The 72,089-nt window shown below is 36.1% G+C and overlaps 3 protein-coding genes and 2 long non-coding RNA genes across 6 annotated transcripts in view; 2 read left to right on the plus strand and 3 right to left on the minus strand.

The window, feature by feature from the left end:
- Window positions 1-2,476: 2,476 nt before the first annotated feature.
- LOC127869338 (uncharacterized) lies at window positions 2,477-21,756 on the minus strand. 2 transcript variants are annotated; one of them, XM_052411833.1, is made up of 13 exons: window positions 21,608-21,756; window positions 18,699-18,924; window positions 18,225-18,332; window positions 17,854-17,943; window positions 15,951-16,078; window positions 13,218-13,350; window positions 12,343-12,525; window positions 10,591-10,787; window positions 9,141-9,267; window positions 6,290-6,583; window positions 4,883-5,014; window positions 3,424-3,581; window positions 2,477-2,662 (listed from the first exon to the last, which is right to left on the minus strand). In XM_052411833.1, the coding sequence occupies exons 1-13, from the start codon at window positions 21,718-21,720 to the stop codon at window positions 2,524-2,526; spliced, it is 2,028 nt and encodes a 675-aa protein (XP_052267793.1). In that variant the 5' UTR covers window positions 21,721-21,756; the 3' UTR covers window positions 2,477-2,523. The 2 variants fall into 2 exon arrangements, with proteins under 2 accessions (XP_052267793.1, XP_052267792.1); XM_052411832.1 differs by lacking the exon at window positions 4,883-5,014 and adding an exon at window positions 5,078-5,209.
- A 1,813-nt stretch (window positions 21,757-23,569) lies between these two features.
- LOC127870469 (tubulin-folding cofactor B-like) lies at window positions 23,570-37,046 on the plus strand. Its single transcript, XM_052413056.1, has 7 exons — window positions 23,570-23,790; window positions 26,630-26,773; window positions 27,178-27,271; window positions 29,341-29,485; window positions 33,583-33,638; window positions 34,233-34,305; window positions 36,346-37,046. Exons 1-7 carry the CDS (start codon window positions 23,671-23,673, stop codon window positions 36,461-36,463), a joined length of 750 nt encoding a protein of 249 aa, XP_052269016.1. The 5' UTR covers window positions 23,570-23,670; the 3' UTR covers window positions 36,464-37,046.
- Window positions 37,047-42,007: 4,961 nt separating this feature from the next.
- Window positions 42,008-44,259, minus strand: LOC127865489 (uncharacterized). The gene is made up of 3 exons (XR_008042640.1): window positions 44,161-44,259; window positions 42,482-42,646; window positions 42,008-42,217 (listed from the first exon to the last, which is right to left on the minus strand). It is a non-coding gene; the product is annotated as an uncharacterized LOC127865489 (long non-coding RNA).
- A 12,623-nt stretch (window positions 44,260-56,882) lies between these two features.
- On the plus strand, window positions 56,883-58,659 carry LOC127870217 (uncharacterized). Its single transcript, XR_008044699.1, has 3 exons — window positions 56,883-57,016; window positions 58,150-58,223; window positions 58,601-58,659. It is a non-coding gene; the product is annotated as an uncharacterized LOC127870217 (long non-coding RNA).
- A 4,910-nt stretch (window positions 58,660-63,569) lies between these two features.
- Window positions 63,570-72,089, minus strand: part of LOC127870163 (organic solute transporter subunit alpha-like) — a 13,201-nt gene continuing 4,681 nt past the window's right edge. The window contains exons 6-8 of the mRNA XM_052412820.1: window positions 66,940-67,051; window positions 64,435-64,687; window positions 63,570-63,772 (exon numbers count right to left, since the gene is read on the minus strand). Coding sequence (XP_052268780.1) covers window positions 63,570-63,772; window positions 64,435-64,687; window positions 66,940-67,051 — 568 coding nt within the window. The remainder of the gene's footprint in view (window positions 63,773-64,434; window positions 64,688-66,939; window positions 67,052-72,089) is intronic.

A 72,089-nucleotide genomic window follows, 5' to 3' on the forward strand; every position in this document is an offset into this window, starting at 1 on the left:
AAACACACGTGATGAGTGGTACCAGTCTACATATAAACTAGATGGCAATGATTACAATTCTGATTTCATAATACATGTATACATTATAAAAAACGTAAACATAATATCTATAAGTGTACAGGTATGCACAATGCAAACCCCTTCCAATGAAAATACAAACTTTAAAAATGTATAGCCCTTCAAAAGATAATATCAATATTAAAAGCTGAAAAGGCTGCACTGGACACTGTTTTCAAACATGGAATGCAAACTTTCATATGTCATTTATTTATATTTATTGGTATGCATGGACTCATTAATAGTATAAACCAAGACAATCTCCACAGCTTTGCCATGACTGTATTGGGGATTGCTCATTGCAAAAACACCTGCCATTAAATCCCTTCACATAAACCATACACTTCTCAAAAGTAACTATATGTATAAGTTAATATATTTTTCAAAATGTACACCTTAAGTCAAGTTTCTATTAACAGTCACTCACAAAGTGTGACTTAATTATAACATTTAGATCATAAGGTCTTTATCATATAACAATTCTAAGGGATTAAAGGCATTCTTCAGTAAAAACAAGGCAATATTTCTACTTATGATCACCTACAATTGCATTTTTGACACTAAGCTTAGAGCAAAAGGTCAATAACCTAACAATCATTCCAAAAAGTACTGAACAAGTATGACAAAAACACAGTTTTTATTTAAATAATAACCAATGCAATAAAATTATTCAGAATTGACAGGTGGAGTTTTAAATTCAAAGAATGAAAGGTACATATGTACTTCGTGTTCCACAATTAGTAATTAATATTTATACACTGAACAATAAGTTTTAACAAACACAATGAAACATGATAAGAATTATTGTTTTAGGGACGAAATGGAACTAAACATCCTTTAAACAATAAAAAATTCAGCTGGTTTGTTGTGTTTATTGCAATACATTAATTAGTATTTGAAAGACAAGCCACAATACTCTTTCCATATAATCTGTTAAAAGCTCAATTGCCTTAAACTACTGAAATCTGTTACCTCAATTATCAAGAACAGAAATGAAAATCTTGATAGCTAAAGAGCAAATATTAACTACATGAAGATAAAGGCCATCATGGTCCTAGGTTGCTCACCTGAGTAAAATTATTAAAGTGCTCTTAGTGTGAGTGTTAACTTGGTGACTTTTCAACTGCTGATATTGCACCGCAGACATAGGGCTGATATTGCACCGCAGACATAGGGCTGATATTGCACCGCAGACATAGGGCTGATATTGCACTGCAGACATAGGGCAATCCCAAAACAGCTCACCATAAGCTGAGCATGTTATGCTCAGGTGAGCTGAAACAGAAAGCCATGTTATTTTTGAAGGTTTGACCTTGACAATTCATATGACCTTAACCTCAAAGGTAGCCATATGATTCTTGCACACAATATCAACATTTATACCAATATCATTTTTTTCATAACAACAGCTGTACATAATAATAATAATTGCTAAGCAATATTATTCTTGCACACCATTTCATATTGGTGTACTTTTATGAACCTTAAACATTGACTTCCAGATATGACCATGACCCTTAAGGTAGCCGCAGGTTTATCCACTCAATATAATACAAGTAAACATTTAAGCTTTTTTTTTTGGCGTTAGCTGTATACGCCAGCTTTTCACCTTACCTGACCTTTGTAACTGTCCAATAAAATTCAATTAAGATTTCCCGCGGCTAGTTCAGAACGAATACACTTCAGTTATCCCATAGGCTGATATGAGCATACCATCAGAACATTGGAAACATGTGAGTTATCAGGGTTTATTTACAGGTCATCGCTGCGTCCGAAGACGCTTATGTGCTGACCTGAGTTCGTGGCCAGTTTTTTATATAATATAGACCCTATCCGTGAACTAGGTGAACTGAGATTTTCTTTAGACCACAAAAGATGTTAAATGAAGATATTCAGCGATATAATTATGGTATGTCAATAATAGATTCTTTATGTGTTTTCAACAATACCATGATAAATATTATTTCTAATTAATTTAACAAGAATTATTCCACCATATTGCCTAATGTATTAAGCATGAGCGCGATGATTCTCGATACTGTTAATAATCAAATCAAAAAGCAATGCCCGACAAACCACTAAAACAGGTTTGTTCAAACGCGCGTATAAATATTTAAAATATGTACGGATACTTCGCGTGTGGCCGGTTGACTCATATGTTTAAATTTCACTTCCATTCTTCATATGGTTTTCTGTTTTGTATCTATAGGTTTATGACCAGCAATATGTAATTATGTAAAATAAGCCGCGAAAACTCCGCGTAATATCCCGTATTGCGTGTGATCCAGCTAAGAACTGCACAGAAAAAGACATTCCCTATTCTTGGTCTTATTTTTTGAACTCTTTACCTTTCACAAACTCAAACCACAATCAACGCCTTATATCTTTTTTATAGATATTTCTTGTTAAGTTTGAAAAGAACTGTACATACCGGTAATATTAATAATTTTTTAAGCACAAAAGCTGTTATCTGTCTTTGCTCTGCAGTGTAATGGGTATCAAATCTTTGGCGGGAAAACCATGATTTACCAGGAGGATGATTACCATGGCTACAAAGGGCGCCATTAGCAACCACTGAAGATCTTCTAGAATTATCTGATTGAACCTGAAATTGAAAATATTTTTTTTATAAAACAATTTACTTGCAAATCTGACAAACATATCATAATATATTTAATTACAGTTATGTTTCTGCAATTTGAATATACTGATAATACTCCTAAAGGAAGTGCTGGGTTGCCAAGACAGATACAGTGGCTTATGGATAAAGGGAATCTCAACATGAATTTGACATCCAAAGGAAAAGGAATTAGAATAAGAGACAAAGCAGTAACCATTAACTCGATATGGAATGCACGATAAAAATTCACATTTATTTCAAACACTCAAGCCAATAGCACATGTGTTCAGGTCATTTAACTACATGTGTATATTGTTGTGATATATATTTTTAAGCTAGTATAAAAATGTGCAGTTTATATAATAACAATGTGAATTTATTTTAAAACAATTTAGATTTTTTTTCCACAGCAATATTAAGATTATTTCACAACAAGGTGGAGTTTATTTTAAAATTTAAAATAATGATGAGCCAGTTTCACAACAAAGTAGAGTTGTGAGCATCAGGAAATAAACACTTATTGGTGTCAGAACAAGTTGTAACCATGAATCAGATAACAAAACAGTTGTTAATTGGACAACAATGAAGATGTTAACATTGTTTTGACTCAACCAGACTTGACAAATACTTTTGAAACTAAAAAGAGACTTATACTTTGTTATGTTTAGGATTTGGACACTGCTTACAGAAAAGATATTATAGACAAACTAAGCTTGTCTCCCTTGCATTGGCAATAAAACACGTACCTTATAGGAAACATGTCTTGTGCTATCTGCCCATTTTTATTGGTAAGCACAAGAGTTATGTGCCCATGGCTAGGCCGTGGATAGGAGCTGACGAACACGGTGTATGGACCTGGGTTTGAGTAGACTGCCTTGTGAAGCATCATGCTACCAAAATAGATCTGGAATACAAACAGGCCACATGGAAACATGGCTTTCTTCATATGTGCTTAGTTATTTAACAATTAAAGTGTTATTCCTACATATATAATACACAGTAGTGCACTACACAATTTTCTATTGTAAGAGAAAATCAGATGTTTAGCTCCAACAAGAAATGTGTCTGTCAGAAACACTATGTCCCCTTCTGCACCGCTTTGATTTAGTTTTTTTTTACCTTTGACCTTGAAGGATGACCTTGACCTTTTACCACTCAAAATGTGCAGCTCCATGAGATACACATGCATGCCAAATATGAAGTTGCTATCTTTAATATAGCAAAAGTTATTGCAAAATGCTAAAGTTGGCGCAAACAGACCAACAGACAGACCAACAGACAGGGCAAAAACACTATAGTGGTGGGGGACATAAAAATCAACAATATCCTGATAGTCCATGTTTACGGGTATATGTTAGGGTAACTTATAGCTGTGTTACTTATGCTCTTAGAAAATTGCAGAGAGCTACTTTGTGTATATTTATAATTTACTGATGTTATTTATAAGTTGTTAAAGAACCAAGAATCAAGATAATCTCAAGAAAAAACACTTGTTATAAGTAAGAAACTGTGTTCAGTACAAGCATAAGCCCCAACTGGGATCATGTCAGTATTGATTCATTTGCTCATTTGATTAAGTCTGAGTAAAAAAGAAGGTCAATGTAAAAGGTCCAAATAAGGTGAGGGGATGTACATGTGTTGAAACTGTTTATAGAAAACATCAGTGCAAGTATGAACACTTTGACAAAGAGAGTCACTTTGGGTCCACGAAAAGTTGTGAACTTCTGAATCAGTCAAGTCCAAAAGTAGATAATTGTCCATGAAAATATGAGGTCAGGTTATGCGGGTGTGTTGAAAGTATTCAATGACATCATCCATTCAAATATCAAAGCTTTGTATGAATCATAATTGATGTTAAACAAAACTTGCCAATTTGGGTTAATGTCATAGGGACAGATAAACGAAGGGACTAACAAACGGACAGGCTAATCACTCTATGCTTCCTGCTTTATAAGCCTTATGTTCCATTTAGTAGCTTATGAAAGTATCTTAATAAATTAGGTTTATAACCATAAATACACAATAAGCAATACTAATATTCGTATAGAATGTAATTTATAGCAAGATGAAAACATAAACATTTGGATAAAAGTTTATACAAGTTTCTACATTTTGAGATATAGTCTTATACTTCCGAATAACATAAATATACAAATAAATTATGAAAGCATATTTCAAAGTTGCAAGATTAACAAATGCATATACCCATAGAGTATATAAGGGTGCCACAGAATCTGGCTTAATAAAGGCTGGATCAGTGATGTTGAAGTCAACATGAAAATGGCTGGCCGTGATTTCAGAGTGATGCCTACTTTCCCCAAGTACTTGTACACTTAGCTGAAAAACAATGGGAAAACTGGCGTTTACAATCCGCAGTCTCAAAGATCAAACCTGTCTTACCCTTACTGTATAGGCGGAGACCTTAACATCGGTTCTTTTGAATGCTGGATCGAAGAGCGTGAAATGAATGTAAAACTGGCCGCCGGTGACTTCTTTTTGGTTTCGGCTCTCATCTTTTATGTAAATACCCAGCTGGAACGTGCATAGTAAGAATCAAGTCTGGAAATCTCCATGTTTGATTTGTCAATTGATGGGCTATAACTCAAGAAATGCTGACAATCGAACTCCAACATCATTTTACTCCTTCAAACACTTCTATTATTATTTAAAGATCATGATTATAGTTTTTCTCATGGAATTCTCCAGACGGCATGTGGGAACAAAAATATATATATTTCATGTTTCAAATTCCTTCGACATTGACATTTGAACTCAAAATCAATAAGAATCTTCATTTCGTCCAAGTAACCATCATTATGATGACTGTAGGCCAAACGAGTTTCATGTTAGTATCTACAGTGAGACTTTAACCTCAAAATCAATTGGCATCTGCCTTATTTCTCAAGTAACCATCATACCAACATGTATGATGATGGGTCAACCGGTTCACTAAATATTGTGGAGAAATAAAAAGGTTTACAGACTTAAAGACCAACTTTTTAACTGACCAACCAAATATCTGACTGATACATTTACAGGTTCCAAAAAAAATATTTAATGTACTTCTTCTGTATGATAAACACCAATACATTAATGTCTGCACAAACAAACAGGGTGCCACAATTAAAACTGCACAGTAACATAGTAGAATACATGTTTTCTGGAGTTCAACATTTATCAAATGTTTGTCACCTTGTTCCCATGACAAATGATTGGACAAAAACACAGCTGTAATTTTTTTAAATAATACCTTTTACCCTAGAGTGTGACCTTGTCCATGGGGACGTTTCCTCATGGTGAACATTTGAATCATCTTATTTAATGCCACATAAATAAAGTAACATCCCAGACATTCTCAGACAGATGCATTGAATAGCTACGCATCATGATGCTCCCAATATTCATGTTAGTGTTCAATACTAGTATCAAAAATACAATAATTAATACTTATAGATAAATCATTAATGTCTAGTTGTTTTAAAGTAAAACTTTGCTTGGTAATGAGTCCTCAATTCCATATTTTTAAATAACTAAATCAGATGTCCACCATGTAATCAATGTTTTCCAATTTTAAAGCAAACAATCGTTAAACAGAACAAACATTTAAATCACCTTCAGTTCTGCAAACAGGAAATCATTTGCCGATCTCGTTTCAGCAGGCAACGACAGTGCATGCGTCTTTGAAAACATGTTGTCTGAAAGCATCTTCTCATTGGTCTCCTCCCCACTTCCCATGCAGATCAGAGTGCCATCACTGGTGGCTATTAATAGCTCCATTCCTTCTGATTGGGCCACCAGGTCATGTGACAGGATCTGGACCAATGAGGTTTCTCCGATGGGGAAATGGGTTCTGCAGGACTGGTCAGTGGATATCACATGCAGAGCCCCATCATTAGCAAGGAACACCTGCAGACAGAAAATATATATGAGCTGTGCTCTGGATAAACTGGGTTTAATGCAGGTGCGTAAAGAGCCATCCCAGATTTGCCTGTGCAGTCAGCACAGGCTAACAGGGATGACACTTTTCGCTTAGAATGGATTTTTCACTTAGAAGAGACTTTCTATAAACAAAATTCCGTGAAAGCAGAAAGAGGTTTACCTGTTTACTCTGTGCGGACTGCACAGGTAATTTGTAGACACTTTACCTTCATGCATTAAGCCCCATTTTCCTGGAGAGCGGCTCACATGTGCAATTATTTGGACGCAATTCTTATATTATATGATAAATTTTAGTTATTTCATGATATTATACAAGTGTTGAATTACAATATCATTTATTATTAACTGGCATAAAGGCACATTGAAGGACATGACATGGTTTTTTGTGTGTTACTTCATTATATTATAAAAGTATTGAATATTATATTCACTGTCAGAAAGACACATTAATTGTTGTTAAGTTTACTTGACTTCTTAAATACCATTATTGATAATCTTTTACTGATGCTAAAATTTGGGACAAAATCCGAAAATAGATAGATGTTCATGAATATGAAATGAATTGTTGTTTGCGGACAACAATTGAAATTCTGTTTATTTATAGTTCAAAAGCATGATTGAGCATATTTCCCAAAATCTAGTTTCGTGTACTTCATGCATCTATCGTCTTATATTACATCTTACATGAACAGTTTACAGTTGTGAAGGTTGCTTATTACATTATTGTCATGAAACCTCATATAATCACTTTTAACCAATCTTTTGTTGTCATAAATTAAGTATACAAGTGAAGTATGTAATAGTAAAAAAGAAAACAGAAACAATCCAGCAAATTAAGTCTTTTTCAATTATAAAAGAAGCTTTTCGCATGCAACATATATGCTACAGCGATATCAGGCAATATCAGGCTGGTAACTGGTAAGGAGCTATCCTGTCTGCTTATGAAACCACAAAACTTTGCATGACTTTATAATAGGTATGCAAGAGGGTACAAATAACATTAACTAGTTAACCTTTAGCTGTAACCGATTATTTCTAAGTCTCTATAACGCTCAAAATCAACGAACATTTCGTAAAGTATTTCGTAAAATAAAGTTAACACCTAAACAATCAGTGTTCCTTATAGCTAGAGCCACAATTTCAACGCTGGATGTAATATGATTACATAGATTTGTGTAGATACAAAATGCTCGTTTTTATTTCTTTGTGACACAATTAATTCCCCGTTAAGATATCTATTCATACGACACACGAACACCATGTTAGTGTTCATGTGTCGTATGAATAGATATCGTTGTGGGAAATAAAAATAGAAAAACAACGAGCATTTTGTATCAACAAACATCTATTTTACCAGAACACATCTGGCGTTGAAATTTCGGCAATTGCCATAAGAAATACTGTTTTTAAATTGGTTAAGTTTATTTTACGAAATATTGTATGAAATTCGTTGATTTTGAGAAGTAATGTTTCTTTAAGTATACATTAAAAATGTCATACCGCTTGTACAAGTAATCTCTATAGAAACGAAATTAATTTTAGATCGCTTGTCGTGATAACATATCCGTTTCTTAATAAAAATTTATTATACCATTTTTACAAATTTTTTAAAAGTAAGCTACATTTTGTATTTATATTCCTGCGTTAAGTCATATAGGTAAAAAGATATAAGAACTAAACAAAGTTCGCTGTCATGTGTCATTCATTTATTTTTGGCAAGACCGCTTATATTGTGTTCCCTTCATATTGATCACAAACATGTTGTGTTCCTTTGTTCATTCTATTTTAATTTGTTAAACTCAAATTAACTTATTATAAAAATGTTTTTTAATCATATTAATTTCTGATAAAACAAATACAACGTCAACTCAACAAGATTTTAACTTTGAATGCAATTCTTGATAAAATTATGTACTTATAAACACTTTATTTTGCAAAAAAAACACAACAGTAATGGGTAGTTGAAAACAAAACATTAAAATAAGCCCTCTAATGTATCAACTGATTTTTATCGCAAGTTCCATAAATGTGTCAATTACATCTTTGCTAAAGCCCGCACTCCACGCAGTTTGCTAGTTAAATGTTTGCGAGTTAAAAAAAACAATAGTGCCTATTATCAAAATGCACCTCCTGTTTGTAACAGAAAAGGGACTGACTTATTACTTTGTTTGTGGACACGTTATTTATTACCCTTGGTGGTGCGGCATGTTGTTCTTACTAATCTCCAGCCCGAGTTGGCAATATGTCGCCCGCAAAACATAATATTGTATGAATTATTCAATGATAAAAGACTATTTTTTTTTTCAGATTAACCTTTTCCCAAAAATGTAATGGTTAACTTGTTTTTTCTGTAGGCTAACTGATTAACCTCATGCATCCCTACTTTATAGCAAACAGCCTACCTCCTGACCAGACTACATGATTATGCAGGCTGGTCTGCAGCTACACTGGCCCCCTATTGCATGAGACATATATTTGAACGGCGCTGCCCATTAGTAGACGCTTAAACATCAGTGCTACTCACCAGATCCAGGGTCTGTCTGGTCCTGGACACCCTTGTAGCAATCACATTGGACAGTATCGGGTGACCTACATGGATTGGCCAACCATCCAGTACCTTGCCAGTGACCCCCGATATAGCATAGACATCCCTGTAACATAAAATAGTGTACAAAACTATTGTAATTTGCCATGAAATTTGAACTTAATTAACCCATTAGGCCTTCACTTTCAATATTTCCTATGATGTTTGGCCCATGAAAACAAATTTTCAGAGATCGTTTAAATGAGAATAAAGATAAAATAAAATGAACACTTCCAAAAATACTTAAAGTAACATTACTACTCAAAATCAACGAAAATTTCGTACAATATTTCGTAAAATAAAGCTAAACAATTAAAAATCATTGTTCCTTATGGCCAAAATTTCAACACCAGACGTGGTCTGGTAAAATAGATGTTTGTGGATACAAAATGCTTGTTTTTATTATGGTTTTAACATGGTACCATTTTAGTGTTCGTGTGTCTTATCAATAGATATATTTGCAGGAAATTAACGTGGAATTTATTGTGGTCACAAATAAATAAGAACGAGCATTTTGTATCTACAAAAATCTATGTAATCATAGCACATCTAGCGTTGAAATTGTGGCTATTGCTATAAGGAACACTGATTGTTTAGGTGTCAACTTTATTTTACAAAATACGTTACGAAATTTTCCTTGATTTTGAGCGTTATAGAGACTTTAATCTGCCTGTATGACTGAATTGTTGTTGTTGAAATGTGTTAGTTTGTTACAATAATATCAAAAGCATGCTCACATGTGTAGATAGTGATGTTAACCCTTGCTTATCCTCACAATATTTACCCCTTCACTTGCCATGATATGTATACAGTATACTACACACTACAAATTATCTGACATTTTCTTACTTAATTCTGAAAAAATCCATAAGGAAATGAAAACCAGAATTTAACAAATGTGTTTTCCCACAACATCCAAAAGTCAAAGTTCCACATACACAGAGGTGGGGAACATTTATAAGACACCACTCTTCTATGTTCATAGAACATGCAGACAGCTTTAACAACATTTTGACCTGAAATATGGGTTATTAAGTTGAATTGAAATACTGATCCAACAAATATTTTAATGCTAACTGAATCATGACAACATTTGACTCGATAGCGATACATAATGAGTATTGTCTGTTTTTAATCTATTTGAAAGAGTATTTTATTTTCTTTAAAGTGTTAACTGTTCACCTTATCGGTAATGAATTGCAAGGCTATACTTCAATTTATTAAACATTTATAGCAAATTCTCTTGATATTTCTGCACTCTCATAAGTCAAATTTCACCCATCTCAAAGTCACCTGTTGATTATCTTTAATATCATGGTAACAAAGTTCAGCACTTTGGAAAAGTCCAATACTGATTTTATTGCGCAATTACAAAAACAACGAAACTCACCCTTCATTAGTTGGTATGAGAACCTCCACATATCCATCCCCATCAATATCAATGAGTCGACTGCCCGGAGAGTTCTCCCCAGAGATCTTGGCTTCCCAGAACAGTGTCCCATCTTGGTTGACACACACCACATTCCCACTGGTGTCAATTGCTATCAGCTCGAGGGTTCCGTCCTTCGTTATGTCTGCCACCGTTACCTGATATAAGGTTTTACATTGTGGGATCTATCTTTCTGTCTTAAGGAGTGTTGCGGCAGTTTATTTCAACGAGGATACATTTATAGCAACACTGATGATGCTATTATTACAACTCAATATTTTTGTTATCAGTATCATCAGAAATGACCGAGTTGGTTCATAATACAGTTGTCAGTGGTTCGATCCCAGGTGGGGTTAATTTTTTTTTCTTTCTTTAATTTCATTCTTGTTTAGTATTGTAACCCTTTAGTCCTGTTGTTTACATTTATCAATTTAAAGCGTTTAATTACAAACTACAAAACATGCCGAAATCTGTGAACAAGTACATGTAAGTTATTAATGATTACCGGGTAAGGGCGAGTTTGATACTGTATGGTATTATGTTTGTGATTAAATATTGTTTTTTATTAATGGCTTTTGGTAAGCTGTTGTGATCCCAGTTAAGATTGTAAACAATTTCTAATGGTTATGAATATTTCTAACAATCTATGTACCGGTACTTGGGTTTTGCCTAATTGCTGTATTTTATTAAATTTGACGTAGATGGTATGGATAGTTAAAACAAAAAATCTCTGTTAAAAGTGCGGTGACCCCCTTTTTTTATTTGTGTTTTATGATGACAATACGTAGATGAACATATTTTAGCAGTTTCGCAGAATTCAATTTGACAGAACAAATTTAAATTATATTTATGTGGTTACAATAGTAAAAAAATGACATTTTTTAGGGTGACATAAAAAACAAAACAAAGAAAATCTTAAAATTTAACGTGTGTACTCCATTTTATTGGTAGTATGTGGTTTTATTAAATGGTGTATGATTTATCTTAGCTAATATAATATCTACATGTTGCCAATTTCAAATGTTATTAATCAATTTTACACAATTAGAGATTTTTCAGTTTTATTGAAAAAGTACATGTTATATAATGGTGAATAAAATCAAAACAAGGCCGGTGACCCTGTTTTTATTTCATTTTTCATATAGTATTTGTATATATATCTTAAATATAAATTTTGGACAAAATCTATTTGGTGAAAAAAATCAGCAAAACTGCAGCAACACCCCTTAATGAAACTTCACTTTATTGACTTTGAATAAACATTTTAGGAACTTTCATGATATTTATAAAGAATTAGACTCATACAAAAACGGCTTCTCCTTATTATTATAAGACCATATTTGTAGTCACTAATTGATGAGAAAAATGTTAAAATGACAATTCAATTGGTCTTTATCGAAGCAAATTGATCTCACAGCATCAAAACTGAAAATAATATCAGCCTCGCTTGGGGAAAACTGGGCCATGATTGCCGTTAAGTGTTGTCCCAAATAAGCCTGTGCGGCATGCACAGGCTTTTCAGGGGTGACACTTTCCACCTTTATGTATTCTTTGTTTAAAGGAAGTCTTCTTGAACCAAAAATAAATTTTACGTGGAAAGTGTCGTCCCTGATAAGCCTATGTGGACTGCACAGGCTAAACTGGGACAACACTTTGCCTATGCATAAGGCCAGGTTTTCCCAGTACAAGGCTCCTATGATTCCCCAGTGCTACCTGTCCATGTATTGTACCCATGCTGTAGGGGAAGCCACTCCTGTCCCTCACTCCGTTCTCAAGGTTGATTACGTGGATGCCGCCTGCCGATGTTCCAATGACGATCTCCAGGTGACTCCCATTCCTGTCCATGTCAATCACAGTAGGAGAGAACAGGACGTAGCCGGGGAAACCGGAGGTTTTCTGTTTAAATTAGTCAGCAAAGTTACCAATGTTTGATGACTGCTTTTTGGAGTTTTCAGGTGACAAATTATTTACTATATGTAATTGATAACCAAGCTGAATTTAAGTAGTTTAAATTTGTTTAATTAGTGTGCTTCATGTTTTTTAAGTTAAATTGTTGCTCAGGTCCAATCAACAATCAGTCATCAACTACATGAATGATTCATCATGAGCCAATATTGTCAGATCATGGCTGAAAATAAAAGCTTTTGGATTAATTGAAAACTGTTGAAAACTGTTGCTGTAGTTTTTTCTCTTTATTTGCAAGTAATAGCATACATCTACCAAATGTGATCACAATTTTTAGTATAATAAAAACAACTGTTTTCAAAATAGAAGCTTAACAATCAGTAGTTATCGGCAATTACTGTTGAATACTTATTCCCCCAAATTGTGTACAATACATAGTAATTCATTTAAGTGAGCTGCACTTTGGGAAAATGGGGCTTCAAGCATGTGGGTTGTGTCGTTTCAATTTTTCATTTTAAGAAAGTCTCTATTAAATGAAATTCCAGTCTATGCATAAAGTGTCGTCCCTGATAAGCCTGTCTTATCAGAGATGACACTTTGTGCACATGCATTAAGCCCTGTTTACCCAGAGCCCAGCTCAAATATATCCCAATTTCCGAATCCAATAGATATTGGGGGCGTACCATGGTGAGATCAAGGTAGATCGAATGCTGTACACTAAGGTCAGACAGGTCGATCACTGTGACTCCAGACACCACGTACTTCCCAAGGTCTCCCTCTCCTATGTTGTTGATGTGATCAAAATTCTCAGGCAGCCTGCAGAACACATCCCCACAGTTATAAAACATTAAGTAGCAATTGGTTAAAACTAACCATGGTTTTTGTATGCACATATATTTCATAAACTCTAGCTTGTAAATTTATCTCCTTCAAAAATTACAAATATAAAGCAAAAATCATGCCAATTCAGCAGGGAATTTTGTGTCTGAAATCTACTCAAGATCTAACTATCAGTTAAAATTTAATACAACTGGGTCTGGCTGAGAAAGCATTCTATTCGAAACATGTGCCTTTCTGGACAATGGGTACCCATGTATAAGCAGTTTTCTGTGATGCTCCATTAAGTCTCGTTCTGAGCTAATGGGCTATATGCATGCAAATAAACTGTTGTCCCAAATTAGCCTTAGAAGTCTGCACGGCCTATAAGAGAAGACACTTTCATCCTTAACTGGATTTTAACTAAGAAGAGACTTTCAGCCTTCACACAAAGATACAATAAAAGCGCAAAATGTTGTCCCTGGTTAGCCTTAGTGGACTGCTTTTATGGAATTTTTTGTTAACAATAAGTATCTTCTTAAACAAAAACCAGTCTAGACAAAAAGTGTTGTCCCTGGTTTACAGCCTGTGTTAACTTTACAAACATGCACTAAACCCTGTTTTCCCAAAGTGAGGCGCAGTAAAGGCTCATTTGAGCCTTGTTTTGAGAAAACTGGGCTTAAGGTAGTGCACACATTATGACTTCCCGCAAATTCTTCGAAGATTGAAGAGTCTGTGTAAAGTTGCTGTGGCCGAGTTGTAAAGGCGATAGACTTGAAATCTTTTGGGATCTTCCCGCACAGGTTCGAATCCTGCCCACAACACATACTTTTGCGACGCGTTTTATTTCTTTTCTCTTGTGATTTGATTTAATATAGCATATAAGCGAAGTTTATTGTTAAATATGTTGCAATTTTTATGCACATTCTTCAATTTGTAAAATTAAAACAACTTTATGGCTAAATTGGGTGATTTACTGCTGAAAATACGAATGCATGCATGTTGCATTTTTATTTTTATTTCAAAAAGTAAATGGTAAATCCTCTATAAATACTAAGTTCAAAATATTACTTAAATAATATTATGTTGAATTTTATGACACTTTCTTTTTAACCAACCCAATTTCTACTTGGCTGAAACCACTTACATTTCATGGCGCTCTTCCATATATAACATGTTATAAAAAATAAATGTCTGTAAAAGAATACTTATTTCAGCTTGTTTAAACTTTAAACACCTTTACTGCATCTGTACACACCAACTGCATGCCCATATTCGGAAATCTTGATGAATTATTGAACTTAAATATACCCCAGGGGTGCAAATAAACTGGACAAAAGCCGAGCGTGGGGGTGGTTTTGAAAAAATCTGTATTTTTTTTTAAAAAGCACGGTAAGCCTACCTAAAAATGTAGTTCAGTGAAATGATGCTGATTAAGAAAATAATACATTAGATTATATTTGGAAAGGTGCCGCACCATTATGAGTGCGCTACCTTAATGCATGTGTGTAAAGTGTCATCCCAAATTAGCCTGTGCAGTCTACACAGGCTAATCAGGGACGACACTTTCCGCCTAAACTGGATTTTCGTGTAGAAGATACTTCCTTTAAACAAAAAATACTATAACAAGATGTGTTTGTGAAACACAATGTCCCCCTATATGACGTTTGACCTTGAAGGTTGACCTTGACCCTTCACCACTCAAAATGTGCAGCTCCTTGAGATACAGATGCATTTCAAATATAAAATTGCTAACTTCAATATTGCAGAAGTGACATTACATGAGCAATTTGACCCATATATTTGACCTTGAAGGATGACCTTGACCTTTACCTTTCACCACTCAAAATGTGCAGCTCCATGAGATAGACATGCATGCCAAATATCAAGTTGCTATCTTCAATATTGCAAAAGTATTCATAAAATAAGCGATTTGGGCTACATATATTTGACCTCTGACCTTGAAGGATGACCTTGACCTTGACCGTTCACCACTCAAAATGTGCAGCTCCATGAGATACACATGCATGCCAAATATCAAGTTGCTATCTTCAATATTGCAAAAGTATTCATAAAATAAGCGATTTGGGCTACATATATTTGACCTCTGACCTTGAAGGATGACCTTGACCTTTCACCACTCAAAACATGCAGCTCCGTGAGATACACATGCATGCCAAATATCAAGTTGCTATCTTCAATATTGCAAAAGTATTCATAAAATGAGCGATTTTGGCCACATATATTTGACCTCTGACCTTGAAGGATGACCTTGACCTTTCACCACTCAAAATGTGCAGCTCCATGAGATACACATGCATGCCAAATATCAAGTTGCTATATTCAATATAGCAAAAGTTATTGCAAAATGTTAAAGTTGGCGCAAACAGACCAACCAACCAACAGACCAACCAACCAACAGACCAACCAACCAACCAACCAACAGACAGGGCAAAAACAATATGTCCCCCACTACTATAGTGGGGGACATAAAAAGCAGAAAGTGTCGTCCCTGATTAGCCTGTGCAGACTGCACATGCATTAAGCCCCGTTTTCTCAGAATGCGACTCATATCTTGTATCAGTCCAGTATTGTGGTACCTGTAGTCCTCTTCATCAAAGAAGTATGAGACGGGTATAACCAGCTCCTGCATGCGGTCATCATTGTTCAGATCTGCTATCACGGGGGTGGCCATAATGTGGGCGTCAACAGGAATGTAACCGGCCCTCTGTGGTCAAGATTTCCATCAATTATTTATATTTTTACATCAAGGGCTCACAGTGGAACTTTTGACAATGCATATTATAATCTCTTATTAAGATAAAATTCTTTCATGCTTATCATTCAGTATGACTCAAGCTGAGGAAAAAAAATTAATGTGGTGCAGTTTTAATGATGCAAGTAAGTCAACTAGAAACATAGTGATATAAATTTAAATTTGCATTTTAAATATGTAGCAACTCAGTTATATCACACCATAAGTGCTATAGATATGACGTTGATATGAAAATGCATAAATATTATTGTACAGATTGTAAAAATCAATAACTTTGGAACAATGTTGGTTTGAATGTACGAATATTATAATTACATGTCTATTGTCAGACATCACAAAAAGGTGATATACGACTGAAAACTTCACAAATAAGCACTCCAAAATGTGCAATAACATAATCAATAAATATACATGTAGACTATTAATCCATGTTGTTTTTGTTTTTTTATCGAGTGCACCGGGATTGTCTCCCATATGGCCATCGCCCCCAGAAAGACGCGTTAGTTGGTTACGGGGGATAGTGCAAGATACAGGAGACACCCCGTTCCAGAGGTGACCCTGGGTCTTTTAGTGCCCGGTGTATAGCACTTAGTACACTGCACCTCGGTTTAACGTCTCATGCGAAAGACGAGTAAGTAGGTAAGGTGCAGCGGGGGATCGAACCAGCGATCTCTGGATTGTGAAGCCAGTGTGTTACCACTAGACCACGGATCCCCTACCAATTAATCCATGTAACCCAGCACTGATTTTGAAGGCCAGAAAACAATGGAAGTGTGAAAACAAAAAGCTAAAATTGGCCTAAAACACCAATCTGAGTTGAATGAAAACAACTGTAAAAGACTTGACCTAGTAAAATAAGATTTTTACAGAACTTGACTAAGAATTACTTAGATTTGACAGACTTACCTAATTTTTGGACACACATGACCCAGATTCACACTTTCCTAAGATATTGTCAAGATAAACATTGTTACCAAGTTTATCTAGGTTAAGTAATACATGTGTATTCAAGAGTGGTTACATGTGTTGTTTTAAAGATTTGGCCTGGTGACCTAGTTTTTTACATGCATGACCCAGATTTAAAATCAGCTTAGACAAACATTTTGACTAAATTTTATCAAAACTGGATGAAAATGTTGCCTCTAGAGGGATAACAAGGCCTCTAGAGTGATAACAATGTAAAATAAGACTGTGCACAAGTTGCAGTGTTTTTTTCACAATTTTGGGAATGGGACCTTGTCCTTGTTGGGAAAATCATATTATTTTTACTAAAATTGAGAAATTAGTGTAGCTGATTTTTTTTTAAAACAATACTTAAAAATGAAAATGTGATTGAAATTGATAAATTTTAAAAGTGATTTTAATATTATATTTACTCAGGTTCAGTTTATAGAGATGGATTTGAGATTAATTAAATTTTGCGACTTATTTTTTTTTTTTAACCTTAAGTTGGGAATATTTAGGTCCCATTCAGGAAATAATATACTTCTTCATAGGGAATAGGTCCCGCTACCCATATTTGAATGAAAAAAACCCCAAAAAACTCTTACACTATATGAGACACAACGCCGGACATAGTGTGACCTCAATAGCTCATCATGAGCACAAAAAAACCCACATACAATTGCCAAAATGATTATGAGTTTGATGAAGGAAGTTAAATTTGTACTAAGAATACCATTTTGGTATCAGGATGATGGTAATTTCACAATTAGTATTAATTTTACCCGAGTGCTGGAGATGTACTGCTGCATATTCTCTGCCGACACTGCTACAACCTGCGTGTACCAGTCTTGCTTCACGTAGACTGGAGGAACCTGTATAGAGTAACAATCTATTTTAGAAAATATTGACATCCAAATGCATCACTTATAAACCAATTTTTTTAATTATAGGTAATGAACTATAGAAGATCTGGTTAAATGTATTGTTTTGGCACTCATAAAGTAACGAAAAATAAGTTGTAGATCTTTACAAAGAACAAGTTAGAGTAAAATAAATGAAAAAAATCAAGGGCAAATTGCAAACTTGTCATGAGTAGTCATCAAAATACTGATCAAAATGAAGGTGATGTAAGTTCATGTGGACATCTTCAAACCTGCATGAATTTTCCCTGCACAGCTGTTCCATTGCCAGTGTAGAATAGAAGCTCACCAGAGGAGGTGGAGAACATGATATCAAGCATTCCATCACCATCTATATCATACTGAAGAGGAACAAATGGCTGTTATATTCACCTCTAAACAGGCAAAATGCAATAATCACTTCTAAAAAAACATGCTTATACCTTTTTATTTTGACAACAAGGGAACTGTAAATCTTTTTTATTGTAAATCGTCTCATTGACAATTAAAAAAATATGGTAACCATACATGATATAGCATAGATAAGAAAAATAAAGATCAACTAAATTAATATTCATCAAATTATGTTAGAATCACAATAAGTTTTTCTATTAGTGTTATTACATTGGCAATAAACAACTCATCATCATCATCATCATCATCATAATCATCATCATCATCATCATCATCATCAAAGTTGTTCTAGATAAATCTCCACTGACACTCACCTGTAAAGGAGATGCAAAAATGGAACTATCCAACATCTGTGTTGGCCATTTGGTATTTTTCAAGGTTGTCCCAGTTTCGGCTTCAAGGACTGTCTGTGTCTCACTAAGAGGGGCGGCAATGATATCCAGCATCCCATTGGCATTCACGTCTGTGATCAGAGGGGTGGCTGCAAATGGGGAGTGGGCCACTTCTGCAGTCCACAACTTCATCAGGTTGTACCCACATCTAGAAACACCAACTATCAGCTCAATTCTGATACAAGGGTATTTTTATAGAGTTTGCAGGTCTTTTTTCTACTGTTTTCATTGGTCTGAATACGTGACACTTGTCCAAAGTGAAATATGATAAGAAAATGATTATGTTAATGTTCTCACCATCAGGAAAGAGGCTTTTTAATATAAATACACAATATATTGATGTTTGAAATGGTTTACGCTGTAGATGCGTACAAAGGGACTTGTACGTACGTAGCAGCTAATATTATCACATGGCTGTAGAAAAATGGTGTAATTCAGTTCTATAAATGGACATGATGAAATATACTTGTACTGAGATTAAATTGTTACCACATACGTGTTTTAACGGGTATTGTTTACACAACTTATCCGACATAAGTAATTAATTGCTAACCATTTGCATTTAACTGTTCAAAGTGATTTTTTTTGCTTTTATTTGTAACAGCCTGTGCCATTTGAATTGGAAAAATTAGCGCGATAAACCATGAAATTGGGAAAAATAGTGTGATAAACCATGAAATTGGGAAAAATTAAGTATTATAAATATGATTATAAGTAACAGAATTAAAATTGTTCTTAAGTTTTTCTAAGACATGTTCAGGGGTTTTTCTAGCCATTTTGGGAAAAGGAGTCTGGTCAAATTGGGATTTTTTTTAACTGATAAAAGTGGCAAATTTGGGAATTATGTATAGACAAAAATGAAAAAGGTCACTAAATTTAAGTTATATATTTTGTAGGATTTAAAAAAAAGAGTTGAGATCTGGAGTTAAGAAATCGTAAGTCATAAGAGACTGCTTTCTTTTTTGGAAATTGGGCTTTTTTTGGAGAAATTTTGGTCAGCTTTTTGGGAAAAAACGTTGATCTTTGCGATTGTGAAGCAGCTGAAAATCGGCGGTAATTTTTAGCAAAAAAAATCACTGGTTCACAAGTAACAATTGATTAAAGTAATTGTTTACAGTAAAAAGATGTGATGATTATGCCCGACATTGTCATTATGCATTGTTTATTTACCATTTTATATTATGTTAATAATATAACTGTGATTCCTTGTTAAACAATCTGCGATAAACGCTTACTTCATGACCAATGTCAATCAAAAATAATGGTCTCGAGTTAATCCTGCCCTCTTATGCATTCTGGTTACCCATTGGATGCTGAGCATCACAGTTTGGCGACTGCAAAGTTACCTGACACAGGGGTTGTTCAGCACTGTCTGCGCCTCCGGAAAACGGAGGCACTCCCAAAGCAAACGGACCCCATCCCAAACCGAAATTATAAAAAACAAGGGACAAAATTGTCACAAAACCAGGTTTTCATTGTGAAAAAAAATCTGATTAAGGGAGACAACTCAAACTGAACTTTTGAAATGAACAAACAAAATTAACCCCCTTTGTAAGTTTGTTTCAAAATAAATCTATTTTAAGTTGTGGTGACCTTGACATTGGAGATATTGACGTGATTCTTTCGTGCGACACACCGTCCCATAATGGTGAACAAATGTGCCAAATAATTGTAAAATCTCACAATGAATGACATAGTTATGGCCCAGACAAGCTCATTTATTGCCAATTTTGACCTTTGAACTCAAAGTGTGACCTTGACCTTGGAGATATCGACGTAATTATTTCGCGCGACACACCGTCCAATGATGGTGAACAAATGTGCCAAATGACTTTAAAATATGACAATGAACGACATAGTTATGGCCCGGACAAGCTTGTTCCGCCCGCCCGCCAGCATTTGCCAATCTAATAACCAGTTTTTTCCTTCGGAAAACCTGGTTAAAAACCTGGTTAAAAATCCCAATTTCCCAAAAAAAACAACAAAAAAAACATTGTTTTTTTAAGAATGAAGTGTCTTATAACATTTGTGACTAACCAGTGTTTGTTTTGGTAAAAAATATCTGCTATAAGGAGAGTAACTGTAACTGAAAAACAAAATTGCAGTACTTGAATAAACGTTGAACATGCCCAATACTGCATCTGTTTATATAAAGAAGACAAAATAAAAGCAAATTTATTTGTTAAACCACTGAACTATTTAAGCATGATAAATTTACATTTTTTTCCCAAAAGAGCCGTTTCATCGAAGCAAAAATTCCCAAAATGGCCAATTTTGTCGATAAAAAATTCCCAATATGGTCAGACTCCTTTTCCCAAAATAGGCGAAAAAAAACCTGTGACAATTTTTGGTGTCAGAATACATGACTGTGTAATTTGACTAAATTATTTTATACACATATCATGCTATCTCATAATCAGTATCTATTACCCCATGTGGCGTTTCTGGCGATTACACGGGGAGTAAACAGAATGAATGATCAGATTTCCTTTTGTGATTAGTACGTCGGGTGTATTAGAAAAAAGTGAACATGGGGATTATCAAAATTGCACTTTTTGTAAAATGGACATACATGATCGACGTTTTTGGGCGTTATTTACACCCGGTCATCCATTAACGGAAGCACTGCTGGGATAGTTTTTATTATAATTTAATGAAAATATGTACATTGAAATAATGTGTTTAATATGTATTCTTATTTGAACAAGAATAAGTCCATGATTGTTAAAATAAAACGTTAATTCTGTAAATTAATCTATAAACATATTTCATATGTATCCGGAACGTTCTATCCGAAAGATAATCAAATACATTATTAGAAAATATGACACCTCAGACGTTCTATCTGATCTGCCTTTGCTTTTGAAGCAAGGTGGACATCATCTTCTGTGCGAACTGTAAACAGACAAATGCAGAAAACATGAACAAATGCGTTATATATCATCTTGTACTAATTAAATAAAGCATTGTTGTTGTTGTTTTATTGTTATTGTTGAACATGTCTAAAACACGTCGCCTGCTGTCTAGCGCGATGCATGTATTCTATAGGTCTTTGAGTAAACGTATACTTTATTTGGATGCTAAATTAGATATTTCGAATATGTTTAATAGCCATCCATAGACTGTAGCATGCAGCTGTGAATGAATGAAAAATTATACATTTGAGTGACGATCTCAGATTTCTGCTTTTGTATTTTATTTTTGCTTTTGTACTTTATGTTGCCTGTGCCTGCTCATAGTTGTGTTGCTCATAGTTGTGCTGCTTTTCGCTATGTTACTAGTTTTATTGTGAGAAAGCTGCTGATCAGTTCACCCCAAATCTGATTTGAGATGATATTCGTTCTTAGATAAGTTTTATCCGGTCGCACTTTTGTGTTTCTTTTTGTGTTCAGTTTTTTATTTCCTTTTCTCTTATTGCAGTTTTTAGTCCTATCCACAGGAATAGATCAGCAGCTTCCTACACAGCTTTTAAACTCTCATATTGTTTTATTTGTGGTTGCAAATGTACGATTAATTTTGCTTTATATTGCTTCTGGTTTCCATCGATGCTTTATTACTACCTGGTCATTTTAAATAACTTCTTGCACTGACTCTGCTGCTGGTCCAGCTAATCTACATCCTTACATTGATTTGTTTGTTTTAAACATATTTTACCCCGTGCGTGCCACGATGATTATAATATCATGACTTAAATTGCCCCTCCTAGTGCAACACCAGCAGGAAAGTAAGGAATATGTCTACTGTAGATTAATTTGTGTTGTATGCCTTAAATTGTATCGACTGTTTGTGTATTTGTATTTCTTATGATTATGTATTTGTATTTTAATACCCAAGTAATTGTCTTTCTTTTAACTAGCTTCTTTACTCTTGTTTTACTGTTTACATTTGTTGTATAGTCGGTTCAAAAGCTTCACAGCTTATGTTATTTGTTATTGTCTTGCCGACTCAAAATAAAATTTATTTGATTTGATTCGATTTGAAAACATGTCATGAAAACCTAACCTAATGTAACCAGTCATCCGGAAGACAAAACACAATCCGCTTCCTGAGACGCAACTTGTCCAGATGCCCACCTAGTCTATAAGCACGCACAAAAACAATTAGAGTATGCTGCACGTGCATGTGACCCTTACAAACAGACGTGCATCGCCCAGCTTGAAGCCGTTCAGAGACGCACTGCTCGCTACATGAAGGCGGACTATATAACCCCAACAGGCCCAAGCAGCAGTTCACATATGATAGCTGACATTGGATGGCGGCAACTCCAAGAGAGAAGACAACCCGCTCAAGTCACATTTCAGTGATGAACAGAAATATAAACAACCTAAGTGACATTTCATCTGATCCTTTCCTCCACCATATTATATTATGCACAAGAAGCTCCAGTATCATGTACATGTACATCATTCCATATACTGCAGGACACTCGATCTTCCTCCCGTCAGCAGCAAGAGTTAGACTGTGAAATCAACTGCCAAACCTCCTTGGAAGCTTTCAAGGAAGGGATGGTACTAAAATAATCCATCAATTACTTTTGTACATATCAAAAATCTTTCTTTTCATGTGCCACACAATGACTTTTAAAGTGTTTTCTTGTACGACAATATACCCCAGATATGGATTTTGTACAAAACACGAATAAGATTAACCGAGCTAGCTTTGAATTTGTTCCATTAAAATTGATGTTGGATTCTTTATTAGATGGCACCGCATTTTTTTTTATTTTTTTTTGTGAGAAAATAAATAATATAAGTATGCATATCATCGTTACGGCAACGCAGCGAGTAGTGTTCAATGAGCCCTTTGTCATTTGGTAGGAAAGAGATGGCATTTATACTCGTTTAATCGATTTGTCATATTGGAGACCGGCGAATATTCTAGCATTTTTTACAAAATGGCTCAAGAATACGCAGTCGTAACACAGAGTTTGGTAACAGTAACTATATCCAGCTCTTCAAATTCATTCGGTAGTGAAAGAAGATTTCAGAAAGATGTCACTATTGGGGATTTGAAGGTATTTAATTGTATCATGATATTCGGATGGTGACTCTTTTTGGATGAAGAGCAACTGGTTTTTTATGACACCATTATCATTTAATAATTTGTCGTACCAAAGGGGATAAGCATTAGTCCATTTAAACGGACTCCATATGCAGTCCTTCATAAACACAATGGCAGTTCTCCGCAGCTGATCAGTGCGCATCACTAAACAGACGTATTCTGTGACCAATTAAGGATATATTGCAATGGTTTGGTATTTTCTTGAGCCTCAGCAATTCAAAGCTGGCAAAAGCTATTGATATAGCTTAAACTGATTCAACATAAATAAAACAACAAGAATTATCAGAGCGCTTTTTATTGCTAAGGTTATCAATATTTACTTTAATATGGAAAAGTACAACAGACTTGTTTGCAATTGAAAAATTTAGCTGAGGGTAAATTTTGTTTTTCCACCTATTGTTTCCAGATCAAAAAATTATGTCACTACTCGAAACAACCACGACTCTGTTTATTTTTCTGTTGCTTAGCTCTCTGTTCCTGTAAATGACCAGTTATAAGTCCAGTGTTTTTTTCCTTCTTTGGGCGGGTCCGGTAAATGGACCCGTTCCCAATGACCTACAGACCCGTTTCCAAAATGAACCGGACCCGTCCCAATTTCCGAAAAAATACAAAAAAATCCCAATCAAAAGCGAGTTAACAATCCCTGAAAACACCAACTTGACGTATTTCCATACCGTTGTAACTTGCGGCCTATTTGACTTCTCAATCAATGACTGGTTTAAACATTTCATGTTACATTTGTACATTAAATACGTGTATGTTATTGCGAACTATAAACCAGTCTGAATTTTCTAACGCTTCCAGCAATATTCACCTTGAGTCACAATAGTCATACATGCCATACGTCCCGGATTGTCCGGGACAGTCCCGGAAATGAAGAACTTGTCCCGCTGTCCCGGAAATCTGTCAAATGTCCCGGAATTTACAAAATCCATATATACATGTACCTTATCTAAGGCTTAACTGCATCTCGAATCTGTGTATATCTGCAGCGTCTCCATGAAAATGCCTACCCGAATAGGCAGACTACGCTACGTGTCAAAATCAATCAATTAACAGGGGTCCTGTTATCATATCGATTGTCTCACGTTCGCGGTCAAACCGAAAAGGCGGCATTGTTTAATGTGGTTGTTAATTGACTTTAATCTACTACGTCATTATTTCCCGCTGCGTAAGGGCAAATGATAGTTGTTCACACATCTGAAGTCCAACATCGCTGATTAAAAAATTAAAAGCAGTATATGTTCGCACGTTTAACCGACAAAGAAGTTGAGTAAAAAAGTAAGCATATAAAAACGTCATCCTGTCCGGATTTTAAGTTGACGATCTACCGGTACTGTTTTGTTGTATTTGTTTTATTGTGATTGGTTGTATGTATTGTGAATTGATTTGAGTTGACGATCTAACGGTACTGTATTGATGTATTTTTTATTATATATATGTTATAAATGAATAAAGGCGCATCAACAACTACGCGTTACACACCGGTCTTAATAACAATAACGCAGTGACGTAACCATCTATGTTTAAAACGCTTACACTGAAAACACGTGGCTTGTATCTAGTAACGGAAGTAGTAATGTTTAATTTGACGTTAATAGATCAAGTGTATTTCGGATAGGCTTTCGAACTTTTGCAATTAACGACGCGAAACAAAAAAAAACGTACCAAAAATGCATATGTCTATAAATATCGCTACAGTTTATACATGTCCCGGAAAATCGGCAAAAGTCCCGGACAATTTAACTCAACGTCCCGGAATTGGTCTGAAAAATTATGGCATGTATGCAATAGTAAGTATTGCTGAAAGAAATTAAAGCCTAGTTAAGTCAAAAGCAAATCGTTAAATGATTTTAGCTTTGTTAAATAAAGTTCAGCATCTGTTTTGTCCACCCATTCCCCTCAGTACACTGCAACAAAAATAAGCACTTAGTGCTTTGATAAGGCTATGCAGCTTGGGGTGTCTGGACTCTCATCAGCCCAGAAAGATGCCATTCTTGATATATTTAAAGCAGATAAAAACAGAGAACTCTGTTTGTAACAATCTGTGTTTCGATAGCATGTTGTTGTTTGTGCAAGACTGTGAATCAAAGTTTATGTTGCTTTCCTGTGTCATTTAAAGCTGACAAAATTAAAACAAAGTCATTAAAATACCATTCTTCAATTGGTACAATTCACAACTTGATTTTTCCCAATTGGAAGATTTTGTGACTCGTTTTTTCCCAATTTGGTGATTTCACAACGCGAAAAATTCCCAATGGCATGGGTACTGAACCTGTTCCCAATTGGGTGAAAAAATTCACTGTAAGTCACTTCTTTAATTTCATAATTATGTCAAGATAAATTTATACCAGAGGAAAGTTAGGTAGATTAATTGTATATGAACAATTCAGTTGGTTTAATTTAGTTTAAACTTATTTATGTTAGCTTGATTGCATTAGAAGTACTTACTACTTTACTTATTTGAAATACTGTTTCTTGGGCCTAGAACCAGCACTTTGGGTGTCTTTGGGGGAGATTTAAAGAACGCTTCCATAGGGTGGATCAAACCTGTTACCTCCCGGTAGCTGGGCGGACACCATATCTTTACACCACTGCGACCTATCAATTCCGTTGATATCAACTTGAGATTGGATGATGGTATAGTGCTGAAATTATGTTTGTAGGTTGCTTCCATGCAGACCAATATTGGGAATGGATCGCACAATTATTTAATATTTTAAACATTAAAAACCTGGTTTTGGGGTGTTTTCATGTTTCTTCTTTATTTTGAAATGGTATGTTTTTTTCAGGGCAAGCTGGTATTGCTGACTGGTGCAAATGTGGGCAGCATGAGGTTAGAGCTCTACACCAATGAGAACAGACTTGTCTGCCAGCTCGACAATGACTTGGCCATGCTAGGCTCCTATCCCATTGAAGATGGCATGAGAATACATGTATGTGTGTGAACCCTTTCCTACTCAGAAGCAAAGTTAAAATGACTATGCGCAAACAGCATAAAACCAGAACAGCCTGTGAGCAACTCGCATTCTGTTCAGGTTTTATGCTGTTTGCTGCTCATCAGTATCTTATGGTCAGAAATGTTGTCTTTAAAACTATAATCTAGTAAGAAAGGTCTTTAAGTAAATTTAACTCTTTAATGGACTACAAATGCGTAAAAATACATGTCTAAGTGGTAAACAGTTAAAATGAAACAAGATGGAATGTTCTGTGTCAGATGTGTCATAAAACATTTCTTAAATATGTCTGATGTTTCGGAGTAAATGCTACTTTTATGAATTATACATTATGTTTTTTTTCACATTGTTTCAAATTATTTAATACTTTATTACGTCTTCAGGTAATTGACCCTCAAGCAAAAGTAGGAGAGTTTGAGGATGTTTCTAAAGTTGAGAAGTTTGAACTCAGTCCAGAAGAATATGAAAAGCGACAAGGTACCAGTCATCACCATTTGCTTTACACACATTTATTTGTTGATTTGCTCCAAAATGAAAAGAATCATTGGAATACATGTGGCATGGGCTTGGCAGGCTAATACCATGAGATTGTTCCCTAATTATTGTCCCCTACTGGTTAAACTGGAGGGGACTTGATGGTTTGCGCTCTGTGCGTCTGTGAGCCTGTCTGTCTGTCTGTGACACTTTTCTGGATCCTGCAATAACTTTTAAAGTTCTTCATATTTTTTCATGAAAATTGAATCATGGATAGATGGCAATACGGGAATTATGCACATCATTTCATTTTGTTCCTACGTCAAAAATTCTGGTTGCTATGGCAGCCCAAAAACAACAACAAATTCTGACAATGGTAGAGCCAGTAGGGGACTTATATTGCTTGGCAATAGTCTTGTTTATTTGTATCATACAATTTTAGAATAAATTAATGTTTGTGAGCACAATATTTTGACCAAGTTTTATAACAAGCCAGATCAGCTGAAGCACTTCATAATTATGGCTCTTGGTTTGTAAAAAATTGACCAAATTTTCCTTGCAACTTCCAAATTTTTCCTTGTCAAATGAAATGTTTTTGGACATATTCTCTCAACCGAGGTCAATAATCAGCTTAATCTATTGAAGCACTTGTGAATGATTGACTTGTATTATAAAATAACCTTGTCCATTCAGTTCTTAAACATAACTAGTATTAGTATTATCATCATCAAATTTGATAAATTAAAGCCAATCCTTTAAACAATAAGCTCTCTTTATTCAGCTTTCTAATGCAATTCTGAATTCATGTATATCTATTGTGATAAATAGAGAATGGTTAATGTAATGGGTAATAATTTGAAAGATAGAGGATTGATTGACATGTTCATGCTGAGCATATACAATGTATGATTAAACACATTATAATATTATTCTGTTTGTTAAATTATTGTTTGCTTTTTTTTAAATATATAAATAAAAAACAATATATATATATATATATATATATATATATATATATATATATATATATATATATATATATATATATATATATATATATATATATATATATATACACAATAAGTTAAGTCATGGAAAGCAAGTAAATCTACGGCAGGTGATATATTCCACTCTGTCACAACAATGGCCATACACAATTGATCTATTTGATATTACATGGCCATACACAATTGATCTATTTGATATTACATGGCCATACACAATTGATCTATTTGATATTACATGGCCATACACAATTGATCTATTTGATATTACATGGTCATACACAATTGATCTATTTGATATTACATGGCCATACACAATTGATCTATTTGATATTACATGGCCATACACAATTGATCTATTTGATATTACATGGCCATACACAATTGATCTATTTGATATTACATGGCCATACACAATTGATCTATTTGATATTACATCCATAATACAATGAAGATGAAATATACACAAACATTGTTTTGAATAACAATACTACATTGGAAAATTCAAAGAAAAAATAAGGGCAATAAAGAATGTATTTAAGATATAACTATTCAGGACATTCAAACAGTAAGACAAAGGTCTTATTATGCATTATTTCTATTACTCTTTAAGACACTGTATTGCCACTAAAAATGTGGCCAATTCAAATATATGATCCACCGTAAGACAATAAAGTTGCTAAGCAAAATTTCTGTTGCTGTTTTAGATACAGTGTAACCACTTAAATGTGAGCAAAACAATTGACATTATTCCAGCATTTTAGGCCATTCAAACATTACTTAATAAGATAATAATTAGAATTTGGTTAAACCCTTTTCAGCTTAGAATTGAAAATGGCTTTTGCATCCAACATAAACCTAAACAGCCTGCAAGTAACTCTAGTAACTGGCATGCTGTTAAGGGTTTATGCTGTTTTCTGCTCATCAGCATCTTGGGTTTAGAAATGAAGCCTTTACAACTTGAATCTACTGTTAGAAAGATCTTTTATAAATTTAGATTTTCAAGGGCAACAAATGCATCACAATGTGTAATTATACAGTAAAGTGTTTAACTTTTATTTTTTTCAGACACTGTGCGAGCATTCAAGGAGCGTAACAAGATAGGTAGGTTCAAGGAGTTGACGCCAGAGGAGCAGCAGAGGCAGGAGGAGGAGAAGAGGATGAGAGAGGAGCAGGACAAGCAGCTGGTGGAGACCATGAATGTGGGAGACAGGTAAGGCAGGAGGAGGTGAAGAGGATGAGAGAGGAGCAGGACAAGCAGCTGGTGGAGACTATGAATATGAGATACAGGTAAGGCTGGAGGAGGAGAAGATGATGAGAGAGGAGCAGGACAAGCAGCTGGTGGAAATCATTAATGTTGGAGACAGGTAAGGCAGGAGGAGAAGATGATGAGAGAGGAGCAGAACAGGTAGCTGGTAGACAGCATGAATGTGGGAGACAGGTACAGTGTGTGTGAGAGAGGAGCAGGACAAGCAGCTGGTTGAGAGCATGAATGTGGGAGACAGGTACAGTGTGTGTGAGAGAGGAGCAGGACAAGCAGCTGGTGGAGACCATGAACATGGGAGACAGGTACAGTGTGTGTGAGAGAGGAGCAGGACAAGCAGCTGGTGGAGACCATGAACATGGGAGACAGGTAAGGCAGGAGGAGAAGAGTATGAGAGAGGAGCAGGACAAGCAGCTGGTGGAGAGCATGAATGTGGGAGACAGGTACAGTGTGTGTGAGAGAGGAGCAGGGCAAGCAGCTGGTAGAGATCATGAATGTGGGAGACAGGTACGGTGTGTGCGAGAGAGGAGCAGGACAAGCAGCTGGTAGAGATCATGAATGTGGGAGACAGGTACAGAGTGTGAGAGAGAGGAGCAGGACAAGCAGCTGGTGGAAAGCATGAATGTGGGAGACAGGTACAGTGTGTTTGAGAGAGGAGCAGGACAAGCAGCTGGTGGAGAGCATGAATGTGGGAGACAGGCACAGTGTGTGTGAGAGAGGAGCAGGACAAGCAGCTGGTAGAGATCATGAATGTGGGAGACAGGTACAGGTTGTGTGAGAGAGGAGCAGGACAAGCAGCTGGTGGAGAGCATGAATGTGGGAGACAGGCATAGTGTGTGTGAGAAATATGCAGGACATGCAGCTGGTGGAGAGCATGTATGTGGGAGACAGGTAATGCAGGAGGAGAAGAGGATGAGAGAGGAGCAGGACAAGCAGCTGGTAGAGAGCATGAATGTGGGAGACAGGCACAGTGTGTGTGAGAGAGGAGCAGGATAAACAGCTGGTGGAGAGCATGAATGTGGGAGACAGGTACAGTGTGTGTGAGAGAGGAGCAGGACAAGCAGCTGGTGGAGAGCATGAATGTGGGAGACAGGTACAGTGTGTGTGAGAGGGGAGAAGGGCAAGCAGCTGGTAGAGATCATGAATGTGGGAGACAGGTACAGTGTGTTTGAGAGAGGAGCAGGACAAGCAGCTGGTGGAGGGCATGGATGTGGGAGACAGGTACAGTGTGTGTGAGAGAGGAGTAGGACAAGCAGCTGGTGGAGACCATGAATGTGGGAGACAGGTACAGTGTGTGTTAGAGAGGAGCAGGACAAGCAGCTGGTAGAGAGCGTGAATGTGGGAGACAGGTACAGTGTGTGTGAGAGGAGCAGGACAAGCAGCTGGTAGAGAGCATGAATGTGGGAGACAGGTACAGTGTGTGTAAGAGAGGAGCAGGACAAGCAGCTGGTGGAGACCATGAATGTGGGAGACAGGCATAGTGTGTGTGAGAAAGATGCAGGACATGCAGCTGGTAGACAGCATGAATGTTGGAGGCAGGTACAGTGTGTGTGAGAGAGGAGCAGGACAAGCAATTGGTAGACAGCATGAATGTGGGAGACAGGTACAGTGTGTGTGAAAGAGGAGCAGGACAAGCAGCTGGTGGGGACCATGAATGTGGGAGACAGGCACAGTGTGTGTGAGAGGGGAGCAGGACAAGCAGCTGGTGGAGAGCATGAATGCGGGAGACAGGCACAGTGTGTGTGAGAGAGGAGCATGACAGGCAGCTGGTAGAGAGCATGAATGTGGGAGACAGGTACAGTGTCTTTGTTTTACCCATTTAGGGAATGGGGCCGGGTCCCTTAGTATTTGGAAAAATCACCTCATTTTGACTAGAATTGGCAAATTATTGTTGTTGGTTTTTTGCCTAAAAATGCTGTAAAATTGAGAGAAAAGAGTGATTTCAAATTCATATTTTCTTATGTTCAACTTATAGAGCTGGACATGAGCTAAATTAAATGCTGAGACTTATTAGTATGAATGTGGGAGACAGGTAAGAGTGTGAATGTGGGTGACATGTAGAGGCATAATTGTGGGAGACCAGTAGGAGTAGGAATGTGGGAGACAGGTAGGAGTATGAATGTGGGAGACAGTTAGGAGTATGAATGTGGGAGACAGGTAGGGGCAGGAATGTGGGAGACAGGTAGGAGCATGAATGTGGAAGACAGGTACGAGTATGAATGTGGGAGCAGGTAGGGGTATGAATGTGGGAGACAGGTACATGTAGGAGCATGACTGTGGGAGACAGGAAGGAGCATGAATGTGTGAGACAGGTAAGAGTGTGAATGTGGGAGACAGGTAAGAGTGTGAATGTGGGCGACATGTAGAAGCATAATTGTGGGAGACAGGTAGGAGCATGAATGTGGGAGACAGGAAGGAGCAGGAATGTGGGAGACATGTAAGTCTAAAGAGTGTGAATGTTGGAGCCAGGTAAGAGTGTGAATGTTCAAGACAGGTAGGCAGGAGAAGAGAGAGAAAAAAAAGCAAGACAGGCAGCATGACTAACATGTTGAAATATTGCATAAAAATGGAACACTTAGATATTGGTACCTTTAAAACACATAGATCTTGGTTTAAAGGATTGTGTTCATGATACAGTTATGCATTTTTTATGCCCCCAGATAGAATGATCAGGGGAGATATTGTTTTTGGCCTGTCTGTCGGTCTTTGTATGTGTTTGTCTGTCCCAAAACTTTAACCTTGCTCATAAAATGAAAACTCTTGGGTCTATGTTCTTTAAACTTCACATGTGCATGCATTTCATTGAGATCTACAAACAAACATAATTTGAGGTCACTAGGTCAAAGGTCAAGGTCACTGGGGCATTGTGTTTCACAAACACAGCTCTGGTTTTTCTTATGCCTGCACAATGTTGATATCTTTTCTATTTAGAGTATTTTCAACTTTTATCATGACAATTGGTAAGTGTAAAATGTTACTTGCACGTGAATAAGCATGTTAGATGTCAACGTTACATGTGGATTTAACATTCTCTATAGCGTCCAGAATAGACATTCATAATTCATTGAGAGAACTTAGTTCAAATTGGCAGAAGTTTTCATTATCTTTAGACAATGTATCGAGTGCAAGTTTCAGATGTCTTCATTAACAGTCATGGACATAATTGAAGTTCCTTTGATATATAGTGAATATTTGTGTATTTTTACTTTAGTGTCCGCTGCGTCCCTTGGCTAATTTTGATAACCTGGCACCGTTACAAACTTAACTCTGACAATGTTTCACATGCAAGAACCAGTTTCCTATGAACAAGGTCACACATGAAGTTCAAAAGTCAAATCTTACCAAGAATGTTACTAATTCTGCATAATAATCAACATATTATTATTTTGCGCAATCGTCACATGATATGTTGCAAACAAGTTACAGCTCTCTAGGTTTTAGGTTATGGTCACACTGCAAGTTAAAATATTTTGTGTGTTGTGGGCATTTCTTGTACAGAATACAACTTCCTTATGCGAAGGGGATTTTTATGCCCACCGGATCGAAAGATTGGGGGCATATTGTTTTTGGCCTGTCTGTCTGTCTGTCATTGTATGTGTGTGTCCCAAAACTTTAACCAAAACTTAACCTTCGTTAAAGTTTGGTTATAACTTTTTGAATATTGAAGATAGCAACTTGATATTTGGCATATATGTGTATCTCATGAAGCTGCACATTTTGAGTGGTGAAAGGTCAAGGTTATCCTTCAAGGTCAAAAGTAAAAAAAATACAATCCAAGGGAAGTAATAAGCTTTAAAAGGGAGATAATTTCTAAACCTGCCAAATGATAAATTGAAATTTTATTTCAAAGCGACGCAATAGGAGGCATTGTGTTTCTGACAAACACATTTCTTGTTTAAAAATACTTTCTATTACAAAATTACTCAGAACAGGGTTAACTATAAAGATCAGTTTTATGTACTATTTTCAACACCTTTAAATAAGATCTTTACCTATTATTATTCAAAATATTACTTACTAACAAAATAAGGTGACAACATTTTCAGGTGTGAAGTGAAAGTGCCAGGCCAGCCTGCTAGAAGAGGGTGTGTTCAGTATAGAGGTATGTTTCTGCTTCATGCTTCTTTCATTATATGTGTCATGTTCTGAGAAAACTGGACTTAATGCATGTGCGTAAAGTGTCGTCCCAGATTAGCCTGTGCAGTCTGCACAGGCTAATCAGGGACGACACTTTCCGCTTTTATGACATTTTTAGTTTAAATAAAGTCTCTTCTTAGCAAAAATCCAATTTAGGCGGAGAGTGTTGTCCCAGATTAGCCTGTGCGGACTGCACAGGCGTCCGCACAGGCTAGTCTGGGACGACACTTTACGCACATGCATTATACCCAGTTTTCTCAGAACACGACCCATATAATTATAAAACATTTGTGATAGTTTAAATAGAATCTGATAAAAGGCAACATATTTTTTTGTTTTTTAAATAATAAAAACAATTCAACTTTTTTATTGTTGCATATAAGGATTCAGCATATTAATTTTGTCAGATACAAGTATGTACACATTGTACTAGTTAGCCATTGGGTTTGGCTATTCTTGCCTAGAAAATGTGTGAGTCCAGTTGGTTAAATGAATGCATTTTAATAACTGCCATATTGCATAAAATCCTAATGATATACAAAATGTGTATATTATACAGGGACAACAGACTTCAAGCCAGGATACTGGGTGGGGGTACAATATGATGAACCTGTGGGAAAGAACAACGGCACGTAAGTAAACGGAGTGCAGTTTGTGGTTAGAGCCTTACCGGGTGAATACAATATTGTTTGTTTATCTTCGTGCTACAAATGAAGCTTAATTGCTGCAACCCAAAATAAAAAGACAGAGGAAAAATATTTTCCACTTGATATAACTGTCATCAACGTGATTCATTTATGAGCTTGCATGCATCTGTCTATATGTTTGTTCTCTTGACTTGCTTTTCACAACATGTTAAGTTCTTTGTTTGCTTGATTTTATCTTATTGTCTATCGGTTTATTCTGTATTACCTTCTCATTAAATGATATCATAGCTATATTACTCATCCAAATGTCGGCGTCAATATTTGCATATTGCTCGGGTTAAGGTATTCAATTGTAACTTCATATATGTTTTCAGGCTCATTGTTCCATAACTCTGTCCTGCATTCACTCATGTGTTGGGGATAACTCCATAACTCTGGCCTGCAATTTAGCAAAATAATATCTATTGTGCTTAGAAAATTGTGGTTAACCTTTGCATATTCTCCATTTCTCAAAATTCACTACAGATGTTCAAATTAAATGTTACATATGTGCCCAGGGTCTTTATGAACATTCACTGATTAAGACATTAAATGGTGACTAACTTTTTGGCGGATTATGCCCACTTAAGTACTTACAAAAGGTTTGTTTGCCAGTTGAAATAGATTGTCTAGTTTGCATCCAACAAGTATTTATTTTTGTTAATACAGATTTTCAATTTAAACTTTGCACATGTCCTTAGGATCATATTTTTATGCCACCTACCAAAGCCTATAACTTTGAGGCGTAATTGAGGAGTGTTTAGCCCCTAATTGTAGTTTATGTACTGAAGAAATTGAGATAAGAGTTTGCTTGAAAAAACTCTTATTGCTAGCTTACATGCAGACCTAGCATGGGATTGCAACGAGGGAGGGGCAATCGGGCCAATCCATCTTTGTCATCCAGCGTGGTCAGGATCACAGTTAATAAATATAGAACCAAGTGTTCCTGTTCAATAACTTGAATTTGGATTGAGATATTGTGCTGTCATTTTTTACACGCCCGTTCAAACGTATTCTCAAATCACCCTTGGAGAGCGGTGGCAAGCGGCGTGCACAGCAGTGTCCGCTCTCTAATTCATATAGTTTTAATCTGATCTTCACCAAACTTGGTCAGAAGTTGTGTCTAGACTATATCTAGGTCAGGTTCGAATATGGGTCATTGGGTCAAAAACTAGGTCACAAGGTCACTTAGTGCATTTCAAGCATTTAGCATGGTGTCCGCTCTCTAATTAAAGAAGTTTTCATACGATCTTCACCAAATTTGGTCAGAAGTTGTGTCTAAATGATATATAGGTCAAGTTTAAATATGGGTCATGCCAGGTTAAAGAATAGGTCACAGTGTCACTTAGTGTGTTTAGATATGTGATGCTTAATTTTCAAAAATATATTATTTTGCCACTCAAATGGTAAAAATATCAAGTTGTCCAAAACCTTTAAACAGGCGTATCTTGTGAGAGTTTGGCACTCTTGTTTGTAAATAGCTTACGTGCAGACATAATGCATTTAGAGTCAGATGAATCAAGGTCATTGTTACTAAAATATATAAATGGTTTCAGAGTCAGTTTCCTCTTAATAACTCTTGTTCTTAGGTACCTAACAGGCAGACCTTTAAAAAGTTTTTACTAAATTAACTAATCTGACATGTTTGAAAATCCAGATTCTCTGTTTTGTCATATTTTGTGTTTTAATAATAAAAAATCCGCTTTAAGATTCCATGTTATATATACTACTATATGTCTTACTCTGTGTGGTCATTATGCATATAACAGAAAACTGATGTAAATGTACATTACACTTTCAAAGTGGAAGAATAATAGTGCTGTCTTGGGACAGCTGTTGTTAAATTATTTTGTAAAACTATTTGTAATGGTTTTCTTTGAACTAAAAAATGAAAATTCTGTGCAGACATTGACAAAAGTGCTTATAATCACCATCATTTGTTAATCTGTAAAACAATGTCAAAACATAAAACTGGATAACTTACAGGGTGCAGGGACGAAAGTATTTCCAGTGTCCAGACAAGTACGGAGGCTTTGTGAAACCAGAGCACGTGGAGGTTGGAGATTTCCCCGAGGAGGGCTTTGAAGACATGGATGAAATGTGAAAACCTCGTAAAGACAATGTGAACACCTCATGAAGACCATGTTGTAAGTGTGAATTCCAAAGCTAGGCACCTGAAGTGTTCAGAGCATGTGCATAAGCTCCTGACATTAGGCTGTGAATCGGACATGGTGTCTTCAAGAAGCAAATACATCAATGGAAGAGGATCTGAAAAAAACAAGACTTCTGCAGTTGTGTTGCCTATCCCACAGAAAGAGTTTATATATTCCTTATCATAAACTTTAATGGTTTCACTTGTATGTCTAAGAATGACACATACATGTATATTTAGAAGATTGGAACATAATTTAGGACCAAGTGACACAACTATGTATTGTCCTTCACATTACAGAGTCTTCAAAGCATCTTTCACTTATATTTGGTAAACCTTATTCAGTATTTGTTACTATTAATATTTATTTATGTAATTATTCTGCACATACATAAGGTCAGAGCTCCAGATAAGGATTAAGTCTAAAGGGTATTTTACCCCCTGATATTATTGTTAAAGGATATTTTACTCAGTTGTTTCAGCCATAAAGGGTATTAAGAAATAGTGAGGGGTATTTTCCATTTCTATAGAAAACTGACATAGTACATGGCGTGTTTGATCTAGAAATATATTATTTTTTGTTATAAATAAATGCAAACAAAATAAATTTAAATGATGAAATTAACAGAATGTCTTTAAAATATTCAACTTACATGCATTGTATCTCTGTTTTGAGTGGGTCTTTCTTGCATAGAGTATTTATATATCTAGTACACAAACGTCATTTTGCAATTAAACTAAGTTATGGCATTGCTTGTACAATGGAAAATAAAGTACACTGCATGTGGTCTATGTAAGTAAACTATAAACTTCTTCAACAATTAGATCGCTTAAAATGTTTTTTACAATTCTAGAAGCATCATAAGATTTATTTCTATTGGCATTTTGCAATATACAGTTACTTCCTGCAGGAGCGGCTGTTCGCTTTAAACGTCCCTTTTTCAAACTTAGAACACGATGGGCCCCCACATTGATTGCAAGGTTCTTTTGATTGACTTACTTTTGATTCAAAGGTTAACTTACACTAACTAAACACTCAACTAGATTATTGGTTAAACCGGTTACGCATTTTAATCGATCACAAATACGTACCAAGATTTGTATTGCGTAATTTTACGTAATGGGCCGATTTTTAAAGCGTTTTTGTAATTTTTCAATGCGTAAATACGCAGATACGCATCTTATCTGGAGCTCTGGTATGTTTAAGTGCTCTACAAAACAGGATATTATCCCTGAAGGAGGGCATATAGTGATCGCACTGTCAGTCTGTCCATCCGTCTGTCCATCACACTCTGGGTGTAGGTTTCAAAAAATGCTCATAACTTTTATGTCGCTTCATATGTAACCTTCATATTTGGTGTGCATGTGTATATGGACAAGGCCTTTCCATATGCACAAAAATGTTGACCCCTGTGCCCTTGACCTTGAACTTAGGGTCCGCGTTAAGGTTTCAAAATCTGCATTAAGGTTTCAAAAAATGCTCATAACTTTTATCAAAGCGTTTTTCGGGGGCATATGTCATCCTATGGAGACAGCTCTTGTTCATTTAATCTTGATAAAACAATTTTAGAATGTTTATCTGGACAACATCTAGTTCAAGTTTTAATCTGGTTCAGGTGTGTTCAAAAACTATGATACCAGGTCAAATCTTAAACAATCAACCACTCTAAAGGCCTTATTTATGACTCCCTCTACAGGTAACTTGATCAGAATGTGAATCTAGACAACATGAAGGCCATGTGTCTTCATGTTTGATCCAAACCATTATCCACAGGTCAAGTCTGAAACAATTGGTCTATGAACTCAGTTGAGCACTTAAGGGCCATAATTTGCTTTTTGTTTTACAAATAGTATTATCAAAAGGTAATGAACTTTGTTACAAAAAGTACAAGAGTTTGGTAAGTGTATCCTTATTGAATATCCCATGGATGGTTTGTTTCAATAATATGCATTCATGTCTTGCTTTCTGTGATATTAATTACTAGTTTGAACTTTATTAAAATAGTCATTCCATGGTACAAATGTGTTAATTTTCATCTGGCCTTGCTCTTTGTCAAGTGCATCATTTAATATTACCGGTATGTAGAAACTTCCAGAAAATGCTGTCTTGATGTTATAAGCAGCTATTATGCTTTTATTCACCAGGCATCTTGATGTTGGATGCATATTTTATGTTTGTTAGTCTGTCTGTCCTTCCATCAATAACAAGCTAAGTAGATTTAACCATTATGTCTAGAACCATCACTCCTTGCAACCATTTATCAATCCATTTCACTCAACCCTTCTTTTTTCTTCGATCTTAACCTCATTTGGACTAGGTTATTCATATGGGCTTTTTGTTGGTTATTTAGGTTTACTAGCAACAACACTGCTTTATACACGACTAGCATACTAACACAGTTTGCTGCTTGTGTCCACTTATCATCAAACCTTACCTATGACTGGACCTCATTTGGACTGAATGATCCCAACCATTCATATAAAGAAAGTTAAGTCGATTTTACTTCGTCTTGCTCTGCTTGCTAAAGCTAATGAATACCTAAACGGTTTATGCTTATTAGCTCATCTATTTTTTGAAAAAAAAAAAGAGCTATTGTCATCACCTCAGTGTGGACATACCACGTGGTTTGTGACGTCATTTTCGCTAGCACGCTAAGTAGAAATTTGTCAACATTGGTCACGCTTAGAAATTTCAAATCCACGTAAGTATCTTATTATTTACTCTTTTTTGACGAGATAAAGCGCAGGCTAAGGGAAAAGTTGAGCACTATTCCCGGTTATATAAATATTTGTCACCAGATGAGTAGTTTAGTCTATCATTCGAGGCAAATTCCTAGTTTTAACGTTACAATGCACGCAAGCACGACAAGCACATTTGAAATCGTCCAAAATATCTGTTATATATTACTTTTTGCAGTGAACCAATATGTGCGGACGTGATTAATTCCATATAAAATGTGTTTTGTCCGAAAAAATTACCTGAAAACACCACTTAATGACATTTCTAATGTACATCAACAATTTGGCTAACACGACAAGCAACGAAATTCAAGGCAAGCACGGCAAGTCGATATTCGGCTAGAACGACTAGTTGTTATTAGTATAGAATTGGTAACGTCTATGTTGTCAAACAATATTCTTCAATTATTTTAAATGTGTGTGTCCCTTTAATAGTTCGTGTCTATTTACTGTCTTCGTGTGATTCTGTGCCCTGTCCTGTGTGCGTTCAGCCGTGTACAATTTATAAAAAGTAAAGTTTTAAAATCTTTAAACAGAACAGATGAACATAATCTGCACTTATAAGAAACTTCTGAATCGAAATTCAGACATAATGTTACCATAAATAAGACTCTTCGTCCGTGAGGGTGAAGGGTCAGTAATTTAATACTTATATTACCGAGAACAGTTTTTGCTAAAACTAATAAACAAGTATGCATACATATGGAACATAGTTGTGCGAACATAATTATGTATGTTTATAGTTATAGTCACTTAATGTCGATATACTACACTGCCTTAAAATTAAAACCATTAAAAATGTTATAATTCCATTTTCATATAGTCACTCGCGGATAACAGGCTTATAAGTCGTGTTTATTTCATATTATGCCCTAAATTGACCTCCGATGCATTTAGATTCCAACCCAAACTATTGTTAAAACTTTCAGGCACTTCTTCTATACAACCTCGAAAAAGAATGTGTACAAACTCGTTGGTCAATATAACGTCGATGGCAAAGGTGAAGATGAACCAAACATCAAGAGCTCTTCCGATATTCGGTAATTTTGTTTGTCCGTAAAGCTTATTTAGTCGTGCACAAACTGTTATAATGGAAATACATGTAATATGTCCATTCGGAATATTTTAAGTAAAATTTAAAAGAAAAAAACAACAACATGTTTTTTCAACCAACTGTAGTAATGTATTTATTTGTATTTATTTCAATATTAGTGACCACGAGTTTGACAACCCGGGGAGACTGCGTGTGAAACCGAAGGCAAAAGAGGCCAAAATTGACCAGAGTCGAAATGCCGTTGCCATGGGAACTTTAGGTGTACGGTGGGACGGTGCGAGGAGAAACGAAAGCAAGTTATTGCCTACGTACAGACTTGGACTAGACATGGAAGAAATTTGATAAGAAACCGCCTTTCTGAAGAATTCCGTGTTTTAGTAGCTTGACTTGAGCGAGATATATATATATAATTATTCATATGCATAGTGTGTTATTTTTATTATTTAAGTTAATTGTGTCGTGTTCTGAGAAAACTGGGCATAATGCTTGTGCGCAAATTTGTCATCCCAGATTAGCCTGTGCAGTGCGCACAGCCTAATCAGGGACGACATTTTCCGCTTTTATGGAATTTTTCGTTTAAATAATGTCTCTTCTTAGCGAAAATCTGGTTTAGGCGGAAAGTGTCGTCCCTGATTAGCCTGTGCTGACTGCACAGGCAAATCTGGGACGACACTTTACGCGGAAAATGTCGTCCCTTATTAGCCTGTGCTGACTTCATAGGCAAATCTGGGACGACACTTTACGCACATGCATTATGCCCAGTTTTCTCAGTACACGACACAATTGTGCCGAATATTTATCTCACTCAAATAAATGCTAATGGTATGTGTTTATTGTCGCCTTTGTGAATCCGATCATAATTGCTTGCAAATAATTAATTGAAGCTTTGAGCAGCATTGATTCAAACGTTGTTTTAATAACTCTATTTTTGTCCAAAACTGTACAACATTTAAACTGCCCTAATTTAATACTCCATTTTATATTTCGGCATTAAGCATTGTGTGTCACATAGATAATTGAGAAATTTTGGATAAAAGCAAAGTATAATATTACACAAATGCTCAGTTGTCTTTGCTTTTTACGTTTGATTTGCTCCATGCAGTTAACGAACAACGAAGATTGTTCAAGATTTTGTTTCAGAAATTAACACAACGCAGTGTATGTTTATTAATAATTTTAATTAATGAAACAATGTTAAATGGCATCATTGAAGCACATGTAAATCACAATCTAAATCACAATTGCTGTAATATAACAGTAGCGTTAACAAAATAATAAAATACAATAAAAAGAAAAGAAACGCAATAAGTTAACATCGTGGTATAAACAGATACGATTCAAATGTTAATTATGCTTGAGATCTGATTATAAAGCATTAATCACAATTATAAAATTACATTTTAATCACAATACAAATCGCAACTGCTATAATATAACAGTAGCATTAACAAAACATAAAAAAGTAAAAAAAAACGCAACAAGTAAACATCATCGTATAAACAGATACGGTTCAAATGTTAATTATGCTTGAGATTTGATGATTATGCTTTTATCGCAACAATTCAATCACGGATAAATCACAAATAAATCACGGGTAAATCACAAATAAATCACAAACAGGTAAAACCACTGTATACACGTCATTTGTGCTTTTGCCCATAGTGCCTATACAGTGAACTTATATGTTTATAGGCGGCTTTGCACACATGGCAAACGTGTGTTTATTCCTCGCTGTGTGTTTTGAGATGTTCTCGGAGATGAGCCCGTGTTGTGGCCTTGTGGTTGCATATCTCGCACTCGATCTCTCGAGTGCGCTGTTCCCGGGCAGAGTGGGCATCTAAATCTACTTTCGTTGCGAATTCTTTTCCACAATAAAGGCAAAGATAGTTTTTCCGTCACCGTGTACATTGCACCTGTAAGCATTCATAAGCATAATAATCCTACACGTACACTCTTTGCTACTTATTTACAATAATTAACTAGTTCATGATTTGGGAAATGTGTATCTTATACATCTATAACGCGTTTTGATTAAGACTGTTTATCACAGCTTTCTAAAGATAATGTTTATGTAGTGAAACTGCAATGTACATAATTCGAAATGTTTAGAATCGCAAGTAAAATAAGACAGCCGACTGTGATTTTTCTACTGACTAAAAGCGCTATATGATAATGACCTGTATCTTTGTAATTGTCGTCTTGATGAAAACCCAACGCCGCAACAGTTAAAAGGGTAACATCCCAGCGTTTGTTCTTTCATGGTAAACCAAATTGCGCCTGTGCTTGTACCCTCTGGCGCATATGGCACAAATATATCGCTCTTCGGTCGTCATCATGTGTATCTAAAAACATCAAATATGTTAAATGAAATAAATAATTATGCATTTGTTATTATGTATTCACTGTGCTGTCACCAGTATTATAATCATATGATGTATTTGTCATGTGTGTTACCGTTTCAAATATATCATCTACTTAGCCATAAATAATTACAAGACAACGGCGCATTACTAAATCTACATTTTACAACAATTTAAAACATTGTTAACAACAGTATAGTTTAATCCTTGCAATGGCCTTAACAGTTGGAAAGAACATGGACATAACCTACAGTATGATTAATCGAAAGCCAAGCTAACTGCAACTCAGATCGATATATCACTTGTTATTAATCTATGTGTGCATTGAGTATTGCTTTATCAAAACGTACATCACTATGCTACTAATCAAATATTACTTATCTAATCCTACCAAAAATACAAGTGCTAATATACGTCAGCATCTGTCACTTAAGGATAAAACGATCAAAGGAACATGTGTTGATATGTTGCGTCAAATGTTGCATTTTATATCAATAAGTTCGGCTTATTGTCGACCTGAAATGGCCCACAAGTCGGCCGGGGGTGACTAGAAGCCTATTCATGTCACCCTTGGGTAACTTCAAGCCGACGCTAGTCATCACCGGGTGACTATAATCGGGTTCATGTCACCCCAGGGTGACATGAATCGGCGTCTAGTCACCCCGGTTGACAAAAGTCGGCTTGAAGACATCCTAGTGTGACATGAATCGGCTTCTAGCCACCCCCGGATGACTTGTGGGCCATTTAAGGTCGAAAATGACACAATGAGCATCAGTTCGTTTTAACGATAGTTGAGTTATTGTGGACTGTTCATCGAAATCAAAAGATTAAATTGAAACCTGACTCCAGAAGGGTTTGTCAGACATTCGCCACATTAAGTTTGAACTTTTTTCAGACTTATAGTATCTCTGTTACATTCCAAGGATTGTTCTCGGTGAAAGCTTCAAATTTGTTTATAGCACTTGTGCAAGACAGCATCGCAGTTATTGTCCAACATTATATTTTTGTGTTTACTGTGCCGGACCAAGAAAATGTTTTGAAATTCATATTAAATTTGTGTTTATTACCTCAACAATAACATCGCTTCAGAAACATTATTAATAACAAATGGTCGTTCTAGCCGAATATCGACTTGCCGTGCTTGCCTTGAATTTCGTTGCTTGTCGTGTTAGCCAAAGTGTTGATGTCCATTAGAAATGTCATTAAGTGGTGTTTTCAGGTAATTTTTTCGAACAAAACACATTTTATATGGAATTAATCACGTCCGCACATATTGGTTCACTGCAAAAAGGAATATAAAACATATATTTTGGACGATTTCAAATGTGCTTGTCGTGCTTGCGTGCATTGTAACGTAAAAACTAGGAATTTGCCTCGAATGATAGACTAAACTACTCATCTGGTGACAAATATTTATATAACCGGGAATAGTGCTCAACTTTTCCATTAGCCTGCGCGTTATTTCGTCAAAAAAGAGTAAATAATAAGATACTTACGTGGATTTGAAATTTCTAAGCGGGGCCAATGTTGACAAATTTCTACTTAGCGTGCTAGCCAAAATGACGTCACAAACCACGTGGTATGGCCACACTGCACCTTGGCGTCGGCGTCTGGTTAAGTTTTGCGTTTAGGTCCACTTTTTTCATAAAGTATCAATGCTATTGCATTCAAACTTTGTACACTTACTTACTATCATGAGGTGACTGGGCAGGCAAAGTGAGATAACTCTGGCTTGCATTTTGACAGAATTATGTGCCCTTTTTATACTTAGAAAATTTTGGTTAAGTTTTGTATTTAGGTCCATTTTATTCCTTAAGTATCAAAGCTATTGCTTTCATACTTGCAACACTTACTTACTATCATAAGGGGACTGTGCAGGCAAAGTTATGTAACTCTGACTGGCATTTTGACAGAATTATGTGCCCTTTTTATACTTAGAAAATTGAAAATTTGGTAAAGTTTTGTGTTTAGGTCCACTTTTTTCCTAAAGTATCAAAGCTATTGCATTCATACTTGCAACACTTAATTACTATGGTAAGGGGACTGTGCAGGCAAAGTTATGTAACTCTGACTGGCATTTTGACGGAATTATGGGCCCTTTATACTTGAAAATTTGGTTAAGTTTTGTGTTTTGGTCCACTTTACCCCTAAAGTATGATAGATATTGCTTTCATACTTGGAACACTCGCAAACTATCATAAGGGGACAGTAATGAACAAGTTGCATAACTCTGGTTGTTATTTTTACAGAATTATTGCCCTTTTTTTACTTAGTAACTTTGAATATATGGTTACATTATGTGTTTAGATCCACTTTACTTCTAAAGTATCAAGGCTTTTACTTTTAAACTTCAAGTACTTTCATGCTATCATGTGGGTTCTGTACCTGGCAAGTTGAATTTTACCTTGACCTTTGAATGACCTTGACTCTCAAGGTCAAATTATTAAATTTTGCTAAAATTGCCATAACTTCTTTATTTATGATTAGATTTGATTGATACTTTGACAAAACAACTCTTACCTGACATACCACAATAGACTCCACCCAAACCATCCCCCACGCCCCCACCCCACGAATCCCTCCTCAATCCCCCCCCCCCCCCATTATTTTTTTTAATGAAAGATCATCATATAAATGACCACCACACCCTCACACTATACCCCCCACCCCCACCCCAAAAAATAATTTTTATGCCCCCGGTAAGGTGGCATATAGCAGTTGAACTGTCTGTCAGTATGTCAGTCAGTCTGTCCGTCTGTCCGAAAAAAACTTTAACATTGACCATAACTTTTTCACTTTTGAAGATAGCAACTTGATATTTGGCATGCATGTGTATCTCATGGAGCTGCACATTTTGAGTGGTGAAAGGTCAAGGTCATCCTTCAAGGTCAAATGTCAAATTTATGGTGTCTGTCCGTCCGAAAACTTTGACATTGGCCATAACTTTTTCAATATTGAAGATAGCAACTTGATATTTGGCATGCAAGTATATCTCATGGAGCTGAACATTTTGAATGGTGTAAGGTGAAGGTCAAGGTCATCCTTCAAGGTCAAATGTCAAATATATGGCGTCTGTCCGTCTGAAAACTTTAACATTGGCCATAACTTTTTCAATATGGAAGATAGCAACTTGATATTTGGCATGCATGTGTATCTCATGAAGCTGCACATTTTGAGTGGTGGGAGTTCAAGGTCAAGGTCATCCTTCAAGGTCAAGGTAATCCTTCAAGGTAAAAAAAAATATAAAAAAATTCAAAGCGGCGTTCTCATGAAGCTGCACATTTTGAGTGGTGGAAGTTTAAGGTCAAGGTCATCCTTCAAGGTCAAGGTCATCCTTCAAGGTCAAAAGTAAAAATAAATAAATTCAAAGCGGTGTTCTCATGAAGCTGCACATTTTGAGTGGTGGAAGTTCAAGGTCATTCTTCATGGTTAAGGTCATCCTTCAAGGTCAAAGGTAAAAAAACCAACAAATTTTCAAAGCGGCGTTATCATGAAGCTGCACAGTTTGAGTGGTGGAAGTTCAAGGTCAAGGTCATCCTTCAAGGTCAAAAAAAAAATATATAAAAAATTTCAAAGCGGCGTTCTCATGAAGCTGCACATTTTGAGTGGTGGAAGTTCAAGGTCAAGATCATCCTTCAAGGTCAAAGGTAAAAAAATATATATAAAATTTCAAAGCAGCGTTCTCATGAAGCTGCACATTTTGAGTGGTGGAAGATTAAGGTCATTCTTCAAGGTCAAGGTCATCCTTCAAGGTCAAAGGTAATTTTTTTATCTCAAAGCGGCGTTATCATGTAGCTGCACATTTTGAGTGGTGGAATTTCAAGGTCAAAGTCATCCGTCAAGGTCATCCTTCAAGGTCAAAGATCCAAAAAAAATATTTCAAAGCGGTGTTCTCATAAAGCTGCGCATTTTGAGTGGTGGAAGTTCAAGATCAAAGTCATCCTTCAAGGCCAAAGGTAAAAAAATATAAAAAATTATTTCAAAGTGGCGCTTTGACAAACACATCTCTTGTTTTGTTCAAACATGGTTAAAAACACAAATATTTATTTTTATTATTTTATTTTTGAATTACCGTCCAACCATCCCACCCAAGAATCCCCCCCCCCCCCCCCCCAAAAAAAAAAATATATAGTTTTTTTGTATTTTTTTGCATTTTTGGAAGATAATGTAATAAATGACCACACCCCACACTATACACCCCTCTTCACTCCACCCCTCCCTCCTTTGTGATTGAAATTGAGATAGGTCTCTACACCTTTGAAAAGAAAAATAGATGAGCGGTCTGCACCCGCAAGGCGGTGCTCTTGTTCCTTACTTGTTTTGAGTTTATCATTGAGTACAACTAATAAGAACAATTACACGAAAGTAGCTTAAACGTATATGTTTTTTGACGCCGTTTCAGTCCGTTTCGAATTCGAAATAGCAATGGCCCACTCGCCTATGGCGCCTTAAATTTGTGGTGGGCCCGTAGATTTTCTGAGATAACTTTAACCCATTTATGCCTAGCGTCTAGAAAAAAGGCATTGGCAAACAGCGTAGAGCCAAATGAGACGCCGCATGATGTGGTGTCTCATCAGGGTCTGCGCTGTTTGCTTAAAGGAATTTCTGTAATAAATATTCTAAATATAGAAATAAATATACTAGACATCCCTAATTTTGGAAATAAATTGATCCAATTTAGAAGGATGGCAGAGTCCACTAGGCATAAATGGGTTAATGTCAAAAATTTTATCACTGGTGGGCAGTCTTGGAAAAAAGTTAGTTCCATCTCTGACGCATTTTGTCGTCAACGTCAGTTTGGATATCATTTTGTTCAGTGACCTATTACGATCGAGTTCGATGAAAATCTTCCATTGGCCGGAAAACTCGCCGTTTATTGGCCTAACGTACACTTCATCTGTGTTGCGCGTGCATTCCCTTGTGTTATGGGCGTCAATTTACTTGTTGATGGCGTCTGGAAACCTGACGAAGTACAGTATAATTCCATAACAAAGTACCGCAACTTGTGGACGTCGTCGATGTTTATCTGGTTAAGACGCTGGTTAAGGCGCCAACAACGTGATCTGGGAGCCTATGGAGGTGCTCGAATCCACGTGTTCTGTAAACGTTAAGAAGTACCCGTTTGACTCCCATTTTTGATACACAGACGGTGTCTTGCTGTAACGTTCTCCTACTTTTAGTTTGAATGTGTAGGGATTTGATGGTCATCCTCAATGGGCCTTTGTTCGAGTTGAAAACAGAGCAGATGATGGATGTCGTAGGTAACTGGTCCGAATACTAGTATCTGTCGGACGTGGCGGCCGCGCTCTATAGATCGTCCTGAACGTGGTTCTGCCTATAGCCTTACTAGCTTTTCTGTGCATCTGCATGGTCCTGTTAACTGCGACCAAAAGGCCAGTGTTTTTGGATAACGTTTTCTTGGCACCGACGGATTCCAACTAACCAACGATTTATCAACGTTTAATGATAGACATTAACGTACCAAAACTGCTGATACCAATTCTATATTCAACGTTTACGTATTAACGCAAGTCGTTTTGGTAACCTTGGTAAGCGTGACGTCACTCGTATATATATATATATATGTACAACACATAAATCCGTCAGTGCAATATGCTAATACATTTTGTATATAAAACTAACTAAGACGAGAAAACTCAATCACTAGTACTTGACTACTTGCTAATGTCTTCCATGTAAAACTGCAGTTCCCTTCGTCACTGCGTGTGCGTTTGTGTTTGCATTCAATAGTAATTGGCACTCAATCTGCGTATTTTGTAAAGTCGTTGACGCACACTTTAAACGCACACGTCGTTTGACTTTGTCATTATTTTATGATTCACAGAAAGACCGATAGATGCTTTGCATAATAGGTAATACCGCAACCGCCGCACACAGGCCCGTAGCCAGAGTGTTGAAAAGGGGGTGCGAATTTTCCCATTAACGATTGTTATTGAATAACGAAGTGGCGAAGTGGATAGGTGCGGGAGGATGTGTCCGCTAATTTTCCACTAAATGTACATATAGTGCAATTCTTTTCTCCCCGACTACTAGACGTTTCCCTTTATCTGAATATATAGTGCAATTTTGTGACAAAAAAACCCTTTGGGGAGCATCACCCGTCTCCGACGGTTTCTTGTTTTATACGGTGTTTAACACGAAGCTAGTATGCGCGCATACACTTTGTTTACATATGCAACAGCAAATTTATAGAATGTATTATCAACAGTAAGAACGGTATAAAATATAATTATTTATTTGAATCTGGATAAATTTGGTGTATTTTACCATTCCAAAATTCTACCATTCATAACTCAAGCAAAGGCAATATTTGACTCCTTTTTCAAAACAATCGTTTGTCTGCTACTATGGATATTAAGATTGCTCTAAACGTTAAAATAGTGTATTGTACAACAAACACTGATTAACAAAACTTGGTATTCTCTAATCTGCATCAATACTAAACAGAAATCAAAATGGTATGACTGGTTACTATTATGTTTTAAAACTATTTTTAACAAATTAGTTATCTTTTTCTAAACGAATTTCAGAAACATATAACAATTAAGGCTTCATTAAGACCCTATTACCACAAACTTCTGGCCCTAAGGTCTCAAAGTCATTAGAAATGTATACCGGGACGTTGATGAAAAAAGATTGACGTATTTGCCCATTATGCTCAAGTTCCGTCACAGTTAAAGAACATTCAGCGTTAACGTCCACCTGATCATATGTTATAACGTTTTAAATTCATTATAACAACTGTTAAAGAGTAGGACATATTTCCTAGTGTCAAGTTTGACATAATTAACTCATTGTAGAAAGTTCTGTACTTGGAGCAGAACAGATCCCATTAAGTGATGGTAAACTACAAAAAAATTGCATTGTTTTGTTAAAATGATTTGTTTTCTTTCCATACAACAACAACATTTTCCTGTCTTGAGCATAGCTGATAATTTTTTGTGGAAAACTGTTTAGGTTTTTCCGAAAATTGTTGTACGGGGATATAACAAAAAGACAACGCAGTCTGTCGAAAATGCTGTGCACAATGTCAACGAATGTGTAATTGTTATAAATCGTGGTATTATACCAAATTATTAACCAGTGACTCATTAGTCTTCGGCAATAGTCAACATTGCGTCCTTTGATTTCAGTCATTTTCGGAAGCTGGCATAACATTCCGTTAATAAACATCTAAACTGTACTTTTTTTATAAGATTATTTATTCAAGTTAATCAAATTGTTACCCAGCCATTTCAATGATTGTCGAAAAAGGTTATTGGACTGGGATTTCAACCCACAACAAGTAGGGTTCATCATTACGTTATGATATCTATTGCAGTTACAGCTTTAACAGACTCGTAAAAAAATATTGGGTTGCAACGCACCCCCCCCCCCCCGGCTACGGGTATGGCACAGATATTTGACTTGTCCTTAGCACGGCTGTAACTAAATCCTTGCCGCCAATGCACACCACGTGGTGATGATCGATTTAGATATTACTGGTGTAGTTATTTGCCGGGAGATTTTGTCTGTGAACTTTAAAATGACTATTTTTGTGTGTAGACCAGCGCACTGATTTTCATAAAATAAGAAAAAGGCTATAAAAAGAACATCCATTTTAAAGGCATTTTAATTCCAAGATCAATTACTGCACGACGGTATGTGTTCGTGAGAGCTAGGAACGACAACTCTGATTGTAGATTTTCCGGAAATTTCGTGATTTAAGGATATCACTATATATTGATTGATCGTTTAGAAGATGGTGCACATGACTTGTTCCCAGCTTCAAACTTTTAAATGCTAGTTTGCTAAGTAACAGATGCTAAGTATTACTGTAACGCGCCTACCAATGAACATAATGTAAGCGAATCCAATCTGTTACAAATCTCATCACACACGCATTTCGTTACATACATTAAACTTATATATTTTTAGTGCCAGTGGCGTACCTTAATGCGACTTTAAATCCGTCTCATGCTCTGGAGACATGCCCTCACATTCTCTCCTTAAGTTTTTATTTTATTTATGATAGTCATCTAGTGATTTATACAAAAAGTACCGGTAGTCCAAATGGTTTTTATTCCAGATTTCCTTTTTACTTATTTTGCTATGCGACATATTTTAATTTAATTTTATTTGATATTTTAAGTGTGAGTTAGTTGCTGATCTATTCCCTTCAAAACTAGTCTGAGGTGATACGCTTTATTAAGACTTTTTATTTTTCCGCACTTTTTTGTCCCTTTTATTGCCATATCTTAATTCATATTATTTTTACGGCAGTTTTTAGACCATAGGTTTTGTTCAGCAGCAATCTCAAATACTTTAGTAATAATTGTTATACTTTTAGAAATAATTGTTATGTAAATTAGATTTATAATTTGTATATTATGTGTTTTAAATCTGAATAATAATCAATCATAAAAATCAATAAATCGACATCACATTCAAATTATCTGAAGACATAAGTCGGGGGTATTTCATAAACTAATATAAGTTGGTAATTACATTAAGCCGAGGCAATAGCCTCGTCGTTCGTCAGCGTGGCTACGATGCTAACTTTACGCTTCACGTATAAGCTGATATTATCATTACCAGATAATTCGTTTGACTGGCACACGTGTGTCGCTGGTTTGGTGTGACGTTGTTTTATGTACGTTGTTCTAACTTAATATAATTGCTAGACTTAATAAATAGATTTCCGCGGCAAAATGACGAACTCAGAACATGAACGAGACAAAGTAATCAAACAAGATAAAGATTACAGTTAAGTTATATCATTATCAGGAGGATGTGTGTGATATATGGATACTTAAATCGACACGTATATCATCTTAATTGATAATCGATAGAGCTGAATTTATTCTTTGCGACATTAAATTAAATATTGAGTAATTAACAAAATTAACAACAAGAGCAACGGTTAGAAGTATACAAATTTTGAACGTCGTCGATTGCAAACGGGTACAATACGCGCTTGATAACACTGTTCAAATAAACAAATGATGTGTGCAAGTATAGGATACTCATGTATATATATACGTCCAGTATGAAAAAGTGGATATCTTGCTATACTATGTAAGTACGTGTGTACTTCCTCTTATTTTTTTTAATGCTGCATTTTCGTTTGAAAACAACAACGAACGAACTCGCAGTATGGTATGCAGGCAATTTAATTACACCTTTAATATTTTTCGATCGACTGGGATCATTTTTCTGATGACATTTAAACTTGCAATTTTCATGTTTGTATTACTGAATATTCACATGTAATTAAACATGGTATGTTTTCGTTCAATAAAAATTACACTTTACAGTGGTGTAGGTGACGTTTTAATGCTTACACAATAATGTTTTATTCGATATGTCTATCTTATTTGAATATCTTACCACCTCTCAAAGATAAGGTTTTCATTGAAGGGACATTTTCACGTTTTGGTTAATGGACAAAATTAAAAAAAAGAAGATTCAGATTCGCAAATTTTCGTTGATACTTGTGCTGAAACAGTAATACTGAACATTTACCGTGCTATAAAAAATCCATTATAAGCATATGTTGAAGATTTCAAAACCTGAAAATTATAAAGCTTTGCAACGCGAAACGATTGAATAGTTTGGAAAGTTCTGTTGTTGTCGTTATATTTTGTGACACTATTAGGATTGCTTTATTAATTGTATGGGCATGAATGGCCGAGTGGTCTTAGCGTTAGACTTTTACTGGGCATGAATGGCCGAGTGGTCTTAGCGTTAGACTTTTACTCCAGGGGTCAGTGGTTCGAGCCCAGTTAAGGGTTACTTTTTTTCTTATTTTTTTACTGGAGGCTTTTATATCAAATGTTTATCAATATAAAGCATGTAATAACACACTTCAATATATTCCAAAATCTGTGAAAAGGTCCCTTTAATGTAAAGCTTTGGATTCCGCACAGTTAAGGTTGACATTTAAGCAAAAATTTGGAAAATTACATCAATAGTGTTTGCTAGAAAAAAGCTACACGACATTATCATGTAAAACGGAAGATTTTTCTGCATACTTTCCGAAAATATTGAATTTTAAGTTTACACTCATGGTTTTTGTTAATCTAAATAGTCAAACAAAATGCAAAAATAAGAGTAATGACAGTATCTTGATGTAACAGGTGAATGGAAGGCGTTTTCCACGAAAAACAACGCGACCGCGCACCAATCAGTGACAGATGGTCGGGTCACATTTTCAACATAACAGTATGACGGCAAACTGTTCCAACGACTACCCGGATACGTCAGTGCTATTCAGCGGTACGTCGGGGCGCGTATTTTTTGTATCTACTACGTTAATTTTGACATCGTATGGCTATATATACACTGCCTCGTTTCCGTATTTATTTTATCTACAGAGGTAAGGTTGGTCCCGTCCTGCTATATCTACAATGTAACTATTGGGATTGTTTTGGTTTAACATAATAATTTAAGAATGTGTTTTACACATTAGTTACACGCATCTAAAGTTAATTGGATTGGGATTGTTTTACTAAATCGAACGCGCTTAGATCTCTCACATATTGCTTTATTTACAAATGTTAGATCGGCCTGTTTTGCTGTATCGAGAGCGTCATTTCCGTATTGCTATAGATACAATCGGCCATGTGTTGCTATATCTAGAACGTCGTCTCCGTATTGCTATATATACGATCGGCCATGTATTGCTATATCTAGAGCATCGTCTCATTATTACTGTAGGTTTCAACGTCCATGTATTGCTAAATCTATAGCGTCATCTCATTATTACTTTAGGTTTGAACGTCTATGTATATCTATATCTACAGCGTCATTTCCGTATTGCTATAGGTACGATCTGCCATGTATTGCTATATCTAGAACGTCGTCTTTGTATTGCTATAATTATGATCGGCCATGCATTTCTATTATGAGAGCGACGTCTCTGTTTTGCTATAGGTAAGATCGGTCATGTGTTGCTATATCTCGAACGTCGTCTCTGTATTGCTCTAGGTACAGTCGGCCATGCATTTCTATTCTTAGAGCGCCGTCTCTGTATTGCTAGGTAAGATCGACCATGTGTTGCTACCTCTAGAGCGTCGATTTTGTATTGCGATAGGTATAATCGGCCAGGTGTTTCTATCTCTGTAGTCTATGTATTGCTATATGTATGATATGTCATGTGTTGTTATCTCTAGAGCGTCGTGCTATAGTTATGATCGGCCATGTGTTGCTATATCAAGAGCGTCGTGCATGTATTGCTATATGTACGATCGACCATGTGCTGCTTTCTCTAGAGAGTCGTCGCTGTATCGCTATAGGTACGATCGGCCATGTATTGCTCTATCTAGAGCGTCGTCTCCTTATTGCTATAGGCACGATCGACCATGTGTTGCTATATCCAGAGAGCCGCCTACGTATTGTTTTTTTTATCTTCGTAAGGCTCTTTAGGGTAACTGAGTGTTTTGTTTGATTTAAACATTGAATCAGGGATAATTTTAGAAATCAAAATCATAGGTTTTAAATCTATGGGTCCCAGAGAACATGTATAGGTCCCATATATGAGCAGAAGAAAAACATAGTGGATCAGGGTATTTCAACACAGTGTTTCAGATTGGCCCCAATTTCCTCAGGACAGGTGTCCTCAATGGTATTTTTTCCGAAAATTTGTCCTAAATCATGAAAAAAAATCAGATAGTTTTGTTATCGTACAGTTAATAAAGAAAACAAATCAAAAGTAATTCCAATAACATTTTACTTCAAATAACACTTAACTATAGACTTAGGAGAGTTCAATTATTCATGGTCAGAACAATTTCCTAAGTACAGCTCTTTTCCATGCCTCTAAGGCCGCTTCAAAAGAGGCCCTTAAGCCTTGCCACTTATACTTTTCCATGCCCTGAGTGTATGTGTTTAGTACGTTTCTCAAGGCTTTATAGTTTGATTTTTTTAACCGAAATTCCCCATTCACATCCTGTTTACTGGGCATGTGATGGTAAAACTGACCAATTTAAGAGGTTAGGAAATGTATCAATATGAAACTTTATTATCAAGTGCCACATTGTAAAGCTAGTTGCAATGCTAGTAATCCAATTCCCAGCTATTTACCTTCCGGATGAGCTGTACGTGTGTACCCATAAAAGCTCAAAGCATTCGAGGACAGCTAAATGTAAAGAGAGAATTTCATGGATACAATTAATAGTGAGGTCTCTCTCCTGATGTGTTACAAAGAGTTTTCTATTCAAAACTCCAACAGAAATTAACTAATGCTTATACTTAGATACATATAACCCTAACGTACGTATTGATCGATGGATGCATTCATGTTCCAACTCTATCAATTACCCATAATCCAGTCGCGTTTACATTAAACGTCGAACATTGAAATTCGGAGGATTTTTCAAATTACTTATGTTATTATGCCCATTTGCGAATTAAACAAAACGTTTACAGTTATGCGAAATCAATTCAAAAATAATTTGTTAAAACGCTTTACGCATCGAATAAATGTTTCGACAATATTACGCATGAAATGCAAAACTTCCACGAGGATTATACCCGGTTGCCATCATCAGTTTTTTAAGTAACTAGCCACGATTTCATCGTGGTGGTGTAAAACGTAGCGTCAGAATAGAAAGGTAGGTCTAACAAAGCAAACAAACTGCCACAAAACCAAACACTTATGTCAATTACGTCACGAGTCGTCTGCATAATTTTGACTGCAGGTATTGACTGCCGACGAGTGCTGTCGCTCACTCAAAGCGTGCGCTCTCGTTGGTTAATATCGATTTTCCAACACAACGACGCCCCGCCTTATGGCGGGCTTAAGTTGGGTAAATAGATACATGTTATTGACAGACGATCGTAAATCGGCTCTTTAAATTTTCGGAGCGCGCGAATATTCTCGCACACATGATGCAAATGTGCGCGATCTTTGGAAACATAGTGCGATTCGCGTAATCGCGCGGTTTAGAATGCACACTGATATTTGATCGTCCAAAAGACTTGACTTATTCCTACAGAAATGTTCCGGTCGCATTGTCTGAGGAACGGTTTATTTGTCGGCCCGATTGTCGCAATGAATAAAATTTCTTCGGCTATTTGCAAATTTTATCGGCCAAAAGCTGAAGGGCCGACCCAATCTGAAACACTGCAACGTTTAAATGACATCACATGGCTATCTAGTCGCAATTAAACAGGGAACTTTAAAAGGCAACTTAACAGATTTATGACTAGAATATTTTCAAGACTTAAACAGGCCATTGTACATCACATTCACGCGTGTGTAGTGCGACAAACAATAACCCGACTTGACCATTATAATAGATGAGCAGTTTTACTGTCATATCTCGACTGTAGCCATTAACATGCAACGTAATTAGCATAAAAAGTTTCCACTTTAAAACAAAGCACTACGAGTTTATATTCATCATTCAAATTAAAAGCCCGCTTTCCCCGAGGAAGATTTTTTTTACATGAAATGCACTAGGACTTTTAATTTGTTGCTAGAAAATTACAAAATGTCAGAAAAATATAGTGCTATGCAACCCATGCTCCGTATCATAATGACGCTTCCTATTGTTGAATACAAAACTAAGCTTTTCAATTACCCGGATTATTGATTGCGCAATAGTAAAATGGCGGCAATTTTTGGTCAATTTGCACGTTTTTTGGTCTTAAAATCTTTTTTTCTAAGTTCGCTAAATATTTTTTTGTTTCATAATTTATACACTTTTAGGATTGTGCGTCCGCGGGACGCATATATAGCAAATGTTTGCGTCCTCTGCGATTTCTATGCGTACAGGACGCAGACCTAAAATTATCCCTGTTGAATATCTTTTTTTTTCAAAATACTAACATCTTGGAATGAGACCCCATTTTATGGTGTTTTTGCAAGTAAAAGGTCGCATATTCGACCCACATTCAAACATCATTCTCATGATCTGCGCATTAAGAGCCACGGAAGTGCTGGTTCCTCCCAGAAGAAACTACAATGGCACAAGGACTTCATTTAAGGAGCACGACGAAAATGAGCTTAAATATGTGTTAAACAAATCTCCACACGTATATTCGGTATAAAATTAAAAGGTATGAACTTAATGCGCACACACGCAAGCGGTTATTTTCCAAATAGTAGCGTAAGTGCAAATAAAAAAAATAAATATAAGTGTATCGCTCTATTTTTTTTAATTATTCTGTTTTATACTGGCAGAACTACGCACAGACTTTCCTCGTACCGTACTGATGGCGGTTGCGTGCGTGCTCGTACTCGCGTGCCTAGCTATCTTCCTCGAGGAGCTCGTGTTCTTGCACCAAGTTTACCATGGGAACGGGGTCAAGGTGCGGAAGGTCGCCACTATCCTAGGCTTATATCCGGTAAGAAAGAACTGGTTGGTGTTTTGTTTTCTTCACCATATCGAAAATAATTTATATGCATCTGACATTGGATCTAAATAAATAATGAATCGAAATTTTCACTCGAATGCAACGTACCGGTAAGTTCGGATTCCCCTTCCCGACCTTTAAATGCACTAATGCAACAGAAGTCATTGCACCTTGATTGAAGGTGAACGACAATAAGCAATACACTTGTCCATTCCTCGGTACTTCCGTATGTCCTGAACCTTGTGTTTTCGACACCTCTTTAACTTTCGCTGAAACTTTTACAGCGGAATGACTTTATTAATGTGTAGCTGAACGTAAAAGAATGATATTTGGCTGCAACCAGTTTCGGTTGAATAATGAACCTAATGAACCTTAGTCTGTTTTGCAATTACGTTTTAGCTGCTTGGTTGGTATTTTTTTAATTTTTACAACCACAATTTTCTGACGATCGTTTAAATTTGAAATTTGGCTCTTACAACTTTTTCGTAGAATAATTGTTCCCTTTTTCCACTATAGAATATAGTCCGAAATATTTTGTGTACTCAACTCTTTTACCTCTTTGTTGATTTTGCTCAAACTTTCAAAGCTGGATTACCTCAATGTGTAGATGATCGTCAATAAAAGGAATTATGACTGCGCCCAGATCTGGCAGAATTATCGCTCTTTGTCTGTTGGTAGAATTTGCTTGAACATACAAAGCTGAATGTCATCAATATGAATGTGTTCGTTATGGAATTGATTTCGACCAGTTTTGGTAGATTCATTGGAATTGATTTATTTTCAATTACACAAAATATAGTACCCACAATTGTGTTTTCTGTACTATTTTCCTGCTTGTTAAAATACCCTTAAACATGGGCTTACTGTGTATGTGACAGAACAGGAAAGAATTATAGCTGCCATACATTCGTTTAGAATTATGAACATTTGCCATTTCTCTAAAGATGCGTGTTGGTTTGGAATCAAGTTCTATTTAACTGACTTGAGAATTATGTCTGTGTCGTAGCCTCGTAGGAGGGGTTAGTGATCATTGTGTATGACGCATCTAGTTGTTTTTCAGAAATTTCACGTATACCTTACCTTCTTTGTATGGTAAATTGTAATGCATTGAATGAGTGTTACAGGTGACGATTGTTATGGCGTTAATGGCCCTGATGGCACCAAAGATCAGCTTCCTCCTGGATCTGTTTGCATCTTGGTAACGTGTTGTTTTCAGTCCTTCTGTATCATTCGTGCTCTTCTTTGTTTACAATGTACTTAATTCGTGACATAATATTTGTATGGTTTATAAAGTTTTCTTATCTCTATATGCTTAATATAACATATTCTACATCTATATATGTTTTAATAAACACATTAGCAGAATTTGTCACTTGTTTAAAAGATTAAGTATTGTATCGTTTTTCGTCTTGCAAGGGTAAAACTCCGCTGTGAACTCGCATGATAAAAAATAGCATCACAAATACATAATAACTTTTCAAATGAGTTGGAATGTTTGAACTTGCATCGTTGCCCAAACACACACAGACTCGTGGAACCTATATGTATGATCCTTCTTCTCGTTTGATCACACAGCTACCTATCCGTGTGTTTCTTCACGCTGGTGTCGCTAATCATTGATACTTTTGGCAATGGGGCACGTATGATCGAGCACTTCCGGGGAATGACCATTCAAACTTCCCTCCCGCCATGTTGCTGTTGTTGTTGTTGCATATTGCGACCGAGGCTTCTAACTGAGTAAGTTTGCGGATTTAAATGTAGATTAATACAATTTATTGGTTGCCTTTTTTTATAATGTTGACACTGTCTATAATTCGTTATGTTATAAAACGTTCATATGTAAATAAAACGCGTAAAGTGGGTTACTATGAAACGGTCCCCCATTTTACCCATCTGCTTTTAATGTTATCTTTATCGGAATCAACGTCAAGTTATGGTTTGTTTTGAGTGATTATTTCCATTGTTCTGTTACTAAAAATCTGAATTTTTTATCAAATGGTAACAGAAAACCATTGGATGTTGTGAAGCGGGCAATACTCTGTCTGGTAAACTTTTAAGCAAGATTATTTTAATACTGAAATGTACATACATAAAAATATAATTTGGTCAATGTGTGTGTGTTTGGCTGTCTTGTTAGCGCTCTCCTCATAGACATCAAGGGTTCCGTAAGCGCTGCGCGCCGCAGGTGAGATTGGTTGTTGGTCACCATACCGACCAGGTGACGGTTTCCGGGTACTCCGGCTTCCCCCTCCCTAAACACAAGAACACACCAAAATGTAATGCCTTTTAGTTGAAAAAAAACATAGCTGAAAATCGCAGCTATTATAAAAAAGTCCAAGTTTTTGTGAGTCTATAAAATTAATTTGGTAGTGCCACACCCCGGGTCCCCTCTTTTGTACCCCTAGGTGCGGGGGACCTCATACGCTTAGAAATAACCACACTATGTTGATGTTTATAACGAATGGCATAACTATTTTGAACTATCAGTGAACATTATGTTAATACCGCTAATGATCATAATGATTTTCATAATAATAACAATATGCAATAAAACTGTATTGAGGTTATTATACTTTCAGGCAGTCGCTGTTTTTCTTCAAGCTATGCGCCCTACAAGTGGCCGTGATCCGACCTGTGCTGTCGATCATTGCCGCCGCACTGTGGTTGGATGGAATTTACAAACAGGATCTGGAACGTATTTTTTTAAATTTATACATCGAGGAAGTTTCGATCGCCATTTGGCTTATAGTACTGTATATACGAAAAATTTAATTTAAAACACAGAATCCACCATCGAGCTAGATAACATAGAAAGGCTTTAAAAAGGTCATGCTAATTAATTGAAGAGCTGGAAATATGTTTTTATTTATTTAATCATTCACATCACTACATATCCTCAGCTGCATCTTGTTTCTTAACAACTTGTTTAAGCTTTTATTTATCAAATATATACTGGTTTGATTTGATTTGATCGTTTAATTCCTACGCAGCAATTGTTGATGAGCCATTTGACATTGATCCCTAAACTAAAAATATTTTATTTATTTATATCCACTTTGCCACCTTAGACCTCCCCCGCCTCCGCATACCTCTATATCACCACGATCACCGTGATTTCCGCGCTGTTCTCCATGTACGGAACTATCGTTATCTGCCGCGCAACCTCGCCATTCCTTAAATCATACCGCATTGGCGTCAAGTTCTTCTCGCTACAGCTACTACTCATCACCTCGACCATCCAGAGCCTCGTCTTTAACATCCTGGCAACTCACGGAATCCCAGAATGCATCGCCAGTCGGGGACCCGCCGTTCGTGATAACGGTATGTGCATTTCCGTTTTTAGACGTTTTTGGATCAAGTTAACGATAATCTTAGAATTGCGGTAAAACGGCTTGGGCATTGTCTGATTGTCTCACGAATTCTATAGCCGAAGCATCGTTTAGGCACTTTCTCATTGGTTTCTTCCAGAGATTTAACAAAATGAACGATGCAATAAAACAGCATGTAGATTGAGGGGGTGGGGGTGGGGGGTTAGATTTCTTCAAGGGTGTGTATACTTTTTTTTAATAAACTGAACTTTCATAATCTCATAATCGCAACGGATATGGCATCAGAAAGCTTTCTTAAAATGCAGGCTAGAATTTGTGAATCAAAGTGTTCGGTAAACAATTGACTTGTATGTACGAGAATCTGCTATTCGCATCCGGTGTAATCTGTTTCAAATGTTTCCAAGCGATTTTTAAAGGATTTATTTCAAATTTAGATCTTCAAAACCGTGTTACAATCGTTACATTTGGTTGTTTATGGTCAAAAAGGTTTATTGCTAAACACGCATTATCATTTGATTAATCCTTTTAAATTTCCATTCTTAATGTCTTCATCGTTTTTCCCTATCAGCATTCAACCACTTCGCACTAATAGTTGAGACGTTTTTGCTGTGCCTGCTTGCCCGAAAAGGCTACAGAATGGACGAGACCATATTACCCGGACCAACTCCACGGGAAGACCTGTCCGGTTGTGATAATGCATTCGGGCATGCGCACTGGCGTGAAGACAATTACGGGGCTATTGAAAATAATACAATCGACATCGAGTCTACGAAATTGAATTGATCTTTAAATTTAAAGTGATATTATGGGCATCTAACAGTTTATAGGTGTCTATCGCAACCGTTGTTTATTTTAGGAGTTTTCACTTCATATACACTTATATTTGTTAATGCAGCATCAACATATTAAAAAATATCCCGGAAAGAGAAAATTAATGCATTTGAATATCAACCGTACTTTCGATTGACAACTGATCATGCATGTACGATGTGAACCTAAATTTAGTTTTAGTGCAGATTCGTTCATACGACAAAAAGATACAATTTTGTTTTACGGATCATTTCGGCTAAGAGGACTCGGTGAGTCACGTAAGAATATCGACTATAAAATATATTTTTATAAACAACTGGTAGCAAGATGAGTTGCAGATAATTGGTCAGTAACCACATTTTAATTAACTCTTTTGACCTTTTAATTCTTTTCAGCTCAATTCAACGGTGAAAAATGTCCATAATATTACTTTAACGACACTAATTACTGGTAAAGAGATGATATTAAGAGTATTTAAACTGGTATACAATCGCATTATTTGTGTATTTTCTGTTGCTGATTCAAAGAAGACATGTACGCACGTACAGTATATTGAGTTCAGTCGAGTAGGTAAATCGATTTTGTTTCCGTTTGAATCCATGACATTTATTTTTAGTTTTACCTTAAGCGATTTTTGCGTGTTATAGTAGTTGTTACCTATGGTAATATATGTATGTTTTAATGAATACTTAATTATGGTATGTATGTCGATAAGGCGATGTCCATTTATAGAATACATTGTAGTTGACACTTTTGTACGGACAGAATAGTTCATTAACGTCTCGTTCAAAGATGTTAATACGATTGGTTCGCATGCTTGTTTATTATTTGCCATTAAGAAAGTTTACGCCGTTGTGAGCTTATTACTTTCGATTTGTTTGTACATCGAGACTTTCTTCAAGCATCAAATAATTACTATGTATACATGCTTTTGATGGGTACATGGCTAATGTCATTGCTATCATATTACGAATAGCATCTAGTGTACTAGGTAACACTTTTTAGTGTTACACGTAAACGTAAAGTACACGTACTTTTGAGTTACAGTATTTATTATTGTTCTTATATATATAAAGTAATCAACATGTGAAATACACGTATTATTTTTAGTAATGCATTTTCACTCGACAATTTTGCATTAATTATCTACATGTACATTAATGACTTTTTTACACGTTCTCGCCAATTGTTATTAGTAAATATTAGTAAATATAACATTTAACCAAAATCCAGCGGGTCGGCGTCAAACATTACGTTTACGGTCAATAACGTGAGTTTGCATCGACCAATTCTGATGAAACTTTGGATATTGCAAGCCATTACGTTAGTTTAAATGTAAAGCAATAATATCGCAATTTAAACCAAGCTTCGGATTACACGGGTCGTAAAATATGGTGAATTTAAGTATTCTTAAAACAATAAGGTGCCCCCTTTCGCCAAATATGATTACGTCAACTCTTGATTGACGAGTATCTTTTGATATATAGTGTGATTACTTATTATTAACGTTAAATGTTCTAGATTTCTTTTATCAAAAGCTTTTTATTGTTGTAAACCACAATTGTTAAAGTTATCCTTACTTGTATATACCATGTGTATGTAGCGTGTTTCAATAATCATTCATTTCTTGTTTTCTTTGTTATCTTCCTTGTTCACTAATTCATGTGTATGCATTCGGTACGTTGTAAGAGTGGTCTAACTGTCTAACTTTCTGTCCGGAGATCAAAACCTGTCCCAATACGTTTTCCGTCACTATTTAATGAACAACATTCAAACTTCGGGAATCGTTCCTCAGGGTACGAAGTTTAGCATGTGCTAATTTGTTATCCAACTTAAAGGTTATGTCCCTTGTTCAACTTAAACTTTGTGCATAAATCCTATTAATATACCTTATTAGCAAAGTAACTTTTCCTGAACCCAATGGTCCACAGGTTTTATATTTGGTATGCAACACCATAATCGCCTTGAAGGAATTCGGCTTTGGAATACTTCATACAATCAATTTGTGACTCGATTCGTAGTGTTAAAGCCTTTGTCAATTACAACACCGCACGCATAAACTAGTTGATGCTTAAAGTTTGCTGTGTATTACCATTCTCTATCAACCCTATCGTCCAACCTCATTTTAACATTACCATTGGCCTCATTTGTATCATTTTTTTATCATCAAGATTGTTCAATAATAGTGTTGTCAGTAGTCTGACGTAATTCTCGTAACGCCATTTATCGAATTACACAATCATTATTGATACAATAATGATAACGGTCGATACTCGACGCCATGCAGATTCCAGAACTACCCCTTTAACATAAAATACGTGACGTCACAATAACCACTTACTCTTACGTCAGAAATGTGAATTCAACATGAAAAAGTTAAAATACATAATTATGAATTAATTATGTCAGGATGACTCAATAACTGTGACGTCAGACATGTGAGGACACGAGGGCTCTTTAACAATGACGTCAGTAAAAGCGGTGACGGCGAAATCTTTCGCATGAGACTTGGTCGGCTTTGGAATGTTCCTCTCGTCCATCCGGTACGCGCGTCTCGCCAACAAACATAGTAGAAACGTCTCAATGATCAGCGCAAAATGGTTGAGGGCTGAAAAAGAAAACAAGCCGGGAAAGGTCAAGGTGTCATACCCAAAGCTCAAAGGATAACGTTTACCAAATAAGATATCGCCGTCCGGATAATTAAGTCTTGAATCTTGCTTTCAACTGAAATAATATTTGTTATCGTCTTTAATTGTCTCTGTTTCTCTTTCTCATTCATTAATTAAATAATTGATAACATTGACAAAGTCATTACAAATCATGCTTCATGGACGAGTGGTCAACTAGTCAAGTGTGTATTTTCGAAAGTGTTGACAAGCATGTATTTATACTCGCTGTAAAGGATTTGACAACTCAAAATTAATATTTTGAAAACACCGGTAACTTTTGTTTTTGCACATATGAATATAAATAAAAAACATCACAATAAGCCAAACACGTAAAATTAAAAGGACGACACTATGCAGACGAGCTTTCCGCCTTGATAACAATATGTTCCAATCTAGGGAGCGTTTTTAAGATCTCTCAAAGGACACCAACAGGTGGGTCTTTCATATGAAACTGGTGGTCCGTCAGAATCCACACTCAAAATAGCGATCTGCTAAAAAAGTATCGCGCCTCTGGCCGAGAAACGGATTCTTAGAATGCAGCAGTAACAAGTATTAAGCTTCCTCTGCAAGTACACTCGTTCAAAACAACCAAACTATATACCGTTTGCTCTGGGTATTGGTCCCCGGCTCTGAATGCAACCCGGTATGCCATTGGCGGCCAGGCTGGAAAACAGGAGGCCCTGCATGTTGCTGAGCACGAGCACAAGTTGGATGGAGAGGAACTTGTTCATGATACGGTACTGCTGAAGGTGCGGCGCGGACGCCCGATGGACGACGAAGGTCCCATACAGGGAGAACAGCGTAGAGACGGATGTGAGGACCATGATGTAGATGTAGCTGGTGTCCGCTGAGATCTGCAAGATCGATGAGATGGTTAAAGTACCCGAAACATATTCTATTATTTAGCGTACTGACATATTATGTTGCTAGCAAAAAGACACGAAATAAAAGATATTGACATTTTCAGTGATATGTGTAACTTTTTCCACTATGTATATTTTCAGATGCGTGCGAAGATAACATCATCACTTGCAGAATGTAAAAGTGAGAATTTTGCGATTGATACGAATCAAACTCTGGTTGTCAGTGACATTAATTTCTTATTGTACCTTAACAAATGGAAGAGACACAAAATGTGAAGAATATTTTAAGAAAAAAACAGGGTTTTCCCATCTTCAAAGAATAAGACCACATTTCAAATTATTGTGGATTAAAAATCGACATATCGACACGGGTCGTAAAAGGCATTGATTTGAGCACTTCAGATCTTTTAATAAATATGTACATTTGTACTTAAAAATTTCAACCTCGGCCGAAATCTTAATAAGTTTTACTATTGAATATTTCCTGTATAATTTCAATTTAAATAACATTCTTTTCTGACTATAGTTGTTATATCAACTTTAAATTGAGACTAAAGCAGAAATTTAGAATAAACACGACTATTGTCAAGCAATATGGTCCCCTACCGGTGAAACTCCACCATTGTCTGATTTTTTTATGTTTTTATTTGTTGCCATAGCAACCAGAATTTTAGACGTAGTAACAAAATGAAATGACGTGCATAATCTCCATATAGCAATCTATCAATATTTCAAGTCTCATGAAAGAATATTTTAAACTTTTAAAGTTATCGCAGGATCCAGAAAAGTGTGACGGACAGACTGACGGACCGACGGACACACAGAGCGCAAACCGGTAGGGGACAATAAAAAGCCTTGTGAAGGACAGATACAACTGTTTGCTGCGGCCTTAAATCTTACAAAGTTTCGCTAATTATCATCTCCGTGAAAATTTATTAAAATCGCAGTTTACCTAAGACTCAAGATTTTGATAGCAACTTTATAATTATAATGTATTTATTACATTCTATAAAGAAATGATATATAAGTAATTGGTTTGGGGTGGTGCTGGCGCTTCAATATTTATTTGTCCCAACATTAATCTATTAACAAATACATGCATTACATGGCATAAACAATGCTATTTACAAAATTAAAAACTCTTTAAAGTCATTCAGATATGGTAGATGTCTAAAAAACTATATGTCAATATCTCTATATGGTTAGGTAATGTGTCGTAGGGTACAAAACAAACAAACATTAATCGCATAAAATATATACTAAATTTTATTTATTTTAATCTGAGGGTTTCAATATACATTCACAAGTCAAAGGGAAGCAAACCAAACAGTTAAACCTCATGCATGATTTACTAACATTAGAGTTATCTAACCATGGTTCGTGATCCACGTGCACGAAAATTTCAAGAGTCACTATTGATTTAAGTATTTCTTATGTTTTGGAGGAAATAATATATTTTCTCAGGTAAACAATAACTTTTATTTTATAACAATTAAATTACATACTATTGTGACATGTGTGTACTATTTTGTATTTTTCGCAGTCGTTATTAATAATGCGTTTATTGTATTTAATTGTTCATAGACGACTCGCCGTACCTACTCTACGTGTATGTTTATTTACAATCGCTTTTTAAAGATATGCATTCTTGTTCGTGTGTATATTGATTTTATAATTGTTTCAAAGAAATCCCTGTCCATAACATCGGAGAATGATCAAATATTAATAAAATATACAAACATTTCATATGCATTCATAAAATAAAATCGCACGAAATCGCAGAACACGAACCCCGAAAATGGCGCCTAACGTGGGGCGCCATTGCCGCCGGGTGGTGAAAAGTGTGCAGCTAGTCCGGGACTCGAACCCGGTACACCTCGCTTACAGGGCGAGTGCACTCCCGAATGAGCTTACCGGGCCGCCACACATCTTTCCACCAATCCCGCTTAAGTTCGTTACCGTGGCATTTGGCTATCCCGGCGACAAATGCCCTCATGCATATATGGCTATTAAACGATATGGCTAATTAGCCATCTTACCAGGCGTACGACAATATGGCTGTATGGCTACATAAACTAGTATATATGCATGGCGATATGACAATATGGCCGATGACTGTAGCGCTATTTGGCTGTAAACATGTATGGCTATGCGGCTATATTGGCTTTTGGCGCTGTGAGTAGATGGCTAGATGGCTAGATTGTTAAAGAGCTACATGACTATACGACCACAGGGCTACGTACCAGTCCCGACACGAACTTTCCGTCCGTCCAGAGGACGAGGGCGATGAAGAGCAGGATGGGTCGCACGTAGACCACCTGCAGAGTGAGGTACTTGAAGACGAGCAGCGAATTACTGCAACCAACATATGGCAACCATGAGTGAAATGGAAATTTAACTGCACCACCAACATATATATATGCCATAAGCGTTGGGCCGATTGTCCGTGGGAACGATTGTCCGGAACGTAACTCAACCCGAGGGATGAAAATGTGTTTAAAGGGACTGTCAACCACGACGACGAAGAAAAGAATAGTTGTAAAATACCGTATTTTTAACAATTATAATTTTATATTGGTTTTTATTGATTTAAATTTCACGACTGGTATATTACATTTCTTGAAAAAAGTTATTCAGTTTACATATTTTCAGTATATTTGGTAATACATTTTACTAAGTATGTCTACCAGGTAACTACCAGTTAACTATAAATAACGCCAGTAGATTGATACGTGGTAAACCCAGGAATGCAAATTGTGCATACATAGTGAATTGTATATATTTTATATATAAATAATCAATCTACTTGCGTTATTTTTAGTATGTAAATCGTTATGTCACCTATTTTCGCTATGTACTTTCGACTTCAAATCGCAAAATTGTATTACCAAATATACTGAAAATATGAACTTTTTTCATGTAATGTAATATACCAGCCGTGATATTTTAATCAATATAATCTAAGACTTGTAAAAAATACGGTATTTTAGAACTTTCATTTTTTTGTCATTCGTGGTTGACAGTCCCTTTAAAGCTACACACCTTGAAATGAAGTACATGTTAATCAATACATATAGATGCAATTTGAAAGTGTGCAAAATTGTAATAAAATCTATAGCCTAGTTAGCAAGTAATCTATTAATTTTTCTTAAATGTTAAAACCGGAAGTAGGATTTCTATACGTATACGAACATTTCGACAAACGCGATTATTTTTAAGTCTAAGCGCAAAAAAGACGGATTTCTACCTTGTAGCCACCATATATATTCAAATTGAGATAGATAAAATAAAATGTATAGCCTAGTTAGCAAGTCATTTATTATTTTTCAAACGGTACCGCTTTTAAACCGAAAGTAGGATTTATAGACGTATACGTCCATTTCGACAAATGCGATTATTTTTAAGTTTTAAAGCGACGGATTTCTACCTTGTTACCACTAGATATATTCTAATTGGCATAGATACAATATGTTTCTTAGTTATACTTAAAATGACTATGCCATGTATTGCATTTCAAGGTGTGTGGCTTTAAGTCGTCATCAATAACAATTATCGGACGGACTATTTTACTATATTTATAATGCCTATTAACAGAATAAATAAAGTGCTGTTAACAAAACAACACAGAAAGTTTATAAAGCGTTTGGTAATTTCCACGATAGTCATTCAATTTGAAGTAAACTATGTTGTCAACAATACAAACTTGACCAATGTAAACACCAATAGATACGTAAATAATATTAAATGCCACGGACAAGAATGCACAAGAAACATCATTACACATACTAGTTCTAAATAAGTGCAAGTCTACCACAATTTCTGTTTAGAATGTTAGATAAATGATTGGAAAACCCACGCTCGAATATCAGGGGCTTCTGTAATGTGACGTATGTCCATTAAGGTAAGATATGAAAATCTGCTTGATAACAGAACAGACAGTTTATTAAGACTTATACATAAGTACATTGTCTTTAATGCATATAATTATAAATAAAGAAATGTCACGTATCCTTATACTATAGTAACCAAATCAATATAATGATGTATATATGTTAGTAAGTTAAATGACATTTCAGAACTAAATTCAATGAAATGACATTTCTAAACAAAATAAGAACAGTGATAAACAACGATTTTGACAAGGAGAAACATAATAATTTTAAAGGCAGTAAGGACAATGTATTACAAATACTATCAGTGACTGCAAAGTGATACATACACTTCTTTGAAGAAAGTCAAACTATAATTCAGTGGTATTATTTAAAATAGCATTTCGTACAGATAATGCTTCCTTAACATATTTACACACGTTTAATATTTCAAATTTACAAGTTGATGTTAATAAACTATGGAACTTAACAACCGATGGATTCACGAAATAAAAACGTTTAATGAATTTTTGCCGTAGAAAACGGTAACATGAACAAACACAAGTAAACTGGAATTCATCCTCTATATCCCGTTGATTACAACAAAGGCAATAACGTTCTTCACAGGGGATATTGTTGCGTGAGTATCTTCCTGTCTGAATTCTCAATGGATGGGCGGAAGCCCTTAATTTCACAAAGTATAAACGTAGACTCTTGGGTAATAAATCTAAATAGTTTTCATATTCAAGAGTAGTTTTAAACATTCTATACATATCTAGAGTAGAAACTCTATTCATATCACCAAACCATTCTTGCTTAAAGGTGTCAATAATTCTGCATTTGAATTCACAAACAAGGGACAAAATTGTCACAAAACCAGGTTTTCATTGTGAAAAAAAAATCTGATAAAGGGAGAAAACTCAAACTGAACTTTTGAAATGAACAAACAAAATTAACCCCCTTTGTAAGTTTGTTTTAAAAAAAAATCTATTTTTAGTCGTGGCGACCTTGACATTGGAGATATTGACGTGATTCTATCGTGCGACACACCGTCCCATGATGGTGAACAAATGTGCCAAATGATTTTAAAATCTCACAATGAATGACATAGTTATGGCCAGGACAAGCTCATTTATGACCATTTTTGACCTTTGAACTCAAAGTGTGACCTTGACCTTGGAGATATCGACATAATTATTTCGCGCGACACACCGTCCAATGATGGTGAACAAATGTGCCAAATGATTTTAAAATCTGACAATTAACGACATAGTTATGGCCCGGACAAGCTTGTTCCGCCCGCCCGCCAGCCCGCCAGCCCGCCAGCCCGCCAGCCAGCCAGCCAGCCAGCCAGCCAGCCAGCCCGCCCGCATTCGCCAATCTAATAACCAGTTTTTTCCTTCGGAAAACCTGGTTAACAAAAGCATGACTATCAGTTATATGTGCAGCTTCAAAAACATAGGAAAATCCGTAATCGTTTAACAATTGTTTAACATTTGCAACCCAATTGTTGCATCCCTTATTACAATCATTTAATGCTTGAATATACACAGTTTGTATAATAATATTTTTACTGTTAATAATTTTTAACCAATACTTAACAATGCGTACATATCTATTTACATATAATGGATATCTGCCTAGCTCACCATAAACTGTAGCGTTACATGTGCTTATTTTCACATTTAACAATCTCTTGCAAAATTTTAAATGAATGCGTTCGATCTCTTTTGATTTATTGAAACCCCATATTTCAGAGGCATAACAACAAATAGATCCAACAAAAGAATCAAACAACTGGCAAAATAATTTCGGTTTAAGATCATACTGCTTACATTTATAGAGTAAAATATTCACAGCCTTAAGGGCTTTTCCAACCAAATGTTCTTGATTTAATGTGAAACTACCAGTGTAATTTAAAACAGTGCCGAGATAATTAAAATTATCTACGATTTCTATATCTTGGCCATTATATGTCCATTTTTCATCATTTCGAATTTTACCCCTTTTACGAAAAACCATTATTTTGTTTTTGAAGTATTCACATTAAGCCCCCATGTATTACAATAGACATATAGGTTATCTAAGTGGTTCTGTACTTCTTCTGGTGATTTACCGAGAATAGCCATGTCATCCGCAAATAATAATAAAATTAAGGTAATGTCGTCTATATTTAGGCCAGACAATGTGCTATCTTGCAAAAATAGTTACAAATCTTCTACAAACAGTGAAAAAAGAATCGGGGACATTACCTTCCCTTGTCTTAGACCGACAGCATAACTAAAGTATTCAGAATATGATGTACACGATAACACTATAGCCTGATGGCTATCGCTAGGCATTAAAAGGTGAAAAGTTTATCGCGAATACTGTTAAACACGTTACAATCATGTCAAAAGGCTGGCGTACGGAATAGCATTAAGGCCATCGTGATTACACACTAAAATCCGGAGGGCGACAATGCTATAGTGCGATAGTACGATGGCGAAAATGCGATAGTACTATGGTGACAATGCGAAAGTATGATGGCGACAATGCGACAATACGATGACGACAGTGTAACAATACGATAGCGGCAATGCGGTAGTGCGATGGCGACAATGCGATGATACGATGTCGACAGTACGATATGATTATTGCATTGTCTCCATCGTACTATCGCGTTGTCGCATTGTCGCCATTGTACTGTCGCATTGTCGCCATCCTACTATTGCGTTGTCGCCATCGTACTATCGCATTGTCGCCATCGTACTATCGCATTGTCGCCATCGTACTATCGCATTATATCCCTCTGGATTTTAAGGTGTAACTACGATGGCACTAACGGTATTCCGTAGTTAAACACGTTACCATCATGTCAAAAAGTTGACTAACGTCACACTTGAGTATGTAATAGCGTGCACGGCGGTTACATGCGAGAGCATACAACTGTCAGATAAAAATACGTATGTACTAAGGCAAGGTCCCATCTTACAGCGTTAAGGCCAAAACTTACAGCGACAATGCCCCAACCTACAGCGTAAAGGACCCGACTTAAAGCATCAAGGTACCATCTTACAGCGTCAAGGCCAAAACTTACAGCGACAATGCCCCAACCTACAGCGTAAAGGACCCGATTAAAAGCGTCAAGGTACCATCTTACAACGTCAATGCCGAACTAACAGCGTCAAAGCCTCAACTTACAGTGTGGAGGCCCGAACTTACAGCGTCAATGCAGAGCTTTCAACGTCAAATCCACAACTTACAGAGTCAAAGCCTCAACTTACAGCGTCGAGGCCCCAACTTACAGGGTCCTTACAAAGTCAAGTCCCCAACGTACAGGGTCATATCAGCATCAAGACTTCAACTTACAACATCGAAGTCTCAACTTACAGCGTCGAAGCCCCAACTTGCAGTGTCATTATTACGTCGAGGCCCTAACATACAGCGTCAATGCCGAAGTTACAGCGTCGAAGCCTCAACTTACATTGTCGAGGCCTCAACATACAGGGTCATTACAGCGTCAGATCTCCAACTTACAATGT

This window comes from Dreissena polymorpha, chromosome 2, assembly GCF_020536995.1.
Source record: "Dreissena polymorpha isolate Duluth1 chromosome 2, UMN_Dpol_1.0, whole genome shotgun sequence".
NCBI classification, from domain to species: Eukaryota; Metazoa; Mollusca; class Bivalvia; order Myida; family Dreissenidae; genus Dreissena; species Dreissena polymorpha.

What these genes read in the sequence shown, in the direction of transcription:
- LOC127869338 (XM_052411833.1), bottom strand. Translation starts at nt 21,720, where the DNA reads ATGATATATAACGCATTTGTTCATGTTTTCTGCATTTGTCTGTTTACA. An exon ending in GATCAGATAGAACGTCTGAG is followed by an intron (nt 18,925 to 21,607) that starts GTGTCATATTTT and finishes TGGTGTTTCTAG; the next exon opens with ATGTGGGTACAACCTGATGA. An exon ending in TCTACCTTGATCTCACCATG is followed by an intron (nt 12,526 to 13,217) that starts GTACGCCCCCAA and finishes TAATTTAAACAG; the next exon opens with AAAACCTCCGGTTTCCCCGG.
- LOC127870469 (XM_052413056.1), top strand. Translation starts at nt 23,671, where the DNA reads ATGGCTCAAGAATACGCAGTCGTAACACAGAGTTTGGTAACAGTAACT. An exon ending in AGAATATGAAAAGCGACAAG is followed by an intron (nt 27,272 to 29,340) that starts GTACCAGTCATC and finishes TATTTTTTTCAG; the next exon opens with ACACTGTGCGAGCATTCAAG. An exon ending in ACCATGAATGTGGGAGACAG is followed by an intron (nt 29,486 to 33,582) that starts GTAAGGCAGGAG and finishes CAACATTTTCAG; the next exon opens with GTGTGAAGTGAAAGTGCCAG.